The sequence below is a fragment of the Lynx canadensis genome, chromosome C2 (genome assembly GCF_007474595.2).
Source record: "Lynx canadensis isolate LIC74 chromosome C2, mLynCan4.pri.v2, whole genome shotgun sequence".
Taxonomy (NCBI): domain Eukaryota; kingdom Metazoa; phylum Chordata; class Mammalia; order Carnivora; family Felidae; genus Lynx; species Lynx canadensis.
Genome location: NC_044311.2, coordinates 76,006,663 through 76,067,610, shown reverse-complemented (window position 1 = coordinate 76,067,610; position 60,948 = coordinate 76,006,663). Strand labels below are relative to the sequence as shown.

Here is a 60,948-nt window from a genome sequence, read left to right as displayed (position 1 = left end):
CTCATTTTTCAGACAAAGAAATGGGCTCGTGGAGGTTAGAGGGAACAAGCTCAAGCTCCTACAGCTTTCCAAGCTTCAATTTCAATCCAGGCCTCTTTAACGGTAGTGAAGTACTGAGGGTTAGATCTGTAAAATGGAAACTGGAGCACTTATAAAATATGGTTGCTATGGGGATCAGATGAGCTCATGAAGGTGAAACCACCAGTAGAACAACCTGAGGGAAGGATCCATCTTATTCATCTTTGCATCGCCCATGCCTGGCACACCGTGGGTAATAAATGTGCTTTAAAAAAATAATAAACCCATGAATCCATAAATTAATAAATGAATGAATAAAAAAATGAGGCACTTAGCAGAGGTGCCTGGAACACAAGAGGTATTCAATAAATGCTCCTTTTCCCCTCCCTTGCTCAGGAGGGTGGCAGCCAGACCCACGGTCTCTGCCTAACTCTTGGTAGGCCTTGATGGGGGTGTGTGGTGGGTAAGTGACTCTCAGGAGTACTGAGGCTATGGAGAAATGCATGTCTTCTCGGCCATAAGCAGAAACAGTGTTCTGAGCTCCAGGGAATGGCATGCTACCTTGGCCAGGGCTTTCCTCCACTGTAGTGTAAGGGCCACCCATCTTCCAAGCTGACCTTGGCCCAGTAGTTACCCAGACTCAGTGTTAGGCCTGGCTGCATGCACCAGTGGAGGGCAGTGGCAAATCCTTCCAGTGATGAAGATATGACCACCAGAGAAAGTACTCCACCCGGCCAAACTCAACTTCATTCCATTCTTTCATCCTGACTCTCTTTCTCTGTCTTCTTGGGGCTTCATATTTCCGTCCCGTGTCTGGCGACTGAGTAAATGAGTGTCTAGAAGCGTGCCTGGCATATAGAAGGTGCTTGATAAATGTTGGTGGAATGAGTAAATGAATAAATGAAAACAGGACTGAAGGAAGAGACAGGCTGACTGATGTCTGTCTATTTATTTGCACAGGGTCCTACAGGGCCAAGACCCCTCCCTCCCCACCCTCTCCCCTGTAAAAATAAACTCTATCTTTCTCTCTCCCTGTTCTATCTGCTTTTCTGCTTGGGCCAGGGAAGATAGTCATCCCCTAAGACTTGTGCCCCAAGACACAGGAACCAGCATCCCCTATACATACACACCACACATACTTCCCCTGAGCCCAGGGAAACCAGGATGCAGCAGGAGGGCTTGTAAAGGCCCTCAGGCTTCCACTAAGAGCCGAGTACAGTTGGTCTGTCAATGAGGGTTGGCAGGAGTATTGGGAGCAGCAGCATGAGGAACATGGGGTGGGGGACAGCCCCTGAGGGGGAGCTGAAAGGAGCTGAATCCACTCCCAAGTGGACACTGAGTGAGCCTCTGGGAGAAGCATGGGAGGCACACCACCCCAGACCCTGTGTGGTCAGAGTACAGCAGGCACAGCAGGTCCCAAGGCCACCAAGTCAAGTGATCTTAGGACCAGAAGAGGCAGACTCCTTCCTGCGGGAACTGGTGCCCCCCACCCAGGCCTCTTCCAGGCAGGGTGACATGGAAGGATGTCACAGTGAATGGTGGGGGCTCCGCTGGAGGCAGGGGTGCCCCCAAAGCAGAGGCACAATGTGGTGTTTGAGGGAGGACCGGGACTCATGTCACCTGTGGTGAGGAGCTGGCATTTGACCTCTCTAAACCTGGAGCGAACATCCTTGCCCGGCGAGCTGCCCCAGGCCCTGGCAACAGCCAGACAATTCTCTCCAGTCCCACGTCTACCACACCTCACACAGCTGCCCTGGGTTCATGGGAGAGCCGACAGGGCAGCCGAAGTGCCACAGGAAGTCACGGGAGTTGGAGAGAGTACCCAGCACACGGAAGCGGGCAGGGCTGTGGGGGTCGGTCACCAGCCCCTCGTGAGAGCTCTCGGGTGTGCGGACTGAGCACCACACCTGCAGGCCAGGACAGACACGGGGACATATGGTGTCTAGTGCGGGCAGGGCCACAGACTTGGCTGCAGCCGAGCCATCCCGGGGACGCAAACCACCACTACCCCCAGCCTCTCTGCTCAAGAGGTCTCCGGGCCACACCCGGCATCTCAGCTATAACCCCTTGCTATCAGCACCAAAGGAAGGAAGCACGCCCTCCCTCCCAAACTCCTTGAAGGCCTTTCAGAGGTGCCCTGGACAGTGGGTTGCCCAGATTGGATGCATCCGAGGGGAAGAAGCATGGCCCCCAGAGGCTGCCTGCCGGAGTGCAAAGTACCTTCAGGAGACCCTGAGCAAGGAGACTTGCTCTGCCATTTCCTTTATTCCTGGGCAGCCCTGGATGAGCCACTTTGTCCCCAAGCTTCAGCTGCCTCCTCCACAGCCACCTCACAGGAACATGGCAGGGATCAATCCTGCTCCCTACCCGCCGCCCCTCAAGCAGGACAGCCTCGCCCTTTGAGATCTGCAAAAGCCTGAAGAGTTCTCCTTCCTCAGGCCTCTCTGCATGCTTTCACAAGCCCCAGCTGAGAAGCTCTGGGCACCAGGCCTTCCCAGACCACCTTCCATACCCCAACTTCAGCCCTATTTCCCAGTCCCTTTCCTGCATGCCCCAGACTTCTAATGACATGTCCAGGAGGGAGCGGGAGAGGGGCAGGCCCCAGGCCTCCTAGAAGGGCAATACCTGGGCAAATCCCACAAAGAAGAGCTGGTGATTGGTGAGCCCCACAGCCGGCAACTGCTGCTCCTCCCCGTGCTTTCTCAGCCACGCTTTGTAAGCCTGGGGTCAGGCACAGGACGGGCAAGGCCATCAGGGTAGCCCACCACCTCCACCCGCTGCCCATGTCCCCCAGGGTGGGTGAGCCTCGGCCACCAGAGGCCCACCAGGCCACTCACGTTATAGGCAGCCTTAAGTCCCCCGTTGTCAGCGATGTTCTCCCCCAGCGTCTGGCGGCCGTTGAGCCTCTCCCCATTGACCTGGTACTGGCTGTACTGCTCCTCCATGCAGGCCGTGTGATTCCGGAAGGCTGCCAGTGACTCATTCTGCCACCAGGGCCGCAGGTTCCCTTCCTTGTCATATTCGCGCCCTGAGAAGAACTAACCTTTGCACCACACCAAGACCAGAGCAGCCTTCCACCAGCCCTAGTCCACAGACTCCAGGGTCCGTGTGGCCTGCTCCCAATATCCCAAGGCCTCGCAAGAACCACCAGGAATTCTAGGCTGGAGGGGGCAACTCTGTGGGCCTCTACCTTGGTCATCAAAGGCATGTGTCAACTCATGGCCCATCACCACGCCGATGCCACCAAAGTTCAGGGCCCTGGTAGGTGAGGAATGCTGCATGAGGACATGGTAGGGGAACTTCTGGATCCCACCTCCAGCCCTGCGCTCAGCTCATCCGCAGGACCCAGCCCCTCCTGCCTCAGACACACTTGGGGTGGTTCCGGGTGTAGAAGGGGGCCTGCAGGATGCCAGCGGGGAAGACGATCTCATTCTTGGTTGGAAGGTAGTAGGCATTCACCGTCTGGGGCGTCATGCTCCACCTGGGAGAGCAAAAGGGTGAGGCTGAGGCTCCTGACTCTCCTGATGCCCCTCCCAGCCCAGCAGCCTTGACCTATCTCCTGCAAAGACCTTGCGCCTCTGGTTGAAATGTCTTGCCACCCCCTTCCCCAGCCCTGGAAATCTCCCCAACCTCTCCTGCTGCCCCAAGCGCCTACAGCCCCCCCCCCCCCCATTCTCACTGGTCCCGGCTGGGAGGCTTGCGGAGCTGGTCAGCCATCACCTTAGCAGAGAAATTGTACAAATTCAACATGTTCTGGAAAAAGGAATCTTCAGAGACTTCATACTGTGGGAGTGGTGAGAAGCAGAAAGCAAGCAAGACAACATGTTGGAGAAGATAATAGTCCCAGTTTGGCTACTAATTAGCACCTCTCTAAGCCTCTGTTTCCTCAACTGCAAAGTAAGAGCAAAATATTTAAGAAATAAGAATCACCAATATTTACATACTACCTCCTTCTATTCTCACAACAACCCTATGAGGTAGGTACTACTAGGATCCCCATTTTACAAATGAAGACACTGAGGCCCAGAGAAGTTCCATAACTTGTTCAAGGTTACCCAGTTAGGTAGAAGTAGAAATAGGATTTGTGAACACTGCATTCCACCCATCCCTGGCCTGTGGCCTGGCACAGAGCCAGCATTTGAACAATGTCAGTTGCCCATACTTGCCTCTGAAAGGAACCAAAAACCACCTCCTTCCCTCCCAGTGTTTGAGCCCCAATTACTGAGCCAAGAATAGAGCCCCCACCCCCGCTCCCCTAGATGAAATTCAGCACTGGTGAGCAGAAGTACTCACCCCATCATAAACATCATCCAGCTCTTTGGGCTCCAGGATGAAGTCCGGGAAACCAATCATATCATAGATGGCATCTGCCTGAAGAGACTAGGTTAGGGTTTCCCTCCCCAGTCTCCCTCCAAAAAACTGTGTCCTCCATCCCCACCTGAAGATGGCGCCCCAACCCTTGCTACGGCTCACTTTCTCCTTGGCTGCCCGGCGGGTTTTGTCATCCATCCAAACCAGCTGCCCCAGGGCCTCCTCGAAGGCACTCCGGATCTCGCTGATCATCCCCTCAGCCTGCGAGGGAGCAGGCACAAGTCGGCTTCCACTCACACTGATGCGTTCTTTCTCCCTGTCCACCCTAGTGTCCCATCCCTGTCCTTCCAGGGGAGTGCCCAGACTCTCGAAATAAGGCTGAGCATCTTGGGAAGATGAAAAGGAAACACTATTTGTGAAGGTGCTGAGATGGTGGGTGGCTCTTTTTCTCATTGATCAAGAATTTTAACTGACAATAAGTTAACTGAAGAAATATAATTTAATACAGTACATTGATTTTTATATGAACATGAAAGGAAGGCATTAAGAGCAGAAAATTTGGGAAATTAGGGGCATCCAGGTGGCTCAGTTGGTTAAGTGGCCAACTCTTGATCTTGGCTCAGGTCATGATCTCATGGTTCGTGGGATCGAGCCCTGCATCTGGCTCTGTGCTGACAGCATGGAGCCCACTTGGGATTCTCTCTCTCCCTCTCTCACTACCCCTCCCTACATGTGTGTACGTTCTCTAAATAAATAAAGAAAACTTAAAAAGGAAAAAGAAAAAAGAAAATTTGGGAAATTGAGAAAAGTTGAAGAAGAATATAGACCACTTATAACCCCATCACTCAGAGATAAGCCCTCTTAACATTTTGATTATTTACTTTGAGTGTCTTTCCCTGCCCAGGTATACACATATAACACAGAATTATATTGTGTAACATACATATATTTTGTAAGCTACTTCTTTTCACTTAACACTATATCATGAGCTTTAAGGCTGCCTCACAACCCACTCTAACCACAATCTTTCTTCCAGTCCCCTATGATTAGACATTTAAGTTGTTCTCATTTTCACCTATTATAAACCACCCTGCAATAAACAGTCTTGTAGATAATACTTTAAGCACATTCATTATCATCTCCTAATAAATAATAAGTATTATTTTTCTAACTGGAGAGGCAACATAAACTCAATGCAGAACATTTGGAAAATACAGAGAACTTTAAAGGACAAAAAGAACCCCTCAATCCCACCACCAAAATACTGTCCATTTATTGATGAATTTCCTTTCAGTTTTTCACCCCCTCTATGTACACACATGAACGAACAGTGAATTTTAACTAAAACAAGGGGTATTATTGGAAGGACCTTGAAGACTCACAATTTCCTTGCTTTGCCGGTCAAATGTGGCCTTCACAAAGAGGGAGCCCAAAGCGAAGCCAAGTGCGTCATCCGTGTTGGAGATACAGGTCTGCCACCTTGGCGTGCAGGACTGTAAGGGACAAAGAGCCAGGCCTCCCAGAGATGGCTATGCTCTCCGTCTGGGCTGCTCTCCTCTCTGTCTCTGGGGCCAGCCCTCTCAGCTCTGAACAATGAAAGCCTGGGTTTGGGGAGCTGCCGTCTCTCCCTCAGACTCCGAGAAAAATAAAGGGCAGAATGGAAAAATGTGCCAACCCCAGCAGCAAAACTGCAGGAGGAACATGTGTGCTGCCTACTCCATGCTCAGTACTCTCCTCCTCTTAAGTTTCTAAGAGGCCCACTGGGGTCCAGAAGTTTCTTTGCTCATATCGCAGCCTTATATCCAGTCAGTCCCTCATGCAAGAAACCTGCAAAAGTCACCAGACTCCTCCATCCCCCACCCCTACATTCAATCCATCACCAAGGCTACTACTTCTACTTCTTAGTCATCTCCCCTGTCCACCCCATTGCCACTTCCCTGCCCTACAACACTCTCACCTCCGGCCCAAGATTGCAGTCACTTCCTAAGACACTCTGATTTCATTCTCACCCCTCTCCCCCCTCCATCTTCCATTTAGCTTCCAGAAAGACTACCCGATACACAAATCTAACTGGGTTATTCTTCTGCTTAAAATCATCCCATGGTTCCCCGTTACTGAAAGAATTGAAGCCTTTTTTTTTTTTTTTTTTTTTTAGACCTGACTTCTTAATGGAGCATTCAGGTCCCTTCAGGGACTGTCCCAGGCCCACCTCACCCCCCTCAGCCTCTCAGCTGCTCCGTTTGCAAGCTCATACCAGAGCACATGCAAACCCACAATGCTCCTGGCCTCTAGGAATTTACACATGCTGTTCTTTCTGGCTAGAGTGCCCTTTTCCCTTGCTCCTTTGGTGAATTACCTCAAACGTCACCCCTTCATGAAAGTCTTTCCTGATGCTGCCTCCTCCCCCAGGTAGAATGTGCTATCCCTTCCTCTGTTCTATAGCACAAAGGTCTTTCACACAGTGTGAGCACTTACCACCCCAAAATACCTTGTTTGGTTACATGTCCATTTTCCCCACTTAATGGGGTATCTTGAAACTGAGAACTGCATTTATTCATCTTCTTAACCATCATCATCAAAGCTGAATGCCTCTACGTACCATGTACCGGGTAGGTGCTTCACTTACATTAACTCAGTCCTCAAGACAACCCTACAAGGTACTCCTGCTTCACACACCAGGAAATGGAGAGTCAGAGAGGCTGGGTGACATGCCCAAGGTCCCATAGGCTAAAAAATGGAGGAGTTGGGATTGACACCCAAGTCATCTTGATTCCTACTCCTGTGCTCCATACTATACCATGAGGCAAATGGTGCCTGACAGTCAGCTAGGCTGGACTGGAAGGTGGGGACAGAGTCAGAAAGCCCACCTTCTTGGTGCCATAGAGGGTCTCCAGCAGCTTCTCTTGTGCAGACTCAAAGCGGTGGTCCAGGCTCGAGGTTGTCTTCTGCACCAGGTTCCAAATCAGGTAATTGTTCAGGACACTGGCATCCAGACCAGACATAAGGGAAGGGCAGGTGGGGTACCATTTTCACCCCCAATCTGCTCCATGAATGTGCAGGCAACAGAAGTCCTGAGAGGCATATGCAGGAGCTGTCCCAGAATCTCTCTCTCTCCCCTGGGACCACACACCTGCCTGCAGAAGTCAGTTTGGAGAAGGTGTGGGAATAAAGAGCACAAATGGGCCCCCTGAAGCCTCACCCTATGGGAATAGCCTGCAGACATTCTCTTTTGATGTTTGGAAGGTCCAGGACCTTGTCAAATGCTGCTCTGTGTCTGGCTGTGACAGTCCCCCATGCCCAGTCCCTGCCTGGACCTGCATGGAGCTCTGAGTCCCACCTCCCACACTCTGGGCTCCCCCCAACCTTGGCTCTGTGTGGTTGATGAGCTCTGACACCTGCTGCAAATAATCCTTCCCATACACCACCACGGGCTCAGAGTCACCCAGCTCCAGCGGTGACAGCAAGAAAGATAGAAACTCCAGCCAGTCCATGGAGGGTGCCAGGGCCTACAAGCAAAAAAAAAAAAAAAAAAAAGTCTAAAGCCTCCTTGCCTACACTCCTGGCTTCCAGCAGACCCCTGCCCCACTGATATACTGGAGCCTGGGAGCCCTTCTCATTACCATGGCAACATCTATTAGCTGCTTGGTAGCCCCTTCCTATAATAAACCCTTTTCCAGGCCTGAGCACTCCTCAGTCTGGGAGCCCAATCAGTTATTATACAAGAAAAAGCACTCTATGTAATACTCAGCGGGGGCATAGATATTCAAATATTTTCATAATCATTGATAAAATACCACCCAGAGTCCCTACATAACTGGTCTCTCCTTCCAGAACCCTCCCCTCCCCCATCCAAAATCTCCATAATCCAACTAAAGTGTTGATTCCTGGCAACTAAAGGAGATGCTTCCAACTTTCTTCTGATTGTTTTGTGGACATCTTGTACACATTGTTATAGATTTTTAATATAATCCCTCTATGCATCCCCAGGCAACATGAAGGAGGACCAAGAGATGTCCTAGTGAGAGGTGGCCTAAAATGGACACCACTTTTCTTTCCAGGATAGTAACAGTGCAGCTGGGAAGCTCACAAAAGCGAGCAAATGAGGAACCGATTGGCTGCCTCGGAAAGATGACAGGAAGGGAAGCTGGGAGGTCTGCCCCAGGGCCTGGCCCCTCCCAGCTGTCTCTGTTCCTCCCAGGCCCCACCTGCAGCTCCGCAATGCTCATCTTATGATAGATCTTCTCCTCATCCCGCCGCTGGTCCTGGGGTACTGTGATGTTGGCCAGTTGAATCTCCAGCTCCAGCACCTGTCGCATCTGCTCCCGTGTAGAGGCTGGCCGTCCACCCAGCAGCATCCCCAGCTCCTCCATGTAGTCCAGGTAGGCAGTAAGCACCTGTCAAGGCCCTGAGTCATCCTCAGAGCCCAGCAACAGGTCCTGTGCAAGGCTGAGAGGGCCTGTTCTGGCCCCCACCTCTGTTCACCATCTCTTCTGCGGATTCTCCTCACAGAAGCTTTCTTGGACGATCCTGTTTTATTTCTGTCATACTGCTTACCAGTACCTGCTAGGATCTTGTTTATTTATTTGCATGCTTGTTGATCATTTATTTCCCAAATGAGAAGGTTAGTTCAGGAGAGCACTGTTCCAAGTTACAGCAACTTAGTCACCCTTCTACCCCTAGGGCCTAGAATGGGGCCTACCACTGAACAAGTGCCCTGTAAATATTCATCCAGTAGATAGACATGCTTCCCACACTGCTCTGCCTTCTCATTTCCTAAAGCCCTTCTATTTTTCCAGCACATCAGTGACCACGTCTTCACTTAACAACAGAACGGACCCCATGGGGAATTTAGTCACAGTAGCTTTAATGGCCTTCCATCTCCCATCCAGCCAGGCCTCAACCTTGCTGCTTCTCAGCTCCCCTCTAGTCTCTAAGGGGGAGAAAAGGGCAGAAAAGAAATACATATGACCACATGTAAACACATGTATCAGACTCTGCTAGGGTTCTATAAGTGATGTGTCCTTTTTCCCTCTCACTGCAGCTCCATATAGTGGGTATTAGTTCCATTTTCCAGATGGGGAAACAAGCTTGGGAAGGTTACATGACTTGATTCATATCACAAACTAGCAGATGGCAGAATCCAAATGTGGCTCAGGCCTGACGGTTCCAGGGCCGGTGCCCCAGCACTACCCAGGCCCAGGAGGCACTTGTGTTGCTTCAGCCCCTGCTGGCACTTGAGCTGAATGAGGTAGGGACTATTTTCTCTCTTCTCCACTGTAGTCTCAGGCTCTAGCCCAGCATCTGGCACATAGTAGGTGTTCAATAAATATTTGTTGAATGAAAGGATGAGAACCTGCAAACAGACCCTCAGCACCACTCAGCACCAACTCCCTGTGGCCCTCCTCCCAGGGGCCACTCCTCACTCTGGCCCTGAAGCCCCACCCTGAGCTCCCTTAATCACCAAAGGCCATCTCCTCTTCCACTCTATTGAAAAGTTTTAAAATCCATTAAATATCCATTTAATATCCATTCCCTGCACCTCAAAATGTCTTTCTCCCACCTCTCCTCTCCCTCGCTGCTGGTGTCAGAGGAAGAGATTTGAGGACCAGTCATCCCAGGTCCTGAGGGGAATGGTTGACTCAACCAGTCACCCTGACTATGCCTTGCCCCCACCCACCTCACTTACCCCTTTCTCACCCTACCTTTAGCTGAAGACTTAACCCTGAGACTTTCCTGAACCCTGATTTACTCCTAAGTTTTTATCCTATGTGAACCTTTTATGCTACAGCTTCCACTAGATGCTGGCACAGACTTCCTACTCGAGACAATCCAGCAACACACTGAGAGCCAAACTGAAGCTTTCTCCTGCCAGTTCCTGGTTGTTGCAGTTCTCTCCTGAATTCTCAAAATTCTCTCCTCTCCTGACTCAGGTGATGTCAAACCACGTATCTGTTCATGCCACTCCCAATGTGGTATTTTAAAAATGTATATTAAATTATTTTGAGGGAGAGAGAGAGAGAGAACATGAGCAAGGGAGAGGCAGAGAGAGAGGGAGAGAGGGAATTCCAAGCAGGCTCCATGCTGCAGCACAAAGCCCAACACGGGGTTTAATCCCACGAACCGTGAGATCATGACCTGAGCCGAAACCAAGAGTCTGACACCCAACTGACTGAGCCACCCAGATGCCCTGCCAGTCTCAGTTTTGATGAGTTTCCTTTTCTATTCCTTTTGGAATAAGTGCTAAATCTGACCCGCAGGGGTCATGCACAATATGAATCTACATACCTGTCCAGAAGGCCTTGGCCCACTCCCCTCCTACCCCTCTCTGGTCCATCAATAGGTTATATGCCTCCCCACCTCACAGCCTTTGCATAAGCTTTTCCCTTTGCCTAAACCCTCTCCTTTCACTGCAGCCTGCTGTTACCCTAGGACTAGGCTCGTTCCCTGTGACGCTCAGTCTCAGAACACTGTGCTTCTCCTCTGTGACAGTCCCAGCAACTTCACACAGGAGAACTGTGCACTGAGCCACTTCCTGTCTCCTCCCCCACCTAGAGGCCAAAGGCAATGTCTTGTTGACCACATGCCAGGAGGAGGGTCTGCCTGAGGAATGCTCAGTGTTTGAAAACCAATGAAGGGACAAATGACTCTAGCAGGTGTTTTACTCCACAGCAGTCTACCTCACTGTCTGTCTCTCTCCCACTGCCCTTAAAATTCAGGGATATTCTTCTGTATTCTACCTCTGCCTCTCACTTCTCCTAGGCCTTTGTGTAGGTTTTTAAGGAGATGGCCCTGAAGTCCTCGGCTCCCTCCAGCCTCATCCTGTCTCCAGGACTCCACCCAGCTTCCACAGCTGCCTGCTGACCTTTCCATCTAGACATCTAGACATTGTCTGGATCCTTCACAACCACACATCTAAAACAAGTCGTTCCCACTCTCTGAGTGTCTGTATAAGCTTGCATCCCCCCTCCCCAAACAAGCACCATAGGAGGTATGATCCTCACTTTACAGATGAAGAAACAACTTCCAAGAGAATTTAATCAACTTGCACCAAGCCGCAGGGCTGGGATTAAAATCGAGGTCTGACCTCAAAGTCTGCCCTTGTCCTGTGATGTAAGGTCTGACCTCCTTTTCCTCAACGTGCCCTGAGCTGGTTCTTCTTACAGGCACCCCTGGTTCTCCAAGGACCGCTCCATTCCACCATCACTCAGGCTTATAGACTCATCTGTCTTTATCTCTTCCTCCTTCTACTCCTTTCTCCAAACACCCAGCCACCAGCAACTCATGATTTGCACTAGGTCATGTCTCTTGCATCCTGCCCTTCTTAACATTCCCTCTGCCACTGGCCACATCAGGGCCCTTACAGACTCAGAGCCTGGAGTGCAACTGACTCTTAACTCATCTCCAGGCTCCCTCTCTTGCATCTACTTGTCACACCTCAGCCAGACTGGCTTCCCAAAGCACTGCTCACTGTGTTGCTCCCTTCCTGCTCTGGAGCATGCAACAGCTCTCGGAGACCTATACAATGAACCCAGTGTGGCATTCCAGGTCCCCTCTGCAACTAGTTCCTACCCACCTGTCCAGCCCCTCATCTGCTCTGAGCTCCACATTTTGCCAAGCTGGACCCCTTCTCATGGTCCAAAAATGCCTTAGCCTTTCCTTCTTCAAGACTTTGTTTAAACTATTCTCATTACCCAGCATGCCCTCGCCCACTCTTAGACATTCTACAGGGCCCGGCTCAAACGCAATCTCATTAGGAAAGCTCTGACTACCTGAATCTCTCCTGAGGCCTAGAGACCCTCTTTTGAACCTGTTCTTAGCTATCTAGGTCCATAAAGCCATCTACATTGAAAGCTTTGTGTGACAGTGGCTCTGGAGGTACATCTCAGAATTCCCCCATTGCACCTGGCACATAGTAGAGGCCTATAAAATGTTTCCCTAGAAGAATAAAGGGGAGAAAGGAAAGAAGGGAAGAGGGAAGGGAAGGGAAGAAAAAAAAGAGGGTGGGAAAGAGAGGAGGGAGGGAAGGGAGGATGGAAGGGAGGAAGGAAAAAACTGAGGGAAGAGTGAAGGGAGGAAGACGGAAGGAAGGGTAGTTGGCTCACTAGGTGACAGGACAGGTTCACCTTCCCCACTATGACCCTTGGCAAGGGGGAAAGTAAACAGGAATCAGCCCAGCTCAACAGAGGGGTGGGGTTGGGTGTTCTGGGGATGCTCCTTACTTTCTCATTGGCGGTCCTGTTTAGGTAGTAATCTCGAGAGGGGAGAAAGAGCCCAGACTGGTCCACCTGCAATAGCAAGTGAAGGGAGTAAGCCTTCCCCACACACATACCTGGACTCTTGTGCAGGGGTGGGGGGTGGGGCCACCCCAGCCTGCCTGTCATAGGGAAGGGGAGTCTGGGTCAGTCAATGGTCCATCAGTCCCTCTCAACCCTTCTCCGGAACGGTACCTGGATAACATTGCTGTTAGAACTCTTGGAGTCGGCACTGACATAGACAGTGAAGAAGGGGGTGGCTCTGTAGGTCCCTGCTACTGCCTTCAGCACTTCCATGAAGTTATCCTGCTCCCAGGACCCCGTGATGTTCCAACCACCAATCTGGGTAGAGACCATAATGGAAACTATGGCACAGAGGCCCCCAAAGCTTATCCTCTCCCAGGACCTATCCTGACCTCCCCCAGTGGTCCTACCTTGTCAATGAGGTCTCGCAGCGGCTGGGCTCCCAGCTCCTCAATGCGCTCCACCTGCAGACAGGATAGGTAGAAGCGCTGTGTCTTCCGCTCCGCTTCGCTGCTTGAGTTGAAGGTGGTGTTTTCTGTGGGGTAGACCACATTTTTCTGTGGGGTGGTTGACAGCTATGCTATCTAGCGAGAGGGGTCCTGGGCCCTTGCTTGGTCCCTCTCCCTGCCTTGTTAAGGGGCAGTCCTCCTAATGTAGACTCAGGAAGATCATCTGAAACTGCCAAGCGTGACTTCTTCTCCCCTGTCCACGGAAACCCTCAAAGATCTCTAAGCTCCACAGACTCCCTCGTGCCTGCCACACCTCAACAGTGATCCAAGCAGAGTGAAGAGAAGAGTCCTTTCGTTATAGTCAGAGATCTGTCCCCTCAAAGCCATCTCCACCTCTCAGGAACCCCCTGCTCTCTGCATCCCCTACCCAGGAATGTTTGCAGTCACCCACTTAGTCATTCAGTCATGGACCTTTATTGAGTACCTAAATGCGAAGCCCTGTTCCAGGCATGAGTTGTACTTGGCACAATGCCTCCCTGACAGCCCCACTCACCAAGCAGGTGTTTCAGTATGGCCTGGTTCTGGTCCCAGAGGCTGTTGAAGGTGTTCCAGCGAGAACGCCCATCGGGCAGGGGATTTCTCTGAATCCAGCCTCCACAGGAAAACTGGTAAAAGTCCTCACAGGGACTCACACTACGGTCCAGAGACTCCAGGATTTTTCCAGCCACTCGAATGCAAGCCTCTGTGAGGCAGGTGCTGTGGGATGGGTCTGTGGCAGGGGACATGGTGGGGGGAAAGGGGGCTGTCGGTGGGTCTGAGAAAACAATGCTTTGGGGAAAGCCATGACAGCAAGAAGGTTGGGAGGAGAGAGAAAAGTTGGGGGAAGACTGGCCCCAACCAGAGAAAACCTTAGGGGTCCTTGAGCCAGAGCCCCCACACCAAGAGGGCTGGTGACAGGTGTGGGCCCACCTACCTCTGTGGTACTGGACCCCCAGGGCCACGAGGCAGCCCAGAAGCAGTGCACCCAGCAGTAGAGAGACAGCTGCTAAGACCAGCTCCAGTTGGGTGTGAGAGCCCAAGAGGTCTCTTGTCCTCTTCTGGAATCCCACCTGGGAACACAGGATGACAGTGAGCTACCAAGCTGCAGGTGAGGATCCAAGTTCACAGAAGTCCTCCCAAAGGGTGAAGACACGGCCAGTTTCCAGAGCCACGGAGCAAAGACGCTAAAGGGATCAACTTTGGGCACAGGGGCAATGAGGCAGTCTGAGTTGAGCCCTGAGCCTGTTTAGTGCAACGTCATGGCTTACAATCGCCTCACCACAGTCCTAGCGCAGAGGCCAGAGATGGAGGGGAGGTGGGGGCAGGTGACCCTCCAGGGCAGCCCAGAGCTCCTGGGTCTGCCAGACGTCCTGTCAGGGCTGGGGCCTGGTGAGAAAGGGAGAACCCCCTTGCCCACCTCCACAGCGTCCGGGGAGGCCCCGCCCTCTACGGGGGTCTCAGGTGCGTCTTCCTCCCGCAGCGTGGTCCGTTTGTACTCCACCATCTGCCAGACAGTGGGGGCGCCAACCGAAGTCAGGCAGAGAGGGGTCTTTGACCACGGCCCTGCCCCAGTGCCCCTGGCCTCTCTGCAGTGAGGGCCCCCTCTCTCCTGCCGGGCTCGCCGGCCTGGGCCCCCCACGCCCGACCCGCGGCCCCCTCTGAGACTCAGCCCTTTCACCGCCAGCCCAAGCCCCTGCCCTGCCGACGCCGCCTGCTCCCTCAGCCTCACCCCCTCCACCCAGGCCTCTCCCCGGAGCCCGGGGCTCCCACTCACGTTGCCGCCACCGCCCAGCTCCTGCAGCGCAACGTTCATGGTGGAGTCGGGGCGGGCGGCACCTTAGGGCTCCCGGCGGCTGGCCCTTGCCCAGGCCTCGGCCTCGGCTCCTGGCCCCCAGCCCTCACCGCCGCCCGCCATCAAGGCCTCTGCCGCAGCCCCTCGCTCCGCCGCTGCCGCCGCCGCCGCCGCCGCCGCCGCCGCCGCCCCCGCCTGCCCGAGCCCCCTCCCGCTGCGGCGCCCCGCCCGAGGTGGGGGTAACGTGGGGGGAGGAGCGTGCCCGCCGCTGCCCGCTGCCCGCCGTCCGCCCTGTGCGCCGGGACCTGGACCTCGCTCGGGTGCCGGCGGCCACCCTCCAGCAACACTAGGACCCCTGTCCTCTTCAGGATCAGCCTACCCCCCTCCTAGCAACACACTCCTGCCAGCCACCCATAATTTCCATGCCTTTGACCCAGTCTCAACCCCCGGTGATATTTCTTGGCCCAATTCCTCGAACTGCAGGCCCTCCCACCCCCTTTAAACACCTTTGGGAAATTATGCTCCCGGGAGGAACATCTGTCCCCAGCAGTCCACACAGCCCCTCCTCAGCCAGCATGGGCAAAGCAGAACATGGGGGTCGACCCACATTCAGAGGGTCCATACAGCATCTACCCAGAGAGCACACAGACCCAGAGTAACACAGGCAGGCACTCAGCCCAACACATGGTCCCTGCACACACTCAGTATACACACTGCACACTCACCATGTAGACCTCGATAAGGCACCCAGAGCCAGCACACAAACTACACCGTCCTTCTCTACACACACAGCACACATATACAGCACACACACAAAGTACATGGGCACCACACACACACACACACACACACACATACACATAATCCACACTCTGACTCCACTCTTACATGTTGCTTCAAGACTGCACTTTTACTCCCCAAGATAATTGTTGTCATCAGATCATCTCACAAAGGGAGGGTTACAGATGGTGACAAATCGGCAGGGAAAAAAACAGCCATGTACAGATATTTAAAGAAAAGACGTGCTAACACTTCTAACTTGAGGAAAGCAAACCATTTTATTTGGGAGGTTTACAAGGAAAAAAAAAAAAAACACCAAGCAATATTTAACTGAGAGGCAGTAGTGTGGCATCTACGCATCTGCCATCTGCCTTCCATATTGTCATTCCTTAATCAGGCCTGGCGGTGTTGCAGTCTGCTGCACTGAAGAGTGCCCAGGCTTTTTGCCACCGTTTTTTTTTTTTTTTTTTTAAAGTGCCTCATCCTCGTCCCTCTTCCCCAGCAGAGTTCATGAATTTGACGTGAGAAGACTCAGAATGGGGGCAAATCCATAATCAATTTCTCAGCACTCACGTCAGTCCTCAGCTTGCTGCATAAGGTTTTAACATGGGTTGCTCTTGTGGCTGAGAAAGGGTGGATGATGAATGGATCAGGTTAAGAATGTGGACTGCTTCCTTTGGCATTCCCACCCCCTTCCCTTTCCCCCCCACCCCCACCCAATTGCATGCTCTCAAGTTGGAGACATAGGAGACAGTACAGTGTCATAGGTAGGATGAAGGATTCTGGATTCAGACTCAATGCCCTCACTTGTAAAACTGAAATAAGAGTAGTACCTATTTCAAAGGACAGTGTCTGGCATATAAAGGGCACTCAATGTGTTAGCTGCTATTTTCGTGTTATTGTTGTTAAAATTCTGCAGGTAGAAATGAGAATTGTAAGGCGGGAGGAAGCCTGTCCTATTTCCCAGGCATTAGAGTAGGTAGATGGGTTCTAAGTTGTTTAGTGGTTCCCTGTGCAAGAAGCTTTCACATCTAGCCATACTGGGGTCTGCAGCAGCAAGGCCTTGGGATATCCACTCACAACAAGTTTCTGGAGTTATTCATGTTCACTCTGATGCAGCATCGCAGTGGCACTCGCCTCTTCCCCTTGTCACCTACAAGCCTGGATGAAGGGAAACATGTCAGCAGAGGCAGTCTTGGCCCGTGGGAAATTCCACCATGGCATGACTATGTGAGTGTAACCGAAGCTACTATACAAGGGCTTCTGGCAACAGGCTCATTAGAAATAGTCCCATGCCAGGGCGCCTGTGTGGCTCAGTCGGTTGGGCGTCCGACTTCGGCTCAGGCCATGATCTTGCAGTCCGTGAGTTCGAGCCCTGCGTCGTGCTCTGTGCTGACAGCTCAGAGCCTGGAGCCTGTTTCGGATTCTGTGTCTCCCTCTCTCTCTGACCCTCCCCCGTTCATGCTCTGTCTCTCTCTGTCTCAAAAATAAATAAATGTTAAAAAAAAAAAAAGAAATAGTCCCATGCCTACTGCAATGCCAAAATAGAAATAGCAAGCCTATATAACACTTTAGTATATGCCAGCCACTGTTCTAGGTGGCCACTGTTCTAGGTGCTTTACCTCCATGTACTCATTTGCCCTTATGGCACTTATGAAGCCATTTTACAGATGAGCAGACTGAGGCATAGAAAGGCTGAGAGTCACACAACTCATAAGTAGCAGAGCTGGGATTTAAACCCAAGAAGTCTGGCTCCTTTCTGGAGAGCACTTTGGCAACATGAATCGAAAGGAGGTTATACTTCCTTCCAACATTAGTTGCTTGTCTTCTGCCACATTTTCTCTGAAAGGGTAAGGGGAAACACATCAGTTTTCAAGCCGGACAGATCTGAACTCAAATCTGGGCTCAATTCTTTATCAGCTGTATCATCTTTATCAAGTGACTTGAAAGCTCTGACCCTTAATTTTCTTTATCTGTAAAATGGGAACAATCGTCAGTGTCTCAGAGTTGCTGTGAGAATTAAATGCAGCCACGTGTGAGAAAGACTGGTACCTAGTTTTACAGTGTTGTCAGTTTCACTAGGCTTGGCCTAAATGGACATTTCCTTTCCATGCCTCTTTCGTGATTCGAGTTATTTATTAGGCTCATAACTATTCTTGACTACATGTTAAATACCCTACTCTGAGAGGTCGGAGATTGCTCTAATCTATAATTCTCTTTTCTTTCCTCTGTGTTTATCACCCTGACTCTTTTTCTTCTCTCATTCTATTGTTTTTTTCTCTTTCTCTTTTCTGCTCTTCTTTTCCTATAGAAATGATCTTTCTTTTGGTCTTTTTTCCCCTCTAAATTGATTATGAATTGAGAGGGAATGGACAATGGCTTATGTGCTAAATTTACAAGAACAATGTAGTCATGAAGATAATAAGACACATTAATGTCCAGTGTTGACAAAAATGGGAAATATGGGCACTCTCTACATTGCTGGTGGCTTATAAATTGATAAAACTTTTTGGCAATATGAATCAAAAGATGTAAGTGTATATATACACCCTTTGAACCAGAAAGTCTTATTCTGGGAAATTGTTCCAGGAAATAATCATGATCCATAGGATGTTTGTATCAACTAGCTTTTGCTGCATAACAACCCTCTCCAAACTTTGTGGATCAAAATAGCAAACATGTATTATTTCTTATATTCTTGCAGGTTGACTGGGTGGTTGTTCAGTTCCGGTTCAGCTCAGTAAGAGCTGGATGGCCTAGCTGAATGGCCTCACTGACATGTTTGGGCCTCAGTCAGGATGACTGGGCCCTGTCTCTGTATGGTGTCTCCTTCTCCAGGAGGAAAACCCAGGCTCGTTCATATGGTGGTGTCAGGATTCCCAGCAACAAAAAATGGGGCAAGCCTCAGTATATAAACAGTTTTCAAGCCTCTGCTTATCCCACATTTGCTAATGTCCCTACACGGCAAAGCAAGTCAGATGGTCAAGCCCAGATTTAGGAAGAGAGAAACAGAATTTACTATTTGATTGGAGGAGCTACAAAATATTGGAACCATTTTTTTCCTACAACGTTTGTTCATCACAGAACTGTCTGTAATAACAACAAAAACAAACAAGAAGAGTAGAGAACAAAAAAAAATTAAAGGTCTTCTCAAATAAATCAAACATCCATAAAATGGGATAACAATGCAACATTTACAAATGACTGAAAGGAAGAGTTAATGCTATAGGGAAATGTTCTCCATATAGAATTAAGTGGGGGAGTAAAAGGGTTGCAAAATCTTATTTTTGTGAAGCAAAAAAGTATAAAGCACAGATTTTATTTATTTATTTTGTTTATTTATTTTGGGAGAGAGAGAGAGAGAGCGTGTGCTCAAGCAGGAGTGGCGAAGGGCAGAGAAAAAATCCCAAGCAGGCTCTGAGCTGTCAGCACAGAGCCTGAGCAGGTCTTGATCTCACCAACTGAACCATGAGATCCTGACCTGAGCCAAAATCAACTCAGTCGTTTAATTGACTGAGCCACCCAGGCACCCCTAAAAAGCACAGATTTTAAAAAAGAGATTGGAAGGACAGCAACAAAATGGTAATATATCTAATGATGAGATTACTTTTAACGTCTTCCTTATGCTTTTCTGTATACAGTTAACAATTCTACTGTCCTGCACTTACCTAAGCACTTCACATATGTTAATTTAATCTTCACAATGACCCAATAAGATATAGTCTAGCAGTATCATTGTCCCTATTTTACAGATGAGGAACCTAAGACACAGGAAAGCTTACTAACATACCCAAAGTCACACATCAGGTAGAAGGGAGATCCTTGATTTCATTCTAAACTCCATGCTCTTTTAACTATTATTCTTTCTTCTAAGTCAAGTGATTTGTCTGGAACCAGAGTGTGGTGTTTGGTAAATGGACTATACCATTGGTTTTAAACCTTTAAAAAAAATCATCAAACACTTTTTCTTGCAAAAGTAATATACTCCAGAAGTAGAATAAAAAGATGAGATTCCATCTGCCAGGATCCCAGTAACATCCTCAGAGAAAACCATTATTAGTAGTTTAGTATGTATCCTTCCGTATCTTTCTTCTATATGCAATTACATACCTAAAAACACTGTGTGTATGTGTGGGTATGCATATATGTGTGTGTGTGCTTTTTCCCCATACATGAAATTATGCTCTACCCTCATTATTTGGTGACATTTGGCAGGCTTTGGAGATCTTATCATGTCAATCTACACAGATCTGCCTTATTCCTTTTTGTGACTTAATCAGTTTCTGCTAAATAGAATGAGTCCCAGAAATACCCTCATGGTATGGACTTCCTTTGACAGGCTGGGAGCAAAGGGCCCCCAGAGAGAGTTTAAGAAAGGAGAAACATAGTCATGAGAGATGTAAAAAGATGACCCAAACATATTTGTAACAGGTTGTATTTGTTTCCTAGCATTGCTGTAACAAAGTACCACAAACTGAGGGGCTTAAAACAACAGAAACTTACTGTTTCACAGTTCTGGAGGTGAAAAATCCAAAATCAAAGTTGTGGCAGGACCATACTCCCTGGGAAGGCTCTGGGAGGAAACTTTCTTGCCTCTTCCAGCTTCACCTGGCTCCCAGCAATCCCTAGTGTTCCTCGGCTTGGCTCCCCTTCCTCACATAACCTTTTCCCCTGTGTGTATGTGCCTTTGTGCATTTATCCTCTTATAAAAACATCAGTGATTGGATTTAGGGCCTACCCTATTCCAGTACGACCTCATCTTAGTTTAACTAATTACATCTGCAAAGACCTTATTTCCAAATTGAAGTTTATACTCCGAGGCTCCAGGTGGACAGGAATTTTACGGGGCTTCCTATTCAACCTGCTACATAGGCCTAAAGTTTCCACCTTAATAAAAGTGGCATTATTACTCAATTGACAAAAAGCATAGTATTCTGTTTAGAGCATATGGATCAAGTCCACTAGGCTTTGAGGTACTCGCAGTTGAGAAATTCAATGCACTGTCACAAAAGTCCAAACAAACTTAATTTCATATTAGTTGTGAAAACGAATTTTCATCTCATGGGTAGGGATGCAAAACTTTAGAATTTTAAGTAGAGGATCACAATTTAAAGGCCCCCTCCTCCCCCATCCACCTGGGTGGCTCAGTCAGTTAAGTGTCTGACTTCAGCTCAGGTCATATCTCATGGTTTGTGAGTTCAAGCCCCACGTCTGGCTCTGTGCTGACGGCTCAGAGCCTGGAGTCTGCTTTGGATTCTCTGTCTCCCTCTCTCTGCCCCTCCCCTGCTTGTGCTCTGTCTCTCTCTCTCTCATAAATAAATAAACATTAAAAAAATTAAATGATCCCCCCAACATTTTTATAACATAACTGTAGCTTATATAATGCAGTATCATTCTGATTTTGCACCTAGGTCTTTTGCTTTAATCATGACCTGGCACACACAGAAGGAACTGGAATAAGATTATTTAAGAAGGAGCTAACCAAATGAATTCCAAGGTAAATTGTTATTTCTCCAATCTTTTCATTCTGGGGGTAGACAAGAGAATAATTTCAATTCCCCAAAAGCACTCTCATCTCATCCTTAGCAAGAACTCTTATGGTCCCTTTAGCACTTTTGGTGAAGGGAGGCTCATTACCTCCTGAGACAACCCACCTCACATAAGGACAACAATTTCATCTACAAAACTGTCCTTAATGTAGGTTCTATCATCTCTAATGCTTCAAACTGGAACATGGAGGCTCAGAGAGATATGCATAGTATGCAAACACAAGAGGAAAAGCTTAGAAGGATATATATTAAAGTTTTCATGTAACTTTGTGTTTTCCTGAAATGTTAATAGTACAGTGAATACATTTTTTTTCAGATTTTATTTTTAAGTAATCTCTGCACCCAAAGTGGGGCTCTAACCTACAACCCCAAGATCAAGAGCTGCATATTCCACCAACTGAGCCATCCAGGTGCCCCAAAATGAATGTATTTTTTTTAGATTAAAATAATTGAAAGAACTTTGTTTTTCATATTCAGTGTTAATGATCTATTACGTTCTGAAAACAACTCAAGGTCCTATGAATGCATTTTTTTAAAACTATAATTATAAAGCCTTAAGTTCAAGGTCACACAGAAAGTGGCAGAGCCAGGATTGGAACCCATTGCTAGACAAATTCCAATGAGGGTAGAATTTTCTGGACTGTCTCCTAGTGACCCTGAGCTCCAGTGTCTTGTCATTCCGGGTCTCAGGGCTCCTTTCATTCAGCTGGGCCTCCACCTCCAGCTTTGGCTCTCATCCCAGAGAGCAGGATACAGCTGAGGAGGACTTGATAGGGATGAGACTCCAGGTCTGGGGCCTTGAGTGAATCTTGCACAGAGGTATTCTCTGGGACTACTCCCTCCCCCAATCCTGGTCCTCGAGGGCAGCCAACATTGCATTAGCCTCTGCATCCCTAGGAGTAGCTCTTGGTGAGAAGTTGTGGGAGGAAGGAGACCCAGCACCAGACAGCTTCACTAACTGTGTGATTTGAAGGGAAGGAGGTAAAGCGCTTCGGAGACAGTGGAGACCCCTCCGCCCCGGGTATGGACAGAATGTACGGGATGATTATTACCCAGATCATTGCTGTCGTCACCTTGGCCGAGTGTGGGACCTCCCCGCCCCTCCAAGGCCAATGATTGCGCCAGAGCCCCTGCGCGCTAGCAAGCAGGTGACGCTGCCGCTGACGGCCAGCTGGGGGTAAGGGAGAGTAGAGGGGGGCCTTCGCGTCGGTGCAGCGAGAACTGCCACGTGATTCCCCGCAACGACGGCAGGCGTACCCTCTGTCCCTCCCCATCTGCCTCCGGATACCCACAGGCTGGCGCCGCGTCCTCAGGCGCTCCGGGCTTCCCCGCATCACCTGCAGCCAGGGCGCCCCCCGCGTGGCCGCCATTCATTTCCTCCTACACAGCACGCGCAGCCCTAGCCTCCAGAGCCAGGAGATCTGCGTGGCGCGGCAGGCGCTTTGAGCCCGAGTTTCGGCTTCAGCAGCAGGGTTGAGGGTCTGCCCTGGTGAGCGCCCGTCGGCCCAGTAGCGAGATTCCTCCTAGAAGAGACCGAAATACACAGAGACTCAGGAGAGGCAACAGTGGCACGTAGGTACAGGGGCCAAGCATGGAGACATACGAAAGGCAGAGACACTTACGAGACAGACGTAGACAGAGACCACGACACAAAGCGATACGGGGCGCAGAGACAGATACAGACACAGAGAGATAGAGGGACATATAGATAGGCAGAGATAGACACAGCAGGGCAGAAAAACACTCCAGATAAACAGTTTAAGACCTAAAGACCAACCCGACACGAACGCGCCAACGGTGGTGACAGCACTCACCCGCCCGCTTGAGCTATTCCCGAATCCGCGGGATTCTCACAGTCCAGCACTAACCAGTACGGGATCCTCCCTCCCTCTCCCGCCGCCAGCGCGTTTCCCAGGTCCCCTCTTTCAGATGCCGCCCAGGCTCCAGGCTTCTGGCCCGGACCCGCCCGCCAATTCCCAGTCCCCCTTGCTCGCCTCCCTAGGCTCCTTACCAGACCCTCCTCCCTCTCCTTGGTTTCTGGGCTCCCTCCCGCCCCCCTCCCCTCCCCTCCCCAGACCCGCCTCTCCCGACCAGATCCTGCACCAGTTGGCCGGTAGGATTCGCCCAGCCGCCACTCCCGCCATTGTGCAGGACCCTCCCACTAACACTCCCTGCCCTCGTTTGAGTGCTGGGCGCGCTCCTGTGGCTCCCGCCCCGCCTCTCTCCCCTGGCCGGTGCCCGCCCCACCTCCACCGCGCCCCGCCTGCCGCGCTCTGCGGCAGTCGGGCGCTCATCGTCATTCCGCTCTTGCCGCCGCCGCCACCCCCGCCCCCCGCCCCCGCCCGGTCCCCGTCACCACCTCCGCCGCCGCCGCCGCCGCCTGCCCAGCGGCCCGGGAGGCGGAGGCGCGGGGGAGGAGGCCCCGCTTGGCTTCGCAGCCCCGGATGCTGCATGACTTCATCCTTCCGCCGGCTACCCTGCTGAGCTAGGGCCGGTCCGGCAGCTAGCCCGCCGCCCGCGCCCCGCTGCAGTCCCGCGCCCGCCCCGCGCCCGCCCCGCGCCCGCCATGTCCGAGATCCTGCCCTACAGTGAGGACAAGATGGGCCGCTTCGCCGCCGACCCCGAGGGCTCCGACCTCTCGTTCAGCTGCCGCCTGCAGGACACCAACTCCTTCTTCGCGGGCAATCAAGCCAAGCGACCCCCCAAGCTGGGCCAAATCGGCCGAGCCAAGAGAGGTATGCGGCCGGGGCCCGGAGTCGCCGCTTGACCCAGAAACCCTTCGCCGGCGCCCCCCGGCTGCGGTTCCCCGCCAAGCGCCCGCAGCTCTTGCCGCAGACCAGCGCAGCCAGCCGCTCGCCGGCCAGGGTTTGGGGGGGGGGGTGCCCCCGCTGCAGTCTTGTGTCCCTCTCTTCCCCTCTCCCGGGAACGCAGTGCCCCGGATTCGATGCTCTCCACCTCTGGAAGTAGAGTCCTGACACCCGGGCGAGGGGGAGGGGCCGGCCGGGGCATTTGGGGCTGCCTGAAGTGGGAACGTGGGGCTACGGGCCGTTTCTTCAGGATCAAACGCTGAATTGGTGGATGCTACGGAAGAACCTTCGGGTGCGAAGGGACGTCCGATTGGAGAAAGGACAGCGGGGCTGGGGATTCTGTTGTCCTCGTTGTTTGCATGGGGAGGGGGCTCTGTTGGTGCCAGGATCTTAAGAGGGCTTCAAGCGGCGAGAGGGTTAGGGTGAGGAGAGGGTTGGACCAGGCGAAAATTCTGTTTGAGAAGAGGGTCTGTTGGAGAGGGGGCTCCCACTAGCAAAAGGAAGATCAGCTCGGATGGAGGAGAGCTCAGGCGGCGGGAGGATTTGGACCGGGAGGTAGAACAACTGGCTGGAAGAGGGGGCGTTCCTGCATCGGGAGGGTTAGAGGGTCTAAGGGGACTGGGCTCGGCCGGTGGGTCGAGTCGACAGAATTCGGATGGGGAGGACACAGTGGCACGGGCGTCCGAGGGGCGTCGCTGGGCCACGGGAAGTAGCTGAGCGGGGCGCGAGGACACGGGGCCCATTCTCGCCGCCGCCCCCCGAGGCCGCGCGGCTGACGCGCTTTCTCCCTGCGCAGTGGTGATCGAGGATGACCGGATAGACGACGTGCTGAAGGGGATGGGGGAGAAGCCGCCGTCCGGAGTGTAGACGCGCCGGCTCGGGCGGCGGGCTCCGGGCCCAGCCCCGCAGCGGCCAGGAGCGCGGGCCGGCTATGCGGCTGCCGGCGCCCCCCGCCCCGGCCCAGGCGCCCGCGGGCGGGGGCTGCAGGGCCGCGCCGCCTCCGGGTTGGAGTCGCTGCCGCCGCCGCCGCCTGGCACTCCGGAGCTGTCCGCTTCAGCACCACGGCGGCGGCGGTAGCGGCGGCGCGGACCGGCCTGGAGCCCGCCGCCGCGCTCATGCACTTTAGAACCTCGGGCCGCAGCCCCACCCCGCACACCGGAACGGACACAGAGACCCGCGGCCCTCGGCCCCCGACCCGCCCCCTCCCGCACGACTCCCCTGCCCCGCCCCTCTCCGGCCGGTCAGGTCCGCAGAGCCGGCTACCGGCCGGGGTCGATTCGCGTGCGCGCGCGCGCGCGCAGCCAGGGATGTTTGGCTGCGTATTTGCATGAGCTTCCCACCTACCTGAGCCCAGCCCTCCAGGCTGCTCTTCTCTCCCACCCCTGTCTGGCGTGATCCCAGCCTTAGCCTCTTTCTAAGGGACTTCCTCAGCACATTTGTATTTTTATATCCGACTCTTTGTTTACTGGCTCCCCTCATGGTTCATGCCCTCCCTCCCCCAGTCTCGGCCACGCTCTTCTGCGCCTGGCAGATAGGATGGGTGTTGAGTCTGAGATGGAACAAGCCCTAACATGGTAACCAACCACATGGCCAGTCTGCCCAGGCCTGACCCCAGGCGGCTCTCTGGCAGACCCCTCCTCTCAAGGTATCACCTTCCAAGGGCCCAAGTCTGATTTTACCTTGGACCCCTGCATCCTGCCCCTGGGAACCCAAGTGAGGACTGCTCTGCACCTTTGGATGACACCTGTGGCCCTGGAGATGTTTTCACCCCAGGGGTGTCCTTTGTAAATGTTTCTCCATCCTCACTGTACCAGGAGTGTGTGAATAAACACAGACCTCCCTGTGTGTGTGTGGCCACTGCTTTGGTCTGCTCAGGAGCCAGGCCAAAATGGCTCCAATCCCTTTTGGGGAGGGGGCAGATAACTTGGGAATCTCAGGTGCATGTTGCTGGTAGGGGAGGGTTGCCAAGTAAACACAGGCAGGCCAATCTGGCTTGAGGACATCTTACAATGTAGCTTCCTTTGGTAAATATACAACCTAAGCAGGATAGGACACTAGAGCTTGGGCTGGAGCTGGGATCAGAAGCATAAAGCAATCTTGATTCAAAGTCTGCAGCCTCCTGTAGATAAATCCAGGTTGAATGGGGGTCAACAATAGGCCCCAGGGATGCAGGTCTCTGAGTCTGGCTGGCATGTGGAGCAGATATGCTGAGCTTTGCCCCAGGGGATGAATCGTTGGTAGTTCAGTAGGGTAGGGGAGGAAGTTAGGGAATCCAGGAGAGATCTGAGGAACCCAAGAAGGAAACCAGAAACCTTGGATTTGGGATCTAGTTTAACATGGGCTGTATTGTTTCATGTGGGGTTGCTCCCATCAGCTCTATCTTAGGCATGGGGCCTCTGGGATTGTGAGCACCTTGAATCCAACCCTAAGCCCTAAATCAGGAATTCCAAGTACTTGAAGAGCCCAGGGGAGAAAGGCTGGGAGGACTGGAGGACATGCCTCTGGCCTCACAGGTGAATGGCACTGAGGAAGTCCTCGTGATCCGAGTCCTGGAGGAAGCAGGGTGAGGTGGGAGGTCTAGCGGGTGAGAGGATCTCAGTCCCAAGGGCAAGTTGGGCTACAGTGAGTTCTTTACCCTTCTGCATGAGGTAAAGATGGAAGTGGAAGCCACTGCCATAGGTTGCATGCTTCAGGGACCAGCCATATTGGGCTTGGGCATAGTGTCTGATCCGAAAGTGGGGCGCAGCTGAGGTCAATGAGATGAACCGGCCTCCAGGGACCAACACCCGGCTCACCTGCAAGGCAGACAGAGAAGCCACTGGTGAGGAGTCCATCTCCAGGTTCTCAAAGGTTAGTATTGCCCCAGATGCCTTCCTATGTTCCATAGCTCAGGGCTCTCCATGGCAAGAGTGAGCCTTCTTCTCTGCCCCTACTCACTTCATGGGAGTAGGGCTATATTCTACCCAGGTAAGAGCATGGGAGTGATGTCAGGTGCATGGGCACTGCTTTCCTGTCACCCTCCTAGTCTGTGTTACCCATCTGGAACCTGGCTGTTACCTCATCCCTATTGGCAGCTTAATAGCTAACCATCAGCATCTGTGAGCCTGGCCACTCCAGGCCCCTATAATCTTTACCCAGCTTAACCTTCCCTTCCTTCTGGTAACCATGGTCCTAAAAGTGAGCCATTACCAATTCCAAACTATATCTCCTTCTGACTTCTGAGTTCTTTCAACCTCCCAAAACCCCAGTCCCTCCTCCCCACCTCTTGGGCTACCCTTTCTTGTTGCTCCCTCACCTCACTCAGCACCTGGTCCACAGTGTGGACACCTTCAGAAGACACAGTCCAGGGATCTCGTTCTCCAGCTAACAGGGCATCCAGTGTGCCCTTCTCAAGCACCACATCGAAGGAGCCACTGGGGAAGTCCAAGGCCCGCACATCCATGGTCTCCCAGCGCAGGTTGGGCACATGGGCATAGCGAGCCCGCATAGCAGCCACCACCACTGATGAGTAGTCCACACTGGTCACATCAGGGAAGCCTCCAAGAAACAGCTCATAGCTCAGGGCACTGTTCCCACAGCCTAGCATAGGAAGGGATGGAATGGGTGGCAAAAGGGCTAGGTTAGATTTGGTTCTCACTCCTGAAATTATCCATCTACTCTTGGCCCATCTTCTGTCAGCCTAAACCCTCCCATACCAAGGGAGAAGCAGCAGGGTATAAGAAAGAACACAAATTTTGGAGTCATAGTCATGCAGAACTGGGCACATATCCTGGCTCTAACATTTCTAGCTGTGTAGACTAGGGCAAGTTGTTTACATACCAGGAACTTGGATTTCCTACTGAGAAAAATGAAGATAGCAATATCTAGCCTACATGCAGGATGTGATACACTAAATTTAAAAACTAAGGGGTGCCTTGGTGGCTCAGTTGGTTAAGCATCCAACTTCGGCTTAGGTGATGATCTCACAGTTCGTGGGTTCAAGCCCTGCATCGGGCTCTGTGCTGACAACTCAGAGCCTGGAGCCTGCTTCAGATTGTGTCTCCCTCTCTCTTCTCCTCCCAGGCTCACACTCTGTCTCTCTCAAATATAAACAAACATTAAAAAAAAAACAAACCTAAAACAGCTGGAGAGTAGCTGCAGGAGCTCTGAAGCTCTGAACTTCAGAGTTCAAAGATCTAGATTCTGCTACCTCTGGTCACACAGCCATGGCAAGTCATTCAACTCTGAGCCTCAGTTTCCTCATAGACAGAATGGGGATAATACTGGCATCATTGGAACCATAACATTATTTGGATAGTGTTAGTATTATCTCAGTCCCTAACCTCTCAGAGAACCTTTGAGGATATCAGCTTTCAGAGTCTGTGGATATCAGACTTCACATTAGGGGTTAGTATCCTACTTTGGTTTCCCAGGCAGAATTAACAAGTGTGGGGGAACTCGGTGGGGACACACAATGGAGTGGATTCCTTGTAATTCCTTAATGTATTGAGCACTACATATTGGGTTCTGCAGATGAACAGGTAGCTCATGCTCTAGTGGGAGGAAAAGATGTGTATTCAGGCAACTGCCATATAATGCGAAGCGAGTTTCAATAAGAACAGTGTGCGAAAACACATAGGATGGCTCCTGTCCCCACCTCTGGTGGGTCAGCCAAGGCTTTCAGAGAAGGTGATAACCAACCAGAGTCTTGAAGAAGCCTAACACTCTGGTGGGAAGTACCTGGAAAGCAGTCCCAGAGGGCAGAGTATGGTGAGAGATGGGACAGAAGTTAGAGGACAGGACGTGGACCCAAAGCATAGGTGTGACTTCCTTTGAAGGTATGTGGGCCTCTTTCAGGCCTTCTTGTGGTCAGTCTCAGCCTGAAAATGGAGCTGGATGGCAGTTCTGGTTGACCCACAGCTCTTGGGATTAGATTGCCTTTAATCCTCATTTGCCTCCCTAAGAGGATCATAGGATCAGCTGTTAGGATAGCCCTAATCTAGTAGGGTTTGGCACCTGGACAGGGCACTGAGAGGCTGCTGGCTGGTCCTCAGCTGCCCCTTCCTATGTCCCTCCTCAGGCCCTACAGCTGAGGAAGAATACTATTTTGCCTAGGAAAACCCAGTGTGTGTTTTTCCACACTGGAACTACAAGCCCAGAGAGATACACTGCATGGAATCAGAGGTGAGGGTGGATGAACAAGAGACCCTAAGTCAGTTCAGGCTAAATTCCCACCGGGTTCTCTGACCCACAAACTCTTCACCACCTCACATCTGACCTCATATGCCCATAGAGCTCTGCCAACTGTGGACGAACCCAAATTTCCTTTCTTTGTCCCCCATGGTACAAGAATGGCATCTTCCAAGAGAAATTCATCCAAGGATGAAGAGAGAACAAAACCTGACCACAAACCAAATCATACTTACAAAGCAGCGATTCCTGGTCCTGCTGCCTCAGTGATTGGAGGCTAGCAACTAAGAGAACGGTCTTGGGAAGGCCATTGCTTTCCTGGATGAGGCTTTAGGGAAGCAGAGCCCTGAAGAAATGTGCCACATCCAAGAACCCATCACATGGGAGCCCAGAGCTATGCGGATCCTATCCCAGCACCAAGAGACAGATGTATAAGCCAAAATACCAATTCACTAACTTATAATAGGAAAAATAACCATCACAGGGACTGAGAAGGCTGTCAATCCTGGTCAGTCCCTTTTCTCTATACAGAAAATATAAACTGAAGCCAAATTATGATCAAAAGATTCCTATAAGCACAGAGTCAAGCAAGGAGAATCAGAGTTGTGTGACACTGGCAAAGCTGGGAAAGCCATATGCCTGCATCCACCATGAAGATATTCTAGCCATGGGTAGAAGACACACAATTTTCACAATTTCTGACTCCCATTTTCAATAATAATAATAATTATAACTAACAGTCATTAAACATAGGGTTCTATGCTAAGCACTTTGTAAGAATTATCTCAGGTCATCTTCAAGGTAGCTCCGGATAGAAGATAACCATAATCACCATTACATGTTCTCAATGGGGAAAATGAGGCTGCCCAAAGCGGATAACGAACTTGATCCTAAGGTCAATCAGTGGTTGAGCCAGAATCTGGATACAGGACTGTCTCACACCAGAACCAGAGCTATTAAACCACTATGCTAAACTGTCTCAAGAGGTCTACTCACCTTCAGTAATGACATTCCAACTTTGCCTGTATCAGTAGGACCTTTAGGTTGTAATTCACAATGTTTTTATCAGTTTGAACAGAGTTCTAGATGCCTCTCTATGCCCATCTGTGTTGTGCAGCAAGAGAAATAGAAGCTCTGGAGTCCAATGGCTCTCTTACTTCACCACTTACTTGCTGCATGACAGTAGTAGGCACTGTCAGTGCTCTGACTAGATCCCTTTGGAGTGTTTCTAGGTCTTGGCCTGTGTTCTGATAGTTTGGGTTTCTGACACTTTAGGCTGAAACTACTCTCAGGGAAACTTTGCCTATGATCCCAATCCTCCTTGGCCTTTCCCCCTTCCCTCTTCCCTCACTCTCTTATCAATTTCTCCTTCAAGCACATTCGTAATAAATGACTGGGACATGAATCCTAAGATGAGTCTTAGATTTGCTTCTAGAGAACCCAACTTGAGACAATGACCTAGAGCAAAGGTCACTAAATCTAGCTTGCCACCTGTTTTTATAAAGTTTTACTGCTATACAGCTATTATGTATCATTTACTTATGTATTGTCTGTGGCAGTACTGAGAAGCTATGACAGAAACTAAATAGCCCACAAAGCCTATGGTATTTACTACTTGGCCATTTTCAGAAAAAGTTTATCAACCCCTAACCTAGAGTAAGTCTTCTACTAATTATCACTAACTTCTATGGGTCGTCATGAGGACTAAATAAGTGAAAAAGGGCCCAGCACATTCCCTAACACCTACCAGGTGCTCAACTTATGTTTGCCAAGGTGGAATGTTCCATAGGGTACTCCCAGGTTGTGGGTCCTGTTCTTAGATTTTGAGAATCTTGCCTAGAAAGTTTTCCTCTCTGATTTTGAGACTCTTCTCCCCTCTACCAAGAAAAGGCAACCTCCCAGTCAAGCAGATATTAAGGCAGTGTTATTCTGCGAATCACCAGCATGAGAATCAGCTGTGGGCCTGCTGAAACTACAGAATCCCAAGACCCACCTTAGACCATCCCCGGAATTAGAATCTCAGGGGGGCGGGGGGGGGGGGTCAGCTTTCCAGGTGATTTTGATGGACACTAAAGCTTGAAAACATAGATCTATGGTAAATTTATAAACAAATACAATGGTTTAAAAGCACACAACTCAAGAGAATTTTTACCTCTGGGGAAAAGGGGTTTGGGGGACCACACAGAAAACCTTAAATATACATGGGGACTTTTATTTTGCCAGGTATTGTTCTAGATAGCTTTCATACTCAATTATCTTAAAAACCCAATAAGTAAGTACTCATTTTTTTAAGGCTGAGAGAATGAAGGTGCAGAAATTTAGGTGTTTTTTGTCCATGATTCCACAGCTTAAGATTCTATGCTTCTGTCCATGATTTCCACGGTTAAGACTACATAAGCGAAGAGTTAACTACCTCCAGGGTCCAAGTTCCTAAGCACTAAGTTATACTTCCTTTCTAGTCCTAGGAATGTTCTATTTCTCAAATTGAGTAGGGTATACAAACACAGATTATTTATATCTTACACATATACTGTATTATAGATGTCTCATATATAAGAAATATTTCACATAAATATAAACATACTTTTACAAATACCAAAATCAAAACTATAATTGGAAGGAAACCCGTTGCTCAAACTTCACTGGAACCCCCAAGGCTGGCAGTGGGAGAGAACCCTGAGGGTGCAGCTGGACCTCTCAGAGCCCGACCTTGAATCCCTGCATTTGAACGTTCCTGGTTGGAGAATCACACCAATCTTGGCTGCAATCTCCCCTCCGACCTCAGAAGGCGCTGTCCTCGTCCTCACTGCACTTGGGGGTTAGGACCAACTTTCAGTTAGGGCTCGAGAATGAAGAAAAGTCTCTAGATGACAGTGGCTTCCGGTGCCCATTGGCCCTAAAAGATAAACGCCAGGCATCGTGCTCGAGGTGCCTGAACGTGCCTTATCCGACTTGAGCTCGCAGTTCCCTTTCTAGAAGTGAATTTGAAGCTCAGAACGAGTTCACAACTTATCCTAAATCATACAGCCAACTAGCGTTGGGACTTGAACTAGGTCCTCTGAGCTCTCGAGTGCTCGAGGCTGCCTCTCGAGAGACCGGGACAGGGTCCTAGAACACCTACCAAACTCAGAGAGAGACTATCTTCCTCCACGGGGCCCTTGAACCAGGAATCTCTTGACTCCCGTCGCCCTGGCTAAAGACTACCGAGATTCTGAAGGTACTGGATCTTGGCTCCCACTTGAGTGTCCTCCGAGAGGGACAAACAGACTCGAGAAAAGCGGACAGGGCCAGGCCGGGACAGGACGGGTTCAGCCAGTTCCACCTCGGCTGCGCAGCACCAGGACTACCCACCTAGCACGAGGATACGGTCTTCGGGCCGCAGCTCCGGCTCTAGGAGTGCACGGAAGGAGGAGAAGTCCCCGAACCACTCGTAAGGGGCAGAGTCAGCCGCATTCCGGTAGCGCTGGTCCCAGTACTGCACCTCACGGTACCAGCAGTTCTGCTCTGGTATCTCGGGCGGGGGTGCTGGGGCCCCTGGAGAGGCCATGCCTGCAGCTGCAGAACCGCCAGGACACACAGCCCGCACCTCTAGACTGGGCTTGGCGCCCCTATGTAGCCAATCAGGATGGTAGCATTCAGGGGGCGTGGCCCTTGTGTCTCCGCCCACCACCTGCAGTTGCTCAACATAAACACGTGGAACTTCCGTTCTCTAGTAAGCGCTCTTTGAAGAATACTCCGGGTAGGAAAAATTACAAGGTTCAGAACTTGAATCCTCCAACTGCACTGCGCCCTCACTTCTGAGAGCCAAACTCATACTAGTATCAGACTCACTCGGCTCATCACGGCTTCTTTCATTTCAGTTTGTCCGGCTCCTTCAATTAAGAAGTCTGAAAGTGAATGAAAGATTCATTTCTATCCAGTTTTGAGCACCCTAAAGGCTCACAGAGGAGGTGGGAGGGGCGCGGACACAGGTCTTGTTCTCCAGGAGAGACTGGCATGAAACACAGACGAAGTGTGATGCCAAGTGGGGGAGGACACGAACAGGAATGTTGCTTTTCTGTTGCATCTATTTTAGCACCTGTGTGCCCAGAATCAAGTATGTACGGAGGAGTGAGATTGTTCCTGCACAAATGGAATGTGAAGTCCATCAGGAAAGAGGTGGAAGAAGTAAATTTTAGTGGAGTAAATAGGACACTGGAAACTGGTTAGCTATCAGTCGGTTGGGATGGCCGGCGTGGGGAGCGGAACCTAAGTGCAGAAGGGTTGGGCTTCCGGGGTGGCGGGCCAATACGAGCGACGCACCGTCAAGATGGCGGCAGGCCTACGGAAACGCGGCCGGGGAGGTCCCTTAGCTCGAACGGCGGGATCCTGCGGACAATGGCTACGGCGCGCCTGGCAAGAGCGGCGCCTGCTGCTGCTGGAGCCGCGCTACACGCTGCTGGTGGCCGCCTGCCTCTGCCTGGCGGAGGTGGGCATCACCTTCTGGGTCATTCACAGGGTGGCATGTGAGTGCGCCGAGGAGGAGGGGAGGGTAGGGAGAGGGACCCGAACCCCCTACTTAAACTGGGACCCAGATTCGGAGCTGAAATCTAGCCCTCAAATCCAAGCAGTCTTCAATTGCAGACCGTAATTTTTACCCAGGTGCCAAGCCTGCTCCACAGAAAACCAAACCCTATCTTAATCCCTCCCCCATTATGGAAGGGGCGACCCTAGAGATTGGCCCTCTGGCCTGAACATACAGCCTGCCAGGTTAAGAAAATAAACCAGCCTAGAAATCAATCAAAGACTTGGGTCCGAGTTCATGTACTGCTGCTCCTTCATGCCTCTGTGGTTTTGGACATGTCCCTTCCCCTGTGGGGTCTCAATTTTCTCATCTGTTCACTTCTGAAGTCTCAAAAGTCGTTTGTCAATAATGGCAATCTGTGACCACTTGAGTCCTTTTGGTCTTATTGGGGGCTCCTTTCCAGGCTGAATCTAGATACTGGGCTGAATGAAAGCTTTCTTGCTAAAGATGATTAATTCAGCACATATTTATTGAATGTTTATTACATGCTTAACACTACTAGGTGCCAAGGGTACAGTGGTGGAAAACGTAGACACATTCCCTATTTAGATGTGTGAGCTTGGACAAAAGTGAGTTAGCAGAAAATTACAGTGCATCATAGTCCTTATAGTAGTAAGGGTACCATAAAGGACACAAAAGGGCACTTACATCAGACTTGAGTTAAGGAAGGCTTTCTAGAGTCCCCCTTGAAAGGTTAAGAGCTAGCCAGTTGAGGAAATAGAGAAAAGGGGAGGAGAAAGAGCACTCTAGGCAGGCAGAGCCCTGTAACTAAAACGTTCAGTCAAAAGAGAGTCGGCTTCCTTTGAGAAACTGAATGTTTTTAGAGCTGGAATAGATAGAAATCAAGTTCAGGTGGTAGTGAGAGAGGAGATTGCAGAAGTTGAGACCAGATCCTGAAGCAGTCTGTAAGTTGTGTTAAGGAGATAATTAGCATGGTGGTTAAGAATTTAGGACCTCATGGAGTTCTAATCTCATTTCTACCCTTCCTAGCTCACTGATCTTGAACGAGTCACTTAACCTCATTAATTCATAGGTTCCTCTTCTAAAAATGGGAATAATAGAGTTTGGTCTTTATTTTAAGAGCCTTGAGGAATCATCGAAGGGTTTTAAGCAGAGAGATCTAACATGATTTCTATTATAGGAAGCACTTTCTGGTTGCAGTGTGGGAAATATGTTGTGGGGTGAAAGTGGAAGCTGGGAAACGAATTACGAAGTTGTTGCATCATTGAGGCTAGAAATTGTGTCCGGTCCAAATTTGAATATGTAATAGCAGAAGAGGATGAGATAGTAGAGTCATGTAGGATGAAGAATAGGCAGGATTTGGTGATTGGGTGTTGGAAATAAGAAAGAAGGAAGTGTCAGAGATGTTACCCAGGTTTGTGACCTAGGCAGCTGGGAGGTTGATGGTGCCATTCATGGAACCTAGGAAGGGGAGCAGATTTGGAGTGGATGGTTGTGTTCAATTACAGACAAGTTGCAGATGCTTGGGTTCACCCAGAGAATGTCAGATAGGCGGTTAGATAAGAGTTGTGATAGAAGTCCTGGGAATGAGCTGGAACTCTGTGTTTTGTTTTGTTTTTTAAATTTTTTAATTGTTTATTTATTTTTTGAGAAAGACAGAGTGCAAGCTGGGGAGGGGTAGAGAGCAGGAGACACAGAATCCGAGGCAGGCTCCAGGCTCTGAGCTGTCAGCACAGAGCCCGACACGGGGCTCGAACTCACGAACCGCGAGATCATGACCTGAGCTGAAGTTGGATGCTCAACCGACTGAGCCACCCAGGCGCCCCTGGGACTCTGTTTTGATGGGTGGATGTGTGGGGGGGCAGACAAGTTCTGAACTTAGAAGTAACCACACCATTTCTGTCCTTTTCCAGATACAGAGATTGACTGGAAGGCCTACATGGCCCAGGTGGAGGGCGTCATCAATGGCACCTATGACTATACCCAACTGCAGGGTGACACTGGACCTCTTGTGTGAGTGGGGATAGCAGGTTCAGTGAGGACATGAGGGGCCGACTGGATACCAGGCTGAATAGCCTGAACCAGACTCCTCTTTCAGGTACCCAGCTGGCTTTGTGTACATCTTTATGGGGCTGTATTACGCCACTGGCAGGGGCACTGACATCCGCATGGCCCAGCACATCTTTGCTGTGCTCTACCTGGCCACCTTGCTGCTTGTCTTCTTGATCTACCACCAGACCTGCAAGGTGAGTCCATGCTACCAGGAACAGGCGGCCCCAGCTGGCTGTGCTGGGGAGTCAGGATGGCTCAGGGTTGGTGAGCTGACCTTGTTCTCCATTGTCTCACTTCTCAGGTACCTCCCTTCGTCTTTTTCTTCATGTGCTGTGCCTCTTACCGTGTCCACTCCATCTTTGTGCTGCGGCTCTTCAATGACCCAGTGGCCATGGCGCTGCTCTTCCTCAGTATCAACCTCTTGCTGGCCCAGCGCTGGGGCTGGGGCTGCTGCTGTTTCAGGTCACCACCCCTTCCTTCTCCCCCTCTCTTACTCTGTATTTCCATCATTTCCTCCCCCAGTTTTCTGCAGCGGAGGGAGTAAGGGAGTAACCAGACAATATATGGGTCAGTCAGGGTCCCACTAGACAAGTCTAGGATCTGTAGAAAGTCTCCGCCCCACCCCTCAAGAACATATACCCTGTTCCTAGCCTCTGTTCCCTCTAGACAGCATCTGTTGTTGGAGTTGGCCCTTGCACATTCTGAATACTGTAAATATGTATTTGCTGGCTCAGTCTGGTTATAGAGGCTTGATATCTGCTCCTTACCCTCAGTCTTCTCCCAGGCTGGTTTATCCTTTTTCCAGCAGTTTTAAGGGTGGACCCCTTCCCAGAGCTTAGTGGCAGGGGAGGGGAGGAGTTGCCATGTGTGTGTGGGTGGGATACATGGCGCTGGAGCTGATCTCCACCCTTCCTCTCCCTTCCCTACCCTAGCCTGGCAGTCTCTGTGAAGATGAACGTGCTACTCTTCGCCCCTGGGTTACTATTTCTTCTCCTCATGCAATTTGGCTTCCGTGGAGCCCTCCCCAAGCTGGGCATCTGTGCTGTCCTTCAGGTACCCCTTCCACCCCTTCCCCTTTCTAATGAAGAGGGGGGCATTCTCTGGCCTTCTTCCATCATTGAGACTTTCTCAGAGCTAACAGACAGGGTTTTGGAGTTGATTTTGGACTAGGCAACCGTTACCTCAGGGCTTTACTTTTATTAGCTATAAAATAAGGGTGTTGAACTATATGGTTTCTGAGGGTCTCTCTCATTCTGCCCATTTATGACTTGGTGAATCTAAACTTAAATCACTGTTATTACCTGCCTTCTCAGCTTCTTTGGCCCCAGACTCTGGTCTCGATGAGGAGGCTGGCTTTCCTGCTATTCCTGGTGGGAATTTGAGAACCTCTGAGACCTACACCCTCTGTCCACTCCCCTTGGTGATTAGCATGAAGGCTGGACTTGAGCCTGGGCAGCTCTGCTGACATCACACATATCCTCAGGTTGTGCTGGGCCTGCCCTTCCTTCTGGAGAACCCCATTGGCTACCTGTCCCGTTCCTTTGACCTTGGCCGCCAGTTTCTCTTCCGCTGGACAGTAAACTGGCGCTTCCTGCCTGAGGCCCTCTTCTTGCATCGTGCCTTCCACCTGGCATTGTTGGCCGCCCACCTCACCCTGCTCTTGCTCTTTGCCCTTTGCAAGTGGCACAGGTGAGAAAGGGGAGCAGTGTCACGGGTCAAGTTGGGGCAAGAAGTATAGGGCCTGCTTGGGGGAGACGTGAAGTTCATGGGGGGTGAATCTAGAGTTTGGCCTAGGATGGGGGCTTGATAAATGTTTGAATGGCTTCTCCCCAGGACGGGGGAAAGTATCCTGTCGCTGTTGAAGGATCCCTCCAAAAGGAAGGTTCCACCACAGCCCCTCACACCCAATCATATCCTTTAAATCATGGGAAGGTAAGTCTTGCCCTCTCCAGGGACAGTTGGGGTTCTGGTCTGTTAGCCCTGGTGCCTGGTGACCGGCGGGGGGGGGGGGGGGGGAAGGTGCCAGTAATAGCTGCAGGCCCTGTTCATGGAGGAGAGCACTTTACGTATTTAAGTGTATTTTATTCTTAATCTTAAATATTATTTGATTTGCCATTATGAGTACTCACTCTGCCTGGTGTGCTAAGAGATTTACATACATTCTAACATGTAAAGCTCACAAGAGACTCTGAAATAGGGAGGGTTTTGTTTGTTTTATTCTCATTTTAGAGATGACAAAATCAGGGCATTGAGGAGTTTGGGTAATTTACCTAGGTCACACAGCTTGTAAGTGATGGATTTAAACTCCCTGGGCCTTATGGCCCTGGTATTACTGTCTCCACATTAGATTGAGGCACAGGTCTGGAGAAGTTAAAAAATTCGTCCAGAAGTATGCATCTCGGAATGCCAGAGCCGGGGGCTATCTGACCCCAAAACCTTTGCCCCTTTGCTTTGGAACCTCCCTCTCCCCTCCTCCCCTCCCCCCCCATCCCAATTCCTGCCCCTTCTGCTCCTGCCCTTGGCCTTGACCACTGCATACAGATCATCTCTACCCTCTTCACCTCCAACTTCATTGGCATCTGCTTCAGCCGCTCCCTCCACTACCAGTTCTACGTCTGGTATTTCCACACACTGCCCTACCTCCTGTGGGCCACGCCTGCACGCTGGCTTACACATCTGCTCAGGTACTGGCTGGGACACCCTGGGCGAGTGGGAAGGGCTAGGGAGTTCCTCGTCGCAAGGCTGACTGTGGAGGGTTGGGAGCGAGCTACGGGGCTGCAGGTCTAGAAACTGGGCAAAACCTGAGCTTTTTTCTCCTCTCCAGGTTGCTGGTGCTGGGCCTCATTGAGCTCTCCTGGAACACATACCCCTCCACATCCTGCAGCTCTGCCGCCCTGCACATATGCCATGCTGTCATCCTGCTGCAGCTCTGGCTGGGCCCCCAGCCGTTCCCCAGGAGCATCCAGCACAGCAAGAAAGCCCACTGAGATCCACTTCCCTTCCCCTCCAGTCCACTCTTAGGACCCTGGATGGGGATAGACTCTATGCCTTTCCCAATAAACCTTACCAAGCCCACTGCTGTGCAGCCTACGTGGAGGTGCCTACACCAAGCCGTGAGGGGCATGCACACTGCAGATGAAGAACTCACTTGGGCAGTCTTAAGAGGCACTTTATTGCATAGGATTTGGGGACTGTGGCTCTCTACCCTTCCACCGCACTGCACAGAGCTCAGAGGGGAAGAGGCATGGGATGGGAGGAGTGGGAGAGAGCACAGGCAGGCACTTTCTGTGAGGGCAGGGGGGTTCTGGGAAGGGGATGAGAAGCAGTAGGGGTCAGGTGGATACCGGCCTGCCCCTCCCAGTACCGAGAAGCCGGCCCCGGTGGCAGTGACGAGTGTGTTGGGCAGCGCCAGCCAGAGCAGTGGGCAGCCCTCACATGTTTGCGGGGCTGTAGCACAGCAGGTGTAGCTGCAGGTTCTGGTCCCAGTGGCGCAGCAGCAGGAAGAGACCCCGGGCTGCAGCTTTGAGGGCAGCTAGGTCAAGGCCATCAGGTAGGTGCTGGGCCCGTAGCCAACAGTCAGCTTTAGCTGCTGCCAGTTCCCACTCGCCGAAGGCAGCAGCGCAGCGGTGCTCCAGCCAGGCGAGCGCCACGGCGGTGGCCCAGGTCCGGCCCCGCAGGTCCGCACCTCCGGGCCCTTCTGCGCCCTCTGAGGCCTCAGTGTCTGAACCCCGTCCGCTGTCCACCTGGCCTGGACCCTCAGAGCCTGAGCTGGGGGACGGGCTGCAGGAGGCCGTGGCACTGTCACCCTGGCCAACACCAGGCCCCAGAAGTGCCCAGGGAGAGGAGGCCGAGGTGGGGCTGAGGCTGGCGCGGTGCGCAGCAAAGGGCGAAGCGCGGCACAGGCGCTCCCGAGGGATGTGTACTGCTGCACAGAAGGGTGCGTCTAGGCGGAAGGAGCCGGGTGCCTCCTGCAGCCGCACCTGAGGAGAGAGGAGGTGGGGGGAGAAGTGAGCTGAGACAGTGCCCTGGCCCTGGCAGCACCACCCTCCACCTCCCGAGTCCTCACCAAGGGCAGGTAGTCGTGGTCGCTGCCTTTACTGTTGCTGTCGCCAGCCTGGCCCCGGTTGGTGCTGCAGAGTCTGTGGCTGTCAGAGCCTCTGGCCCTCCCACCGCCTAGGCTGAGCCTAGAGGGAGGCTGGGGGGGCAGGCGATGAGGACTTCTGGTGACTGACTTGGAGTTGCCATTTTGGTCTGGGTTCCAGCCACCTACCACAGAGCCTCCCTGAAGTCCTGCAACGGAGCCGGTCAGTGCCAGTGGTAGTCCCTAAGCCTCGTAGCTCCCTGCCCTTGCCCCAACTTTGAGTGTTACCTTTAGTGTGGACAGCTGTAGGCAGAGGAGTTGCATCTAGTTGGCCTTGAGAGGCAGAAGTGCTTGGGGGCTCAGCTAGCTCTGTAAGGGCACAGGAGATGGGGGTAAACCAGGAGGGGGGCCAGCGAAGTGAGGGCCAGCACCTGAGAGGTCACCCAGGAGGGACTCTACCTGAGCTCCGCACCTGCAGGGCTGAGGGTAGGACCTCCCTGGTGGTAGCATCCACAGCTACGGGGCAGGTGAAGCAGGAAGGGGCAGAGCTGACCTTGCTCGTCTGAAGGGCTCGGAGCCAGGACCTCCGGGCATGGCCTGTGAAAGCAAGGAGCTGGATGCCAAACGGGAGCAGCTGCACTTCCCCCAGCCCCCTCCTACAGGGGGCTTTAGAGAAAAATCTCAGTGTTTCCCCATTGCCTCTCCCTCTGTCCACTTTTGAACAGAGTAGAGTTCCTTCTTGGGGCCAGGTCAGACTCCCCAACTTTGGCAAGTGGTTAGGCTGAACCCTCAGCTCCTAGCAGGACTGGACCCTCCGGCCACCCAGAAATTGAACATTCTGTACAGCACCCAAAGGAAGCACTGACTGTGGTGCCTTTCCTGTCCACTCGTTCAGCGCTGCCCAATAGAACTTCCTGCAGTGAAGGTAGTATTCTAGATCTGCGTGATCCAGTATGGCAGCCACTAGTCACATGAGAGTGTTAAGCACTTGAAGTGTGGCTAGTGCAACTGAAGAACTGAAATTTTAACTATTTGATGTTAATATTCTTCCTGAATGGCAGATTTGTTTTTATGTTATGGGCACTGTGAGTCATTAACAAGATCACATTTCGCTCTGTGCTGGCTGCTAGGAAGCTTGCCAGTTTGGGGACCCATGCTCACAAGGGCACAGAACGTCATCGAGTGCATCTTTAATATAATCTGATTCTCCACTTTCTTTTATTATTCCATTACCCTGTTTATTATTATTATTTTTGAGGTGAGTGGGCCACCTCAAATTGTGAACAAGATGAGGTATATAGTGACCAGACACATAGACCTATACCTCTGTCACTCACTGCCCCATACAGGCTCCTTGGGTCCTGCCCAGGCCCACCAGCAACTCACCTTGGTCAGCCATGGCCTCAGCCCCTCCACGGAGAGCCAGCTGCTCATTGTCCCGGACCACGGAGGCTGCTGTCAGCCGATGGAGTGCTTGGTCCCAAGCACTTTCTCTTTGAGGGGGTGACGGAGGCAGTGAGCCATCACTAGGTCCCCATAGTGTCTCTAGCCCAACACCCACCTCCCAGCACATAGGCTGCTCCCCACACAGGGCTCGGATCACCACGTGGCAGCGTGGAGCCTGAGGAGGCAGTTCCACTGCTGGAGAGGCTGATTCCCCGTTGTGGGGCATAGCTGTGAATAAGAAGGGGGGTTCCATCAGCATGTCCCAGTCCATGGGGGCCGGGGAGAGCAGATTTCCTGGAGAGAGACAGCAATGAAGGCAGGGGAGGGGTGGTACCCTCTGCCCTACTTCTCAGGACCTCCTTGGTGTCAGAACCCAGCTCCCCATCCAACCCTTACCTGAGTCATCCAGGCCCTGTCCCAGCTGCTGCCCTGACTCAGGGCCTGGCCCATCTGGTGCTATGCCCAGAGAGGGGTGCCGGGGACGGCCAGGGACTGGGTTCACCTGGCCTGGGGGAGATGAGAGGCTCCGGCCAGCCAGAGCTGCTCTGCGTCGACGACCCAGCACCTCAGCACTCAAGGCCCCAGGCTGCACATAAGAAGTGTGGTCCACTGGTCAAGGAATGCAGAGCTCCTGGCCATCACACATGCATGGCCACGTACCCCTTTGTCTGAAACTGTGGATGGCTGCTCGCCACCCTTAGGAGCAAGGCCAAACTCAAGGCCTCCGGCCCCCTTCCCGGTGCCATCTCACTCCATGCCTGATTTCTCACTTGAGGTTGTTGTTTGTCTCTGTTTTTGTTCATGTCTTCTTCCTCTTTGCCTGGCTAACTTCTACTTATTCTTCCAGACGTGACTCTTGCTTTCCTGACTCCCTCAAACAGTGTTAGCCATCTTGATTCTGACTCTCCCCATAATACTATGTCCCTGTGTTCACCACTGTATGTCACATGGTATCATTGTAGATTTACCCATGTATCTCTTCAGCTGGACTTAATAGTAACCACGGCACAATTTATGGCATATAGCAGATGGTCAATGAACGTTTGCTGGGTACATAGAATGGAGGTGGACTGACTCTCACCTTGACTGGAGCCATTGGGGGTAGAGGCAGGGGGCAGGAGTGGGAGCCTGCAGGTTCTCCCCAGGCCAGGCTGCGGCAGCCCTGCTGAGAAGGGGGATGCAGGGGAGCAGTGCCCTCAGGGGAGCCAGGGCCCTGGGAGCCAGGGGACTCGCTGCTGCCTGTGGAGCCTGGACCTGGCTCTGGGCTGGCAGAGCAGTGAGTGAGCACATACTGCTCCCGGATGTACGATGACTGGAAGATGCGGCGCCATATGGCTGTGTCAGAGGAGGGATTGGGTCCAGGGTCTGTGACTGGGTCTGTCAAAGCATCAGTACCTGCTGGGAGGCAAGAGAATGGATCCCAGCCGTGGCCCCTCCCATGGCCCACTCCTCCTCCAACACAACCACACACTACACCCAGGTACTCACTCTGCTCTGAGTCCCCAGCAGCCCACGGGCTGGACAGCTCTGCTGACACAGTGCCCGTTCCCAACGGCTCCGAGGTGCCAGTGGGCTCAGTGCCAGGACTGGTGGCAGATGGTGCCTCCTCTGGGGATGGGAACACGGAGCCTCCCAAGCTCTGCCAGCCAGGTTCTTGGCCCTAGAGAGGGATAATCATTAGAGAAAAAAACCAACTGTAGTTATATGCTACCTCTTTCCAAACAGGATTTAAGATGTCTCACCACAAAAGGCAATAAAGTTAATAAACCAGAAATGAAAGCCTAGTACTAAGGAAGGAAAAGCATACATGCTAACCATAAGGTTAATAGAGCTGCTGTGGCTGAGCTTCAGGCTTGGCCCTGAGCTTCCTGGCAGGCAGGCAAAAGGGCAAACACTCCATAATATCGCATCTTTAGTTCTTTTAGAGAAAGAAAGCTTTTCATAATAAAAATAACTATCATTTCAGGGTGCCTGGCTGGCTCAGTCAGTAGAGCATGTGACTCTTGATCTCAAGGCTGTGAGTTCAAGCCCCACGTTGGGCGTGGAGCCTACTTTAGAGAACCAGCAACAACAATCATTTCTTGAACTCCTGCTATGTGTCAAGTATCCTACCAAGAGTGCACATTGTGACCTCTAATTACAACAACTCTGTGACAAAAATCAGTATGACGAAATGGGCTCAGAGAGGTTAAGTGACTTGCCCAAAATCAAATGGTTAGAACACACTAGAGGTGGGATCTGAGATTTCATCTAGACTATGCTCTGTTTCTGAATGTTACAGGAAATAATCCAGGTGGTTCTTTCCTTAGGGCACTGTGTGAAGAACCTAGAAAGTTTCAACAAAACCTTCACGGCAAATTCTAGAGCTGCTTTCCGTGGCTGTGTGCTTTAGTGACCTTTGGTAAAAGCCAAGGGCAACACTTTATGGGACAATTCAGTGGAAGACCTCATGAAGGGGGCAGACTACAGCCGCTTTGGGGTGCCCGGTGTGATCTCTGGGGAAGCCGAGAGTGCAGTGGAAGAGCTTGGCAGGGAGAGGCACCGGGAGTGGAAGAAGAGTTTTGAAGAGATGCAGGGACTTTAGACATCCCAGGCCTACCACCCACACCCCAGCCCAGGCCTACCCCTGGGGCACGGGACCGGAAGCCATCCACCCTGAAGAGTGAGCAGTAGCCGAGCAGCTGGTCCCCAGGGTAGAGTGCTGGGATCTCCCGGGGGGTCAGCAGTGCCTCCACCGCATCAGGCACAAACCAGTCCACAGAGATGTCACTCAAAGCAGGCTCCAGTGCCTTCCGGAGAGCCTGCACCAGCTGTAAGGAGTGGCCAGAAGGAAGACATGGGAGAGAGAGCTCACAGAGCAGGAGGCCCACAGAGCAGGAAGGCTACCCTTCCACTGATGCCATCTGCCCAGCCCTTAGGCTGAGGGGAGCAGGGTCAGGCTGGGGTCAAGGGAAGGATTGGGGGTAGGAACAAGCAAGGGTTTGGTCTGTCTCCTGGCCTGAGCCATGCCCTGTGGATGAGGCAAGATTCGTTGAGGATATGGCTCAGTACCAGGACAAAACAGAATGAGATCCGGGGGGTGGTCAGAGGTCACGTCCCCCACACCTTTGGCCTCCTGCAGCATGCTATAGCGTCACCAGCAGCTCCTCCCCTGATTGGCGTCTCAAAGGAGGGGAGGAACTGGAATGGGGGAGGAGAAGTCCTGATCGAGGGTGCCAGGAGACCCCATGAGTTGACTGGGTTCTGTTTCAGGCTCAGTGTAACTTGGGAGAAGGACTTCTAGGAGTAGGGAACAGGGCTCAGGCTCAAGCTCACCATGGGCTGCAGCCTCTCCCCAGGCCTTGGGAAGTAGGCCTGGCCCCTGCTGAGGGCAGACAGCCCCTGGAGCAGCTGGTGGCAGGCAGGCCCCAGCCCAAAGGAGAAGCACCTGATGAGGGAAGGGAAGCAGCTGTGACCTTCAGGAGCCCCTTGGGAGTGGGGGTCAATCTTAGGCATCTAGTTCAGCCCACCCCATACCTGGCTGCCCCCCTGTGCCACCTCATGAGCTCCAGGGTTTGATGGGTAGCAGCGGCCACGGGCGAGGCAGCAGTCAGGAGGAAGAGCTGCCGAGGGCGGGCCTTGTGCTGGGGCTGCCCCATGGCCCAGTTCAGTGCAGCCAGCACATCTGGGGGACCACTCTCAGCCTGCAGGGTCTCAATGTTCTCACAGATCAGCTGCACAGTGTCCTGGAAAGAAAAGGCATGCTTTGGGCCGCGCCAGGCTGATATACTCTCACTGGGCCCCAATCCCTGGACCGTACTCACATCACTGCAAGGCCGGCTCTCTGGGAAGAGGGGCCGCACCGACGTGCCAAACATGGCCAGGTTGATGAGCGTTTGTGGTGGCAGTGACTTCACAGCCAAAACAATGGCATCCTGGGGAGGGCCAGGGAGGACAGCATGAAACAGGTCCTGTGGGCAGTGGTAGGGATTCCAGATTGCCTGCCTTTTCCATGCTGTGTGAAAATGAGGGGCTAGAAGTGGTGGTGTGGGAGAGGCCCTGCATGTCTGAGATTGACTATGAGGGAGATCTGGAGTATGAGGGAGACTGAGTGTGTGAGAGACCCTGGTGGGGTATGGGAACCCTTGGTTTTGGGGTTAGGTAACTTCATGTGTGAGAGAGGCTTTTGGAATCTGGGAGAGACATATGTATGTACAAGTAAGAGAGGGATGTGTGTGTGTGTGTGTGTGTGTGTGTGTGTGTGTGTGCACGCACACGTGTATCTGTCTGTGAGAGGCTGCCCCCAGCCCACCTCACACCCACTGCCCCACCCAGCCCCCAGGCCCGCCCACACCCTGCCCCACAGGCCTTGTGCGCTATGCTGCTGCCATCCAGCAGGAAGAGAAGCTCCCGTGTGGCTGTGCCCAGGTTTCCAGGCTTAGAGCTCAGGTCCGGGCAGAAGCTCAGCACCAGCACGGGGTTTAACAGGATGTCCTTGTGGAAGCGTCGTTGCAGGAACCACACCTGATCATCGGAGCCCCAAGTCATCCTGTGCCCTAGTGCAAACTCTTGCCTGGGCTTGCAGCAGGACCGAGCCCTCGGGCCTTTTTCTATCTAATACACTCAGAGGGAACACCTTTTTATAGTCATTCGAATAAAGGCGAGGGCAGAGGCAGGTGGCTGTCCTCTGCCTATCAGTCCTAGCTTCCATCCTTTGAGACACACCCCAGGGAGACTTGCGTGGGCCCTCCTAGGACAATACTCATCAGCCCTCTGGGATGCTGCCCTCTTAGCAGCTACTAAGAGGTCCTGCTAAAAGCCCCCCACACACACACACACGCACAACTGCCCAACTGTTCCTCCTGCACAAATGCAGCCAGTAGTGAGAGGTCAGTGGCCAGGATGGGACCCCATGCAGCCATACCTGCCGGTCCCCATCACTGTCCCTTCGCTGTAGCCTCTGGAAGTCCCGGCGGGCCCTCACCTGGGCCTCATATTCTGCTGAGCTCAGGCTGCCGGCCTCTAGCATCAGGTGTGGCTGGTGGGGCTCTAAGGAAAAAGGGATATAGTTGTCAGGAAAGTCCCTGTCTCTGGACCTCAATTGCTCGGTCCCACTGTCCCAGGAGGACCCTGCAAGTCCAGCACGTCCCTCACAGATGGCTCAATCCACCTGGCTTGGGAGCCAGAAATCTATACTTGAAAAATGGTATCCAAGTGGTCCTGAAGTAAGTCAGAGCTGGCCCACTGTGTGTCCCAGTCTCTCACCACTGGGGTGCAGCAGGATCTCCAATGACCGGTCACAGTGGTGGCCCTCTGCTAATGTGACACAGATGGTGGCTGCGGAGCTGGCATGAGGTGGGGCATCTGCCCGCAGAGCATGAGAAGGGCTCTCCAGGCCTGAGGGAGGGAGAGGCAGGGAGAGATGATCACCCCACCCCAAGCCAGTACTAATGCACAAACATCACCCTCCCAGACAACAGTGGTATGGGCAAGGATCATGACTGATTCAGCTCAGCTCTTAGCGCCTAATCTAGAGGGCTGCATGGACAAGGGGAGGGATTTTGCCTGCTTTCATGAGCTGAGAGGTAGGTTCCCAGCTCTGTTTCTGGCTGATCAGTTATACAGCAGCCAGCTGATTTAGCATCCTCCCCCACCTCTTACACAAGAAAACTCCACTTCATCACTTGGACTGGTCTCAATTTAATCCCTTTCTTCCCACTGGTGAGTGGAGTGGGGTATAAATAAATGACACTGACGAACCTGGGGGGGGGGTGTTGTGTAGAAGTGTCCAGGGGATGCTCCTACCAAAACTGGAGGTTCCTAAGACTTAGGTCCTTGTTTTCTTTTTTTCCTGTGTTCCTCCCAGTCCTGAGCCCTGAACTATTATTTCCTAGTCAGCTATGCTAGGAGGGGCACCCACCTGCTAGCAGGCATGGCCCAGTGACCAGCATCTCGAAGGAGAAGGTGTACGGGGCAGGGCAGCGGGCAGGGCCTGAGAACACATCCGGAGGGGCCGCTGGCTCCTCCCAGGCCAGCCCTTCCTCCTGAGGGCTGCCCACCCCGAAGCAGCTGGTAGGGCTGGAAGGGAGCGCGAGGAGGGTCACGGGCCCACCACCAAGGCCCCTAGCCCCTCTGGATGAATGGCCCAGCCCTTCCCCACCCTGTCCATCCCCCAGGGCACCCTACCAAAGCCCCCTCACCCGCACTAGACCCAGAGAAGCCGAGGGAGGGACGAAGAGAATCACCATAGGCCCAACCTGTCGTCACAGAGCCCCGGAGGCCTGGGGGGCCCCGGTGGGCCTGGTGAGGCCAGTGGGGTGAGCACAGAGGGCAGAGCCACGTGCAGCACCCCATCAGGCCTTGAGGGCAACTCCCGGCTGCTGCGCAGGGTCACTGTCATGGTGCCGGCCGCGTTGATGAGGCCTGTGGGCAGCACCAGTGTGGACCGGGCCTGGGCCAGATCCAACACAAGATGACCTATGATGAGTGAGAAAAGGGGTCAGAAGGGGCTGGAAGCGGAAGAGATGGGGGAAATAGGAAATGGGAGCAGTCACTGAGTCAGGGGAGCCTAGGCAAGGGGGACTTCACAAAGTTAGAAGGACACGGGGCTAATGTGTTGGTGATGCAGAATGGAGGCATGAGCCAAATGATGGTCAAAGCAGAGGTAGGATGATAGCAGAAGGATCTGGCTGTCATCAGGAAAAGGAGTAGTGACATCACTGCTATTAGAGAGCTGAGGAGAAGGGACATGTCCACACCACCCCCAAGATCCTAGGGGATCCATACCCTCTGCCCTTATTCCCCTGCCTGTCTCTGCCCATTCAACCCTTGGGTATCATCTTCCTCAGGACCCTCCCTGTGGACTGACATGTCCCATAGCCTGGGACCCAGTCTGCTCACAAATCCCTTGCTCATGAACAGTCAGGGGCTCCCCACTGCCCACGAGGAGTGGCTTCAGAATTTTCTACCCAAGAGGCGTTCAGAAAACCCAAGAGGTTTTCTACCAAGAGGCTGTAATCTGCTTGGAAGCTGGCTAGAGGACTTAAAGCTGTACTGGTATGCAAAGCACACCATTTTACATCGCCCCTAGGTTCATTTGGGGACTGGTGGAATCATGGGGGTCACTGCTACTAAAGGAAAAATGGCCACGTGTATGCAGTGGCAGTCAAGGCCTCACATGGTCTGGCTCCAGGCTACCTTTATAGCCCTACTTGGCTTCATCTCCCCACAATAATCATTTACACATTCTTTAGAGAAATGCCTGCAGAATAAATGAAGGGAAGAAAAAGATGGAAGGAAAGAAGACAGGGAGATAAGAAGGAAAAAAGGGGCTTCTATCCCAACTAGCTAAGGCTTGGGGACAGCCTGATACAGTGGAGAGAGCACAGGCTCAGGTCTTGAGTGTGACTTCTAATTCTGCCCTTGGGTAACTCTTCTGTTTTAAGGAGCTTCCGTTTTCTCATCCATGAAATGGGGGTCATAATTGTGTCTCAGAGACTGTGGTGAGAAATAAATGAGATAATGTATGCATAGCATCTGACACATAAGAGGCTGTTATATTATTTTCACACCTATAAAAGGAGGATAGAGAACAATAGTTGCATTACATACCTCTCTGGATTCAAATGAGGTGATACCAGTGACTGGACTTTGTGAACTGTAAATTGCTATAAACACGAGGTGTTTTATTTAATTTACCATCACTGTGTACAGTTTACTTCCAAACCTTTGCTTATACCATCGCCCCTACTGGAGTGCCTTTTCCCTCCTCTCCACTTCACCAATCATACTCTTCCTTTTGGTCACATGCTGGCTCCATTTCCTTCTGGAACATTCCTGGGGCCTCAGCCCAGAGCTCACTCTGGCCTCTCACTGTCTGCTGGACCTACACCAACTCTCAACACCACTGGATTCTGTCTTTCTTACGGGGATGGCAAATCCCATGTGCAGGAATCAAATGAATGTCCAAATAAATAAATGAAAGGATGAAGTGCAAACCACAAAACCTAGCACAGGGATGGGCTTCCACTCCTTCACCCAGCAATCATTGAGCCTCCTTATGCCACATTCTGTGCGAGATGCTGGGGCTTAGAGATGTCCAAAGCAAGCCCAGTCCCAGGCTCGGGACCTAATGCTCCAGCTCGGGAGACAGACGTGTGGACCGCCTGCTGCGTCTGTCTCCCAGGCCGGGAACCTCGCGTCAGGCCTGGGTCACATTGCCCCTGCACCTGGTGCAAGTAAGGTGCCTAGTCCACGACTGTTGAATAAAGCCATGAATCAATGGATGAAAAAATCAGCGGCTGGAGGGGGAGCGGGGAGGGACGGGACGCAGAGCGGGTGCAGGAATCAGAGCGGGGCTGACTTTCGGGGCGAGGCGACGGCGCCCTGCACTCACCCTGCGCGCAGCGGCGGGGCGTGGAGGCCCCCAACCCAGGGCCCAGCGCGCGGCAGCAAGCGGCCTGTGAGCGTCGCCTGCTCTGCAGCTGGAACGAGACGCGCCGTCCCGCCGCCTCCGCCTCGAAGCCCGAGACCACTTCGGCCTCCGCCAACGGGTACACAAACACGCCTGCGGCGGGGGCAGGGGGCACAGGTGACGTCGGACCTCGCCCGGCCCCCTGTCCCCGCCACCCCGAGCCCCGCCCAGGCCTCACCGTCCACCGGCTGCGGCTGCGGGTTGTGGTAGGTGAGCCGGGCCCGCAGGCTGAGACAGGGGCCGTTGGCGCAGGCCCGGACCCAGGAGTCAGTCAGGGGCAGCGGCGTCCAGCTGGAGGGGCAGTACAGGCCGGGCATGGCGCCCCTGGGGGAGGGGGCTCGATGAAGGGGTCCGCAGGGTGGGGTCACGGGCGCCAGACCCCGCCCTCCTGAAAGCCGCCGGGAAAATCGAACTCAGGCGCTGGGACGCCGGGCAGCGAGGAGCGCGGCGGGGCTGAGCCGGGGGCTCCCGCCCGGCGGACAGGTGGCGAGGGGAGGGAAGAGGGGGATCGCGTGATGGGCATCCTCGTGGGTTACCTGGGAAGCCGGGGCGGAGCGCGGCTCCGGGCTGCTCCGGGAGCCGGGGAGCGGAGGGTTAATGATTAACTGGCGCTCCAAGCGCCCAGCACTCCCGCCGCCGGCTTCTCCGGGGACGGAGGGTAGGAATGGGGGAGGGGGTCACAGCTGTTCCACCACCCGCTCCCAGGCCTCACCGCCGCCCCCGTACCTGCCGGCCCCCCGGGGCTCCCCGCGGCTGCCAGCTGTCGGAAGTGGCGCGGGTGGCGAGACAGAAGCAGCTCTGGGTGAGGAGCAAGGGTTTAAAGGGCCAGCATCCTCCTGGGTGTCCCCAGCCCAGCGAGGGACAGCAGGGGCGGGGTGGGAGGGGGAGCAGAAGGACCGTAGTCTTTCCCTCTCCAGCGCCTCACCTGACTGGAGCGCTGAGAGGGGCTGCAGGCCGGAGTGGAGGGGGTTGGGTGGGAAGAACGAGACAGGGAAGCGACAGGAGGGGGTCTTTAGGATGCAAGACCGGGAGAGGTGTCCGGGCAGGGGGAGTGCTCGGAATCCGTCTAGGGCACCCACCTCTCCCCACCCTGGCAGAACTGATCCTACAGTGGGCGGCCCCACAGCCGAGCTGTCGGGATGCGGCAGGCAGGGTCTAGGGGTCGTCCCCCTCCCAGCGGGCAGCCCCAGCCTCACGGTCGCGTCCTCTGCGGAGTTCTGGGCGCCACAACTGGACCACGGTGGGTAGGTCCGCCTCCGCGCTTCGGGCCGCAAGCAGTCCAGGCACCCTGCGCGGCACCCGCTCCAGACTCCCGCTGCGGCCGATCTGAGTCCGCGCAGGGGCGTCGGCTCTGCGGGTGCTGGTCCCGCCCCCGCTCGGGAAGGCCGCCCCTTCAGCCCGCCCCGGCCCCGCCTGCCGCTGCGGCGGGGCTGCTGCTGGCACCTCCGCCCCCGCTTCGGGCGCGGTGCCGCCTCCGCGCAAACCCCGGCCGCTCCAGCTAGACCCGGCACCGCAGTGCGGGGACCGCGTCCCCGCCGCCGCACAGGCCCCGGTAGATGAGGGACTCAGGCCTACAAGGCCCCACCCTTTCTGTCCTTCAGGAAGTGAAACGTTCTGCAAGTGCAGCAGAGGGCTCCGTCTGCACACCCCCCCCCCAGCACTGCAGCGACCCCAGCTATTCCAGTATCACCCCACTTCCCGCCCTGGCTAGGCTTTTCGTCAGTGCAGTGACCGTCTCTCATCACTGCAGCGAACCCAGTGCTTCATCACCGCAGGACCCCTCCCCCCGCCCCCCAAAGCCAGCCCATTTTCTTTGCAAAGTGCTCTTTCATCGGTGCAGAAATCTGCCCCCATCCCTGCAGCTATCTTCTGCTTGCCTGATCACTTCAGTGACCACTCACTCCAAGTAGGGGTCCCCCAACACTGCAGCGAGTTCCGCCCACCCCCAAGCAGCCAACATTCCCATCGCTGCAGTACTATCTTTCACACCTTTCCTGCGGATGCGGAGAGTAGGCAACATCAGCCCCTCAGGCTTATAACTTCCTACTACCTTCAGCTGCCCACAGTCTTGGAAATGAGGCCTTCCAGCCTGTAGCGGCTTCCCTTGGCTTGAGACTGCCCCATCGTAACAGTGACTCCCCTCACCCCACCCCCATCACTGCAGCACCTGCAGGAGAAAATATCCCTGAGTATAAACAGGTCCCTTGTTATTGGCAGAACTTTCATGCGGCTTGACAGTGTTATGGTGCAAAAGATTAGGGAAGTCTGTAAAACCTCCCCCAGGATTCCTGAGGGAGAGTCTGGGAGCTCTGGGGACGTAACCATGTTTGGGAGACACCCATGCAAGCTTTCTTGCAGAGGTCACACTCAGACTCTGCAAAAAGAGCTTTGAGGAGAACTGGGGGTGGTGAGGGGGCGGTGACGGGGTGGGTAGCAGCCAGTGGAAGTGGGCTTTCAAGCCAGACTTAGGGTTCTTGCCCCTCCCCATTTACTCCATCCTTCTATTCCTGTCACTATCATCATACTGACCCCACCCAGGAGGATCCCTTGCCTCCTTGAGCACTTGAGCCCTCAACCCCAACCCTTTCTCTTGCTCAAACCACTTAGTGTGGTAGAGATAGCTTGGCCTTTTCCCCGGGAACTTCAAGGGTGAAAATTCACAAGGACAATACAGGAAGCATAGACAAAATTGCAATGAAAGATCCAGCTTACAGGGAGCTCCAGCTGAGTCCCAAACTTGTTCCTTCCACACCATCTGAACTATAGTTCCATTGATTCCTCCCTTCCCTTCCCTGCTGAACCTGCCCCCTGACTCATTCTGAGTTAGGATCCCTCTTACAGGCTTAGGAGAGAAACAGTGGATGGTGAGTGGGCTGATTTTCCCTCCAGGGGACCCAGGTCTCCAGCCAGGACCAGCCTGGCCCTGAGGTCTCCATGGAAATCCAGGCAGTGGCCACCTCCCCATTGGTGTTTTTGTGCAAATGGACCAAGAGCTACATGTGATCTGCAGGCCAAACATGAAGCTGCAGAGAGTAGTCATTAGGGAGACTTAAATATACAAAAAAGGAAAAAGAGGTCCTTGTTTTAGGTTCTGAGGAGGTCTTAGATGTAAGACAGTCTCCCAGGAAGTGGTCCCTGTCAAAGATTAGACAACACATTGGTGGAAGCCAAGCTTTGCTGAGAAGCTGGACCAGCCCTGAGATCCTGCTGGAAAGCTGTCTTAGTTGAGGCAAGCTCATCAAGAAGGCAAGAGGGGTAAAGCATCCTGCAGGATAGGGCAGGACATTGAAGGCTGCCGGGAATCCCTGAGGAGGCGGATCTGTAGGGGTAGTAAGAGGGTCTCTGAGGCCCAGCTGGGAGGTGCTTTGGTAGTGGGGCTGCAGTATGACAGGCAGCTGAGGACAGGAAAGGACAGCACATTCCTGGAGGGCCCCAGAACCAGGTTCCAGGAGGTGGAGGAGGTCCTTGGCAGAGCTAAGGAATGGCACAGAGCTTGAGTGGTCTGCCATGTGCAAGGCATAGGGGAAGGAGTAGAGGAAAGAGAACTAAAAAGGCATAGCCTCTGCCTTGAAAGGCTCCCACTTAGTGAAAAAGGCAAATACACAGTTACCGTAGATTAAGGTGAGTGCTGCGTTAGAGAGATGTCCTGGATATTGTAAAGCTTTTGACAAGAAGCTTTTAGGAGAGGCACCTAACTTGGTGGTGATGGTGGGTGGGTTGCCATTTAAGTCAAGTCCTAAGCAGGAGTTAAGCAGTGAAGGAGAAAATATTTCAGGTGGAGGAATCAGCTCATTGAAAGGTGAAAGAGCCATGGGGTGCCTGGGTGGCTCAGTCAGTTAAGCATCCTACTTCAGCTCAGGTCATGATTTCATGGTTCCTGGGTTTGAGCCCCACATCGGTCTCTGTGCTGGCAGCTCAGAGCCTGGAGCCTGCTTCGGATTCTGTGTCTCCCTCTCTCTCTGCCTCTCCCTGGCTTCTCTCTCTCTCTCTCTCTCTCTCTCTGTATCTCAAAAATGGATAAACATTAAAAAAAAATTAAAAGGTGAAAGAGCCAGAGGGACTAAGTAAAATAGGTAAGTAATTGTTTTTTCTCTTAGTTAAGATTCATCAGTCACTTATGGTAGGCCATGCACTGCACTGAGCATGGGTTCCCTCCTTTAATGATCAAAACAGCCCAAGAGATAGGTATTATTGTTATCTTACAGATGAGAAATCCCAAGATGGGACAGGGTAAGTAACTTGCTCATCATAAGCTAGTAAAGTGGTAGAGCCAGGTTGTTGAACTCAGATGGTCTGGTCTCAGAACCCTTGTTTTTAAACTACTACGATAGACAATATGGTTTTCTTGATGTTTATTTCTTGGTTTATTTCTCTTTAATTTTCCCTAAATCTCTTTTTTTTCAGTTTTTTTTTATTGACACAAAACATTGCGTTTGTTTTAGGTATATAACATAATGATTAGATATATATTGCAAAATGATTACCACACTGAGTTTAGTTAACATCCATTTAGATTCCCTATATCTCTTAATTCCCTTCCTTTTGAAAATACTCATCAGTCTTGGCTGAACTAAAAGAAAAAAAAAGGGGGGAACCAGAAGAGAAAGGGTGTGTACCACTGTCATGGCAGGAAAGCCTAGTGCCAAGCCAGTGGGCAGAAGGGGGAGCTGGTGGGACCCAGGCAGGGAATGAGATGGGAAGGGGTAGTTGAAACTACAGCCCATGTTCTCCTCACGAGCCTGTGAGAGCCCCTGGGAGTGACTCCCTCATCCTACCACAGGGCCTGGATCACAGCAGGTGCCCAATAAGTGTTGGCTGACTCAAGAGCAGTGATGATGTGAGGAAAACCACTGGCTGTTAGTCAAATTGACCCTATTTTTTAATCTGTGTGGGGCAGGAAGCCGGGCCATTGAGGTCCCTGCTCACCTTGGCCACCACCAAGCTGGCCTGCAGGGTGCTGTTTTTCCTCTGATCTGGCCTAAGAGGGAGGATTCAAACTCACCCTTCAGCTCAGGCTAACACTGCCCAGGTTGGAGCCATCAACAACTTTACCAAGGGTGGTGGTGATAGAAGGTGAGGACAGGGTGAACCCAAAGAGAAATGGCCTTGGAAAATGACACTCAGCCAGGTCAACCTGTTGCAAAGCACAGCTCAGTTGTCTTCTGCTTGTGGGCTGCCTCCCTGCCGTTGGGGACAGTGGTCTTATTTCCCCAAGCCTCAGAAGCATCTACACTCTCAGATTCGAGCTCTGGAAGGGTTAGGTTTAGAGAAACAGAAGACTTTTGCCTCCTTTCTGTTGCAAGCTTGATTCCTCAAATTGCAGCCTCAATTTGAAGCCCAAACTAAAAGATGGCTTAGTTCACGACTTAATTCATCCATTTATTCACTCAATAAATATTTCTTGTTGCAGCCTACTATGTGCTAGAGCTGATGCTATAGCAGGAAACAAGATAGTGGTGGATCCCACCCCTCATGAAAGACATCAAACAAATTACACAATTAATCGTTAAACTTCTTACTTGGACATAACTTCAAAACTTGTACAAAAATTGCAATAGATTTTTTTCCTGAACTGTTTGAAAATAGGTGTACACGCTGTGCTTCTTTACCCCTAAATACTCCAATGTGTCTGTAGAACAAGGACACTCTTCCATAACCACAGAATAGTTGTCAAATTCAGGAAACTCAACTGTGAAACAATGCTACTAAACTACAGCCATATCCCAATTTCATGGATTGTTGCAAAAATGTTCTTCATAGATATCCTCCACCCCTATCCAATCCAGGATCACACATTGCATTTAGTTGATCGGTCTGTTTATAGCCTTCTTTTTCAAAAATTAGTTTCCCTTTCTTATCGTTTTTTACAATACTGACTTGTTAAAAAGAGTACTAGTCAGTTGTTTTGTAGAATGTCCCTCAGTTTGGGTTTGTCTGTTGTTTTCTCGTGGTTAGATTCAGAGTATTTACTTTTTATTTATTATTTTACTTTTTATTTTTATTTTTATTTTTTTTAACGTTTATTTATTTTTGAGACAGAGAGAGACAGAGCATGAACGGGGGAGGGGCAGAGAGAGAGGGAGACACAGAATCGGAAGCAGGCTCCAGGCTCTGAGCCATCAGCCCAGAGCCTGACGCGGGGCTGGAACTCACGGACCGCAAGATCGTGACCTGAGCTGAAGTCGGACGCTTAACCGACTGCGCCACCCAGGCGCCCCTATTATTTTACTTTTTAAAGTTTATTTATTTTGGGAAAGAAAGAGAGTGCAAGTGGGGGAGGGGCAGAGAGAGAGGGAGTGAGAGAATCCTAAGCAGGCTCTGCACTGTCAGTGCAGAGCCCGATGTGGAGCTTGAACTCACGAACTGTGAGAGCATGACCTGAGCCAAAATCAAGAGTCAGATGCTTAACCGACTGAGCCACCCAGGCACTCCCAGAATATTTATTTTTGCCAGAAATACTACAAGGTGATGTGGTGCCCTTCTCACTATATCACATCAGGATGTGCATATCAGTTTAGCATAATACACTCTGGTTCCATCCATGTTGTTGCAAATGGCAACATTTCATTCTTTTTGATCATTGAGTAACATTCCATTATATATATATATATATATATATATATATATACACACACACACACACACACACACACACACCCCACATCTTCTTCTTTATCCATCAGTCGATGGATATTTGGGCTCTTTCCATACTTTGACTATTGTTGATAGCGCTGCTATAAACATTGGGGTGCATGTGTCCCTTCGAAACAGCACACCTGTATCCCTTGGATAAATACCTAGTAGTGCAATTGCTGGGTCACAGGGTAGTTCTACTTTTAATTTTTTGAGGAACCTCCCTGTTTTCCAGAGTGGCTGCACCAGTTTGCATTCCCACCTGCAGTGCAAAAGGTTCCCCTTTCTCCACATCTTGGCCAACATCTGTAATTTCCTGAGTTAATTTTAGCCATTCTGCCAGGTGTGAGGTGGTACCTCAGTGTGGTTCTGATTTGTATTTCTCTGATGGTAAGTGATGTTGAACATCTTTTCATGTGTCTGTTAGCCATGATGAACATAGGGGAAGGGAAGAAAAAATAAGATAAAAACAGAGAGGGAGGCAAACCACAAGAGACTCTCAAATACAGGGGTGCATGGGTGGTCACTCGGTTAAGCTGGGACTTGGCTCAGGCCATGATCTTGCAGTTCATGGGTTTGAGCCCCACATCCGGCTTCGTGCTGACAGTGTGGAGCCTGCTTGGGATTCTCTGTCTCCCTCTCTTTCTCTGCCCCTCCCCCATTTGTGTGCATGTGCACGTTCCCTCTCTCTCTGTCTCAAATAAATAAAACTTAAAAAAAGAGAGAGAGGGGTGCCTGGGTGGCTCAGTAGGTTAAGCGTCTGACTTTGGGTCAGGTAATGATCTCACAGTCCATGAGTTCGAGCTTCGCATCGGGCTCTGTGACGACAGCTCAGAGCCTGAAACCTGCTTCTGATTCTGTGTCTCCCTCTCTCTCTCTGCCCCTCCCCCACTCATGCTCTGTCTCTCTCTCTTTCAAAAATAAAATAAAAACATTAAAGAGAGAGAGAGACACTTAAATACAGAGAACAAACAGGGCTGCTGGAAGGGATGTGGGTGGAGGTATGGGCTAAATGCGTGATGGGCATTAAGGAAGGCACTTGTTGGGATGTGCACTGGGTGTTATACGTAAGTGAATCACTGGGTTCTACTCCTGAAACCAATACTACACTGTATGTTAACTAACTTGAACTTAAATAAATAAATTTTTTACAAAGGATGTGCGTATCAGTTACCTTTACTGGTGATATTAACTTTGATCATTTGCTTAAGGTGGTGTATTAGGGTTTTCCAGAGAAGGAAAACCAAGAGGACATATACCTATATCTTCTATAATGTATGTATATTTACATTTATATGACTTATTTATTATAAGGAATTAGTTCACCCAATTTTGGAGGCAAGAAAGTTCAAATTTGCCCCGAGGGCTGGCAGACTGGAGACCCAGGAGAGCTGATGGTGCGGATGAAGTCTGAAGGCAGTCTGCTGGAGAATCCCCTCTTGCTGGAGAGGCTGGTCTTTTTGTTAAATTCAAGCTTTTGGATGAGGCTCACTCACGTTATGGAAGGCAGTCGAGTTACTTACAGTTCACCAATTTAAATATTAATCACATCAAAAATCATCTCCAAGTTGACACATGAAATGGTCACAAGGATTAATGTTCCAATTAATATTTTATGTCAGTTTTATTGAGGTATAATTTACATACAATAAAATTCATTTTTTATTGTGGTAAAGTACATATAAATAAAATTTACCATTAGTGATATTTCCTACATTCACAATGTTGTGCCTCCATCACTGCTATCTAGTTCCAGAACATTTTTTATCACTCCAAAAGGAAACCCCATACCCATCAGTCACTTTCCATTTCTGCCTCCTCTCTGTCCCCGGAAACTACTAATGTGCTTTCTGCTCTCTAGACTTACCTATTCTGGATATTCCACATAAATATTTATTTATTTTTTAACATTTATTTATTATTTTTGAGAGACAGAGACAGAGCGGGAGCGGGAAAGGGGCAGAGAGAGAGAGAGGGAGAAAGCTCTATGAGCTGTCAGTACAGAGCCTGATGTAGGGCTTGAACCCATGAGCCATGAAATCATGACCTGAGCTGAAGTCACTTAACCAATTGAGCCACCCAGGCACCCCGATATTCCATATAAATAGAATCATATAATACATCGCCTTTTTGTCTGACTTCTTTCACTTAACATAATATTTCCAAGGTTCACTTATGCTGTAGCATGCATCGATCAGTCCTTCATTCCTGTTTATGACTGAATAATATTCCGTTGTAATGATATTTATGTTTTATTCATCCAATCCTCAGTTGATGGACACTTGGGTTTTTTCCAACTTTCGGCTATTGTGAACAGAGCTGCTACAAACCTTTGTGTACAAGTTTTTGTTTGAACACCTGTTTTCTATTTTCAGTTCTTCTGGGTACATACCCAGAAGTGGATTTGCTGAGTCATATGGTAATTCCATGTTTAATTTATTGAGGTTTTTCATACCAGCTGAATAATTTTGCATTCCTACCAGCAATGTACAAAGTTTCCAGTTTCTCCACATCCTTGCCAACGCAAATCAAAACCTCAATTTATTGTGGGTTTGGTTTTTTTTTTTTTTTTTGCTTTGTTGTTGTTTGTTTGTTTGTTTAAATAGGCTTCTCCAGCGTGGAGCCCACTGTAGGGCTTGAACTCACAACCCCAAGGTTAAGACCACCTAAGCTAAGATCAAGAGTTGAATGCTTAACTAACTAAACCATCTAGGCACCCCTTACTGTTTTTTTCCTTTTTATGGATCATGTTTTCGGTATTATGTTAAGAACTCTTCACCAAGCCCTTGATCCCAAAGATTTTCTCCTATGCTAGCTTATAAACATTGTATAGTTTTGCAGTTTTACATTTTATTTATTTTTTAATTCTTTGGGTGTGTATATATTTTAATGATTATTTACTTTGAGAGAGACAATGTGTGCGTAAGCAGGGAAAGGGCAGAGAGAGAGGAAGAGAGAGAATCCCAAGCAGGCTCTGCATTGTCATCACAGAGCCCAACACGGGGCTCAATCTCACAGAACCATGAGATCATGAGCTGAGCCAAAATCAAGAGTCAGACGCATAACCAACTGAGCCACCCAGGTGCCCCCAGTTATACATTTTAATCTTTGATCCATTTGAAATAACTTTTTATAAGGTGTAAGGTTTAAGTCAAGATTTTAATTTTCATTTTTGGCCTATGGATATCCAATTGCTTCTGCTTGTTAAAAAGACTGTCTTTCCCCTGTTGAATTACTTTTGCATCTTTGTCAAAAATCAGTTGGCTCTACTTGTGTGGAGCTAATTCTGAGTTCTCTGTTCTGCTTCATTAGCCTAAATAGCTGTCCCTCTAATGATACCAGTCTTGATTTTTCTAGATATATAATAAGTCATGAAATTGTGTTGACTGATTCCTCCCACTTTATTCTTATTTTCAAAGTTCTTTTAGTTATCCCAGTTCCTTTGCTTTTCCATCTAAATTTTAGAATAATCTTATCTGTATCTACAAAAAATCTTGCTGGGATATTGACAAGAATTGCATTAAACCTGTATATCTTTGTGGGGAGAATTAACATCTTTACTATATTGACTCTCCCGACCCCAAACACAGTACGTTTCTTGATTTGTTTAGATCTCATTTATTTATAGATTTTTAAACTATAATCCTGATAATGGCTGCAAGAAAGTACATGCTTCTGTACAATTGTCATGAGAAGGGAACTTGACCTTATCCTGGGGGAAGGGTCAAAGATAGCTACTCTGAACATTGACACTTGAGGCAGTAAGAATTAGCTAAAGAGGATGGAGGGAAGGTTCCCAGAAGGAGGTACAGTGTGTGCAGAGGCCATGAGTTGGGAGAAAGCTTGGAGCCTTACAGGGAATAAAAGAAAGTTTGTGTAGTTGGTAACCTGAATGCATGCAGGGAGTGAAGCAAGAGTCTGGAGAGGTCAGTAGTAACTGGGTTGGTTATTCAGAACCTTGTTAAGGATCTTCAAATTTGCTTGAAAACTAGTGGAAAGCCATCAGAGGGGTTTTAATCAGGGAATGATGAGATCACACAGGGTTTATTTCAACTTAATCATTGAATTAATTTTTGTATCTTTACTTTTTAAAATTGTGGTAAAATATACGTAACATAAAATTTACCTTCATAACCATTTTTTAAAGGAAAGTATTTTTTAAGTTTATTTTTATTTATTTTGAGAGAGAGAGACAGAGAGCAAGCAGGGGAGGGGCAGAGAGAGAGGGAGACAGAATCCCAAGCAGGCTCCACACTGTCAGCGAGTCGCCTGGTAAGTGAGGAGCCCAAGTGGGGGCTCGAACTCACACTATGAGATCATGACCTGAGCTGAAGTTGGATGTTTAACCAACTGAGCCACCAGGCACCTCTAAATATAAAAGTTTTGCAGTAGAAAAGTTTTTTATTCAACTGAAACCACAAGTGGAGAAAAAAATAAAATTCAGTACATGGAACACATAACACAAGAAGGCAGAACGAAGTCATAAAATAACAGAAATAATTATAAATGAGTTAAAAATTAAAAGATAAGGACTCTCAAAAAAAAAAGACTCTCAAATTGAATAAAGAA

The 60,948-nt window shown here is 51.2% G+C and overlaps 4 protein-coding genes and 1 non-coding gene across 13 annotated transcripts; 3 read left to right on the top strand and 2 right to left on the bottom strand.

The window, feature by feature from the left end:
• Window positions 1-1,008: 1,008 nt before the first annotated feature.
• Window positions 1,009-32,779, bottom strand: LOC115523890 (EEF1AKMT4-ECE2 readthrough transcript protein). 3 transcript variants are annotated; one of them, XM_032594717.1, is made up of 19 exons: window positions 32,542-32,776; window positions 27,317-27,600; window positions 14,028-14,163; window positions 13,608-13,823; window positions 13,016-13,140; window positions 12,777-12,923; window positions 12,549-12,614; window positions 8,535-8,723; window positions 7,693-7,835; window positions 7,197-7,311; window positions 5,712-5,822; window positions 4,492-4,590; window positions 4,312-4,389; window positions 3,698-3,801; window positions 3,389-3,499; window positions 3,209-3,276; window positions 2,856-3,046; window positions 2,644-2,739; window positions 1,009-1,925 (listed from the first exon to the last, which is right to left on the bottom strand). In XM_032594717.1, exons 1-19 carry the CDS (start codon window positions 32,735-32,737, stop codon window positions 1,749-1,751), a joined length of 2,652 nt encoding a protein of 883 aa, XP_032450608.1. In that variant the 5' UTR covers window positions 32,738-32,776; the 3' UTR covers window positions 1,009-1,748. The 3 variants fall into 3 exon arrangements, with proteins under 3 accessions (XP_032450608.1, XP_032450609.1, XP_030186032.1); XM_032594718.1 differs by lacking the exons at window positions 27,317-27,600; window positions 32,542-32,776 and adding exons at window positions 14,373-14,597; window positions 14,868-14,961; XM_030330172.2 differs by lacking the exons at window positions 1,009-1,925; window positions 2,644-2,739; window positions 2,856-3,046; ... (12 more) ...; window positions 13,608-13,823; window positions 14,028-14,163 and adding an exon at window positions 26,340-26,816 and having other exon boundaries at window positions 32,542-32,779.
• CAMK2N2 (calcium/calmodulin dependent protein kinase II inhibitor 2) lies at window positions 23,620-24,921 on the top strand. Its single transcript, XM_030330174.1, has 2 exons — window positions 23,620-23,949; window positions 24,818-24,921. The coding sequence occupies exons 1-2, from the start codon at window positions 23,781-23,783 to the stop codon at window positions 24,886-24,888; spliced, it is 240 nt and encodes a 79-aa protein (XP_030186034.1). The 5' UTR covers window positions 23,620-23,780; the 3' UTR covers window positions 24,889-24,921.
• Window positions 32,780-33,493: 714 nt separating the features above from the next.
• On the top strand, window positions 33,494-38,842 carry ALG3 (ALG3 alpha-1,3- mannosyltransferase). 2 transcript variants are annotated; one of them, XM_030329686.1, is made up of 9 exons: window positions 33,494-33,658; window positions 35,629-35,728; window positions 35,814-35,961; window positions 36,069-36,229; window positions 36,700-36,820; window positions 37,251-37,456; window positions 37,601-37,677; window positions 38,307-38,451; window positions 38,592-38,842. In XM_030329686.1, the coding sequence occupies exons 1-9, from the start codon at window positions 33,568-33,570 to the stop codon at window positions 38,752-38,754; spliced, it is 1,212 nt and encodes a 403-aa protein (XP_030185546.1). In that variant the 5' UTR covers window positions 33,494-33,567; the 3' UTR covers window positions 38,755-38,842. The 2 variants fall into 2 exon arrangements, with proteins under 2 accessions (XP_030185546.1, XP_030185545.1); XM_030329685.1 differs by having other exon boundaries at window positions 33,494-33,695.
• A 78-nt stretch (window positions 38,843-38,920) lies between these two features.
• Window positions 38,921-51,080, bottom strand: VWA5B2 (von Willebrand factor A domain containing 5B2). Of its 6 annotated transcripts, none has more exons than XM_032594715.1 (20): window positions 50,283-51,080; window positions 49,925-50,134; window positions 49,669-49,839; window positions 47,531-47,750; window positions 47,194-47,351; window positions 46,539-46,670; window positions 46,198-46,322; window positions 45,642-45,797; window positions 45,098-45,208; window positions 44,811-45,019; window positions 44,610-44,721; window positions 43,919-44,104; window positions 42,783-42,954; window positions 42,376-42,692; window positions 41,691-41,880; window positions 41,235-41,588; window positions 40,308-40,445; window positions 40,137-40,217; window positions 39,834-40,057; window positions 38,921-39,747 (listed from the first exon to the last, which is right to left on the bottom strand). In XM_032594715.1, the coding sequence occupies exons 2-20, from the start codon at window positions 50,061-50,063 to the stop codon at window positions 39,199-39,201; spliced, it is 3,744 nt and encodes a 1,247-aa protein (XP_032450606.1). In that variant the 5' UTR covers window positions 50,064-50,134; window positions 50,283-51,080; the 3' UTR covers window positions 38,921-39,198. The 6 variants fall into 6 exon arrangements, with proteins under 6 accessions (XP_032450606.1, XP_030185539.1, XP_030185543.1 ...); XM_030329679.1 differs by having other exon boundaries at window positions 50,826-51,080; XM_030329683.1 differs by having other exon boundaries at window positions 41,235-41,522; window positions 49,925-51,080.
• Window positions 43,264-43,336, top strand: TRNAK-CUU. Its single transcript has one exon. It is a non-coding gene; the product is annotated as a tRNA-Lys (tRNA).
• Window positions 51,081-60,948: the final 9,868 nt, after the last annotated feature.

Excerpts from the sequence above, each read along its gene's own strand:
- CAMK2N2 (XM_030330174.1), top strand. The coding sequence starts at position 23,781 with ATGTCCGAGATCCTGCCCTACAGTGAGGACAAGATGGGCCGCTTCGCC. Across the intron at positions 23,950-24,817 it reads AATCGGCCGAGCCAAGAGAG|TGGTGATCGAGGATGACCGG; the intron begins GTATGCGGCCGG and ends CTCCCTGCGCAG.
- ALG3 (XM_030329685.1), top strand. The coding sequence starts at position 33,500 with ATGGCGGCAGGCCTACGGAAACGCGGCCGGGGAGGTCCCTTAGCTCGA. Across the intron at positions 35,729-35,813 it reads GGTGACACTGGACCTCTTGT|GTACCCAGCTGGCTTTGTGT; the intron begins GTGAGTGGGGAT and ends CTCCTCTTTCAG. Across the intron at positions 37,678-38,306 it reads ACAGCCCCTCACACCCAATC|AGATCATCTCTACCCTCTTC; the intron begins ATATCCTTTAAA and ends ACCACTGCATAC.
- LOC115523890 (XM_032594717.1), bottom strand. The coding sequence starts at position 32,737 with ATGGCCTCTCCAGGGGCCCCAGCACCCCCGCCCGAGATACCAGAGCAG. Across the intron at positions 4,390-4,491 it reads GCCGGGCAGCCAAGGAGAAA|GCAGATGCCATCTATGATAT; the intron begins GTGAGCCGTAGC and ends TAGTCTCTTCAG. Across the intron at positions 3,047-3,208 it reads ACATGCCTTTGATGACCAAG|GGCGCGAATATGACAAGGAA; the intron begins GTAGAGGCCCAC and ends AGTTCTTCTCAG.
- VWA5B2 (XM_032594715.1), bottom strand. The coding sequence starts at position 50,063 with ATGCCCGGCCTGTACTGCCCCTCCAGCTGGACGCCGCTGCCCCTGACT. Across the intron at positions 44,722-44,810 it reads TGGCACAGGGGGGCAGCCAG|GTGCTTCTCCTTTGGGCTGG; the intron begins GTATGGGGTGGG and ends TTCCCTCATCAG. Across the intron at positions 39,748-39,833 it reads ACCACGACTACCTGCCCTTG|GTGCGGCTGCAGGAGGCACC; the intron begins GTGAGGACTCGG and ends CTCTCTCCTCAG.